The sequence below is a fragment of the Canis lupus genome, chromosome 16, assembly GCF_003254725.2.
Source record: "Canis lupus dingo isolate Sandy chromosome 16, ASM325472v2, whole genome shotgun sequence".
NCBI classification, from domain to species: domain Eukaryota; kingdom Metazoa; phylum Chordata; class Mammalia; order Carnivora; family Canidae; genus Canis; species Canis lupus.
In genome coordinates this window covers 54,266,574-54,327,521 of record NC_064258.1, presented here as the reverse complement: position 1 = coordinate 54,327,521, position 60,948 = coordinate 54,266,574, and the positions used below count along the sequence as shown (strand labels likewise).

General features: G+C 42.6%; 1 protein-coding gene and 1 long non-coding RNA gene across 2 annotated transcripts; both read left to right on the top strand.

Annotated features, from left to right (window-relative positions):
* The first annotated feature begins 622 nt into the window (after nucleotides 1-622).
* SPCS3 (signal peptidase complex subunit 3) lies at nucleotides 623-13,142 on the top strand. Its single transcript, XM_049094863.1, has 5 exons — nucleotides 623-812; nucleotides 2,660-2,735; nucleotides 5,048-5,122; nucleotides 8,585-8,700; nucleotides 9,615-13,142. Exons 1-5 carry the CDS (start codon nucleotides 670-672, stop codon nucleotides 9,745-9,747), a joined length of 543 nt encoding a protein of 180 aa, XP_048950820.1. The 5' UTR covers nucleotides 623-669; the 3' UTR covers nucleotides 9,748-13,142.
* Nucleotides 13,143-24,261: 11,119 nt separating this feature from the next.
* LOC112651144 (uncharacterized) lies at nucleotides 24,262-31,378 on the top strand. The gene is made up of 5 exons (XR_007402632.1): nucleotides 24,262-24,568; nucleotides 24,931-25,004; nucleotides 26,213-27,592; nucleotides 29,217-30,141; nucleotides 30,616-31,378. It is a non-coding gene; the product is annotated as an uncharacterized LOC112651144 (long non-coding RNA).
* Nucleotides 31,379-60,948: the final 29,570 nt, after the last annotated feature.

The following is a 60,948-nucleotide window of genomic DNA, read 5'->3' as shown; positions in this document are numbered from 1 at the left end:
TTTTAAACCGGGAGCATCCGTTTTAAAACAGGTTTAGCTGCAGTCGGAAGGCAAAGCATCACTAGGAACCGGACTAGGGCTGGACGCGGAGAGAGCAAAGGCAGCCTGCATTTGGTGGACCTGGGAGGCCCCTTCTCCCTGTCCCCCACCCTGCAAACAACTGTTGTAACTTTGGTCGCATTTGCCAAAGGGGGGTGGGAGGTGGGAAGAGTCTTGTGAAGTGCAGCTTCCAAACGTGCGAGGGAGCTGGCCCGGCCGCAGGCTGTCAGGGCAGATCGACGCCCCGCAGGTGAGGCGCGGCCGCCGGGGCGGGCGGGGGAGCCCGGGGCCGCGAGGCGGGAACCAGGGGAACCAGGGCAGGGGGCGGGGCTCCCAGGGGGCGTGGCCTCCGCGGAGAAGCCCCGCCCCCGCTCGCCGCTGATTGGCGGCGGCGGCCGGCCGCGAGGTGGGTGTGTCCGGGCGGCGGGTGCGCGCGCGCTCGCCCGCGTCGCCGGACCGGAAGGGGGCGGGGCCGCGGCGGCGCGCGCTCCCGGGACCGCGGGGCGCAGGCGGCAGGAGCGCGGGGAGCGCGGGGAGCGCAGGGGCGCGGGGAGCCGGGCCGCGGCCGAGCGGGGTCCCGGTGTGCGTGCGCGGCGGGCGGGCGGGCGGGCGGCGCGGGCCACTGGCGCCATGAACACGGTGCTGTCGCGGGCGAACTCGCTGTTCGCCTTCTCGCTGAGCGTGATGGCGGCGCTCACGTTCGGCTGCTTCATCACCACCGCCTTCAAGGACCGGAGCGTCCCGGTGCGGCTGCACGTCTCGCGGATCATGCTGTGAGCGCGGCGGGCCGGGGGGGCGGGGGCCGGGGAGCCGGGGAGCCGGGAGGCCGGGCCGCGGGGGAGCGGGGAGCGCGGGGGAGCGGGGCTGGGCGCGGGGCTGGGCGCGGGGCTGGGCGCGGGCGCGGGCTGGGCGCGGGGCGGTCCTCGGCGCGGCTCCCCGCCGCCCCCGCCCGCCGAGTTCCCGGGCTTGCTCTTAAATTTTAATTCTGAGTAAGTCAGGCCGGTGCCTCCGCTTCCTTCCTGTGCCTCACTTCCCCCGCCCGCGCGCGGCCAATGAGGGAGCAACACAACAGCCGAGCCGCCGCCGCCGCCGCCGCCGCCCTTCCTCCCCCGCCGGGCCCGGGCCGCCTCCCGCCCTCCCGCCGCCCTCCCGAGCCCGCCTCCTTCCCGCCGGGGCCGCCCTCCCTCCGTCCCTCCTCCCTCCCTCCCTCCCTCCCTCCGTCCGTCCGTCCGTCGGTCCGTCCCGGGGCCCTGCCGCCGTCCCCCCCCCGCGGTCCCCCCGCGGTCCCGTCCTTCCCGGGGGGCGCCTGCCTTCCGCGGCCCAGGTTGGGGCCCGGGGGGAGCCGGGAGCGGGAGCCTGGGGGGCCTCGCACTGCCCCCGCCGCCGCCGCCGCGCACCTGCCGAAATGCCGGAGCCGGGACCTCAGAAGGACGCGGCCCTGCGGTGGATGCCCCGGCCTTTCGCCCCCGATAGTTGCCCTCTGGCACTTTATTCTTCCATATGTGCCGCCCCCCCCCCCCCGCCTCACATCCCCACGTCCTCACTGTCCATCCTCACGTCCCCACTGTGCATCCTCACGTCCTCACTGTCCATCCTCACCTCCCCACACCCTCACGTCCCCACTGTCCATCCTCATGTCCCCACTGTCTATCCTCACGCCCCCACTGTGCATCCTCACGTCCCCACTGTCCATCCTCACCTCCTCACACCCTCATGTCCCCACTGTCCATCCTCACATCCCCAGTGTCCATCCTCACGTCCCCACTGTGCACCCTCACCTCCCCACACCCTCACGTCCTCACTGTCCATCCTCACCTCCCCACTGTCCATCCTCACCTCCCTACTGTGCATCCTCACGTCTCCACTGTGCATCCTCATGTCCCCACTGTCCATCCTCACATCCCCACTGTCCATCCTCACCTCCCCACACCCTCACGTCCCCACATCCTCGCTGTCCATCTTGCACCGAGTTCCCGCTCGCGCTTCCACCTTAGTTGCCTTCACTACTTTGCCCGACGGGCCGGTCCTCTGACACTGAGGTCTCCCCCCTCCCTCCCCCCTTTATTCCCTCTTGCTGCTTGTTAGGTGGTACTGTTTTCTTTCTTTTTCTTTTTCTTTTTTTTTTTTTTAAGACTTAAATAGACTCAGGAACTGTTAGCTGTTGTTAATCTAGAGCAAGTTTCTTATCGCCCTGGGCCTGAATTTCCTTTTGTCTGACATACAAATAACACCCGGGGCACATAGGCTTGCGGTGGCAACTATTTGGATAATGATGAAAAATACATTGCTGGGCCTGACCCGACACCCACGGTGAGGACTCCATGAACAGCGGTGGTCATCATCCGCTCGGACCACCCTCCCCACAGCCAGTGTTCACCCCCCCCCCCGCCCCCCCACGTTCTTGCTAGGGATTCTCTTTTGAGGTAGGTGCATATAGCCAAAGGCCTAATTTTATATCGGATTACAAATTTTATCCTCAACATTTTCCGGATTTCTACTTGTTTCGTCGTGGGATTCCCGTTCCACCTGTGTATCCACCTAGATCCGGTCTTGAAGGAATCCTGTGAATTGTGTGTGCTGCTATGGTTGAGGGTCCTAAAACTTTTATCTCTGTTTTTAGAAAAAATGTAGAAGACTTCACTGGACCTAGAGAAAGAAGCGATCTGGGATTCATCACGTTTGATATAACAGCTGATATCCTTTAAGGAAATATTTTATTGCTTTCTCTGTAGTCCTATAATTATAATACACATTGTTGGGTGATTTGGGGCCAAGCCAGTGAGTCCCACTATCCCCTGAATCAGCCCAACTTTAGAAGTTTCCGTACCTGCCTTTCCATTAGTCTTAATACCTCCTCCTTCACACCTTGAGAAAATTTACCTATGGATTCTCCAGTTCTTATTTTGTAAACTGACTTTTTTTTTTTTTTTTTTTTTTTAAAGATTTTATTTATTTATTCATGATAGTCACAGAGAGAGAGAGAGGCAGAGACACAGGCAGAGGGAGAAGCAGGCTCCATGCACTGGGAGCCCGACGTGGGATTCGATCCCGGGTCTCCAGGATCGCGCCCTGGGCCAAAGGCAGGCGCTAAACCGCTGCGCCACCCAGGGATCCCCTGTAAACTGACTTTAAATTTTTCACAGAAACATTAAATAGATTGAAATCTCTGAGAGAGTTCTTTCTGAATCTATATTTCAGAAAGAAAAAATAAGATCTGGTCATTTGGATTATAGAAAGAATGTTACCGGTGCTCAGCCTACCGAGATGAAGTATTTCACATAGAGTCCCAAGAAATACATCCATATTTTATGATAGCAGAGAGAAACATGCTAAAAAAGTGAATTGGCATCTGTTAAGGTTTAGAAGGTCATTCATTATCAGAATGATTATTGTTAAACCGTATTAGCTTTTCCCCATTATGGTTTTTTAATAAGTACTTTTCATAATAAGAGAGAAATCTTACATTTGAAAGCGTTGCACTTTAAATTGGGGATGGTTTAGTATTTTAATCTCAAGTTTTCACCTTTTGATATAACTGTCCATTTGGCCAGTTTAATCTTCTTTTAGGGTCTTAGATTAAGATCTCCACGGTGTTGTTCCACTTCCAGTCTGATCACATCCACCTTTTAAAGATTAAAATTGAATTAAAATTGGCCATGAGAATTGCACTGTCTGGACTTTTGTAAACCGACTGTCAGAACAGTTGAAGCAGATAACGAACCCGGGGAATTTACCTGATAAGGCTCTTTGCTGCCATGGAATTACTTTAACTTGATTTTTTAGAAGTAAGGTATTGGGTTTAGAAGTAGACTAGAAATTAATTCTCTAGGCAGTTTTTTTAGGACATAGCATATATTGCCAGAAGAGTCCTATGGGAAACTTGGTATGTCTGCTTTTAAGTCTGCATGTCGTTTTAAAACCATCTACTCCAGTAAGAGGGAGTTTGGATCTCTTACGAAGGTAGTAATTTTATCTGGTGGATTTTAGTGAAATTTCCTGACATCTCAACTACTGTGTTCATATATTCTCAATCTCATCATTCGTAGTTTAGTAGGATTTTCCTAATGCTGCTGCTGAAACTTGAAATTGTGCCTGTTTTTAGAAAGAACTATCCTAGACTTCTCAATTCTACAACAGTAATTCTTAGCAGATACACATATCTAAAAGAAAATAATGAACATGTTGCTATCAGTGCATATAAATGCATATAATAAAATGATGTAGCTATTTACGTGTAATACTTAATACACTTATGTGTAATACTTAATAAAATAAGATAAAATAAAAATACTTAATAAAATATAAATAAAATAAAAATAAAACGCTAACTCTGTTTCTCAGTGCCACTGGTCTTATAAATTAATCCTTGAGAGCTTTTTATTTTATTCCCTCTCTGGTAAGCTGATGAAGTCAAATTGACGTTCAGTGGCATATTCTTACCAAAGCACTTCGTGGACTGAGACATTTTGATTTTTACTGGCATGTGTCCAAAAGCAACCTGAACAATTTATTATACTTGGTTTAATTACGTGAGCTAGTTCATGTTTGCTTACCAGTAAATTTAAATTGTGATGATTGGTTCTATTCTAGAACTTCCATGGAATTGAATGTGTTTGAAAGATTAAATCCTTTTAGACTTAGTCGATGTTACAGAAAGCTAAATTTTGTGTTGCTGTGTTATTTTCTTATTAACCAAACTGTCTCAGCTAATAATGCTTAGAGGCACAGGGGATGATGCTCATGATCTCACTGATATATGTGCACATGTACACACACACACATATATAAACATATATAAACTTAAACATATATATGTTTTTGATTTTGAAATGAGCTGGACTTTATAGTATATCTTCTGTATATTCTTATTGATTTAGTGTTCAGACTGTTTCTGGGCCACCTCGCCTTTTTTTTTTTCTATTAGTATTGCTGTGGATAATTAAGAATAAGATTGGTTTAAAAGTTGTATGCTGCTTTATGATTTATATATTCCTTAATTTGTTTACATCTAGAGAATATATTTGATTGGAATGTTAAGCAGTTGTTTCTTTATTTATCAGCAGAATATTCAACAAAAAATAATGTAAGTATATATAGATGTATTTTAATAGATATTTAAAACCTCATTGTTTATGAAAGAATATGAATAGTATATATTTAAAATGTCTGACCTGAGTAGTTTGGTAAAAATCACAAACTTCCAGAGGGGTGACTACCAAGAAAATATCTCCTTTGGTAGTCTCTGTCTTATTTCTGTTTCTGCAGCTAGTCCTGTGGTCCCTAGAATGAGGTGCATGCAGGGCAGTCCATAAATGTATAAGGAAAACCACTCAGAGCTAGGAAGAGTTGCCACATTTTAAGTTCATTAGCTTTTTTTTCTTGATGTTAAGATGGAGCGGCAGCTTCCAAGCTCCTTACATGCTGTACTGGACACAGAGCTATGTATTTCTCCCTTTAAAATAAAAGGGAAAGAAGTTAAACCTTACTAGTAGTTGTGATAGGGACTGACATTGGCACTCACACCTGGTCCCATAGTCAGGTGGTCAGATGTCCCCTACAACATGCAGATGCTCTGGAGAAGAGGAGGAGTTCTGCAGGCCGGAAGGTTGACCGTACTACATGCACGGTTCATTCATTCACGTTCAGAATTTTGTAAAGTTGTGCAGTATAATCCAGTTAAGGGGGTTTATATTACCTGGTTTTAAATAAACTATTCCTCACAAAATGGAACAGAGGCTTATAAAGATTCCTGCCAAGAAATTACACACTGAAAATCATGCAAATGGTTCAACCACACGTGAGCAACAGGAAAGCAACAGAGCAGATGTGTTTGTTCCTCTTTGGAGCTGTGCACCGTATTAATGGATTAGAAAAAGAGAGCCTAGAAAGATCCAATCAAAGGCTGGCTGAGAAAATTCAACATTGGTCAGGGATACTATTTGAAATGCAAGGGGCACCTGGGTGGCTCAGTGGCTGAGCATCTGCCTTTGCTCAGGCCTTGATCCTGGGGGTCCCGGGATCCAGTCCTGCATCAGGCTCCCCGTAGGGAGTCTGCCTATGTCCCTGCCTCTCTCTGTATCTCGAATAAATAAAATCTTTAAAAACAGGAAAAAGAAATGCAAATTTACATTCCCTACCAGTGATATGTCATCTAATGAAAATACTAAAGTGTACTGTGCACATAATGTGTAAGTAAAATGCATATTTTGGGGGGGTTTGTGCTCAAGATTATTTGTGATTAAAAATCTTTGTGGAGACCATTTCCAATGATAAATCAGAAAGGATATTGTTGAAATATGAGTGTACTAGGAAATGGGGAGCTGGTATTGCTACACAGGTGTAGGACTCTTTAAGCTAAAGTCATCTTTCCACAGCTTTGGAGAAAAGATGACATGATATTTGAGTCAACAAAATCTGTGACCTGTGTTTACAACTCTCATTACCCATGAATATATGTAATCAAAAACTGTAAGAATAACAAATTTTTGAATGTCAATTATTTTAAAATCTGTCTAAATACTTTTATTTTTCTTTAGACGTGAGCTGTTTTGATAGTCTTGCTAAGCCACATATCTAAAATTAGCATCTCTGTCTGTTGAGAAAATATTTTGTTTTGCTTTGGTGTTGTATGGGATTCACCAATTTTGGTACTTAAAAGTAGTCTTTTTTTTTTTTTTAAGATGTTCTTTATTTATTCATGAGAGACACACACACACACACACACACACAGAGGCAGAGACACAGGCAGAAGAAGAAGCAGGCTCCATGCAGGGAGCCTGACGTGGGTCTCCAGGATCATGCATTGGGCTGAAGGCAAGCGCTAAACCGCTGAGCCACCCAAGGGATCCCCAAAAAGTAGTCTTTTTTTAACCGCAAACTAGAGTTTATCAGAAGTTTTGTAATTAAAAGCTACTAAGCTATTAGATTAAAACACTAGTAAAATTATTTATTTGTGATTGAAATTTATCGGTATGGTTTGATTTAGAGCTTTTGTTGCCGATGAGAGTGAGGGTTGAGCTCTTTCTATAGAATCTTGCTAAAACAGAAATCCCCTAAAAGTGTTAACTGAATGATTGTGATAAATGAATTAAAATATGAAGGTGAAATCTATGGAATCAAAATGTGCTTCTGTGTTGTTTTTACCTAAGTCACCCTCCTGTTTGTTATTACTCTGGAGGTAATTTGTAGTTAGAGATATGTCTACTTCTGTATTTTATTTGAACTGTATTCACTTTCAAGGGATGAAAAATTAATCAACTTTATCTTTTGATTGGTTCAATTAGTTAACTGGATTTTAGTACTTCATTTTACCTTTATTTTGAGCATGCTTTTGTGCCAAATATTTGGTTAGGCATAGGATTATTGGGTTAAGTTTTGATCCCTGCCCTTGAGAATCAACAAAATGTTAAAAGGAGCAGATGGAAAAGGCTCTTTGGATGGTAAGAGTAATGACTGTATATGTACATATCATTCTACAAGTCTCAAAATATCCAGATTAATGTGTCACCTTGGCAACAGGCATACCTAAATTATATTTATAATTCTGGTTTAGCCTGGTGTGACTAGTAAGTTAATACAACTTGGAAGTTGACAGATCATTGCTTTGGTGAATGAATAAATGTACATAAAAAATCATTTCACTTTGGCATATCTTTGATTATCTATATTCTTTAGTTTTGATGTTTCTGTTTAATGTTAGAAAGAAGCTTTATGGTGAGGATTTGAACCGTCTTAGAAATAATCTAGTGAATGTAGTCACCACATGCTGAGCAGTTGGCCTCAAAGGCTAATAATCATGGGCGATAGCTTAATAAGAACAGATTTTTGGGATTAATAGTGGTCACAAATGCATTTTCCCTTCATTTTATGTCCCTAATTTTCCAAACAGAACTTGTTTTTTATATGTCAAAATAGTGGCTTAAAAGAATCGACTTCTAGAATGTTCCATAGTAAAACAATGATGTACCTATGATTAACGTAAAGGAAAAAGGTTTAGAAGGTTTCATTTCTGTAGTGAGTCCTTGATAATTTAAAGACCTTGGAACTACGTAAGTATTCTGACCTAATCTGGCGGCAGAGACCTGTATTAACAGTGAGATGGGACAGGAATAGTTGAATAGTTGTCTCAGTTTCCCTGACTCTGTGCAGAGCCCACAGTGAGTTGGAGTGTCAGAAATTTTGTAGGGAAAAGTGATTTAGGAGAATGCTCTCTTCCAGGAATTCTTATCCCTTCTGTTTGTCCCAGGGCCTCAGTCTGGAGCACACAGGGGTCTAAGACCTTGTAGTAAGCATGGAGGGCCCTAAGTAGTGCAGTTGCTTTAACAAAAGCAAGGATTTCCTTTAGGGAAATAATCTTTTGTCCTAGAAAAGTTCAACTTCTTGTATCTATCCGCTTTGTTGTTGTATACGTTAGGATTTTAGCAATTCCCTCAAAAGTTGTATTCATTAGTGTAAGTTAAACTATTTGCCTAGCACTGCTTTTAATTTGAAGTGACAAAGATGCAATTCCTGATGAGTTATCTAATTAATTTTCATTTTAATGTAGGCCCTGAACCAAGTTGTCCTTTGGGACAAGATTGTTCTGCGAGGTGATAATCCAAAGCTGCTGTTGAAAGACATGAAAACAAAATATTTTTTCTTTGACGATGGAAATGGCCTCAAGTGAGCAATTCTTTGTCATCCTTTACATGTAATTAAATGTGCAGGGGAGAGAATGATGTAATGTATTTTTTGTTTTAAAGAAAATGATCAGAGGGTAAAAAGGATATTGAGAGAGAAGATGTACAGATCTGAACTGGAAGATTGGGTAGAAATACACTTTTATAGAAACAGGTCTAAGATGAGCACTCATTTCTCTTGCAGTAAGTGAAATGGCCCAGTCACACTAAGAAGGGCCCACGGCTGCTTCCACTCTGCCGTACGCAGGGGACATGGGCCTGCCCACCTGGAGTAGGACTGCAGTTGGCAAAGGGGCTCTTCTGGAATGTGAGGCGAAGTTGTCATGGAGCCATTTAGGAAATAGCGTGTCCATCTAAGGAGTTGACACTGAGGGTTCCAGCTGTGCTTAACTTCTCTGAACCCCCGTTTCCCTTCATGCCCAGCAAAGGAATTAGAATGAGATTTTAGGTCATTTTGTAGCTCTTAAGCTTTGTGAGTAAACATTGGAAAGGAATTGAGGGGAGAGCCGTTGGAACCAAACTTGTGGTTTCGCAGATGAAAAATGGTGGCCATGAGAGATAGTGATTTGTTCACAGTCTAGGTAATGATAGAATTAGATTTCAAATCATCGCCTTCTGATGAGTAGGTCAGATCTCTTCATATATTCTCTGTGTTTTACTCATTTAAGCTTTTTGGCCGATAACTCTAAGCACTGTAACTCAGTGAGTTTAGATAGGTCATCATGGGGTGCCTGCAGAGATCATGCTGGTTTTCCAGCGTTGTTCCTGGGTTTTAGAAGGTTTGGGAGGACTGGTTTTAGAGTATTTGAACCCCAGTGCTTGAGTTAAAATGTTTTTAAGCAATTAAAAATGTTTCCGCCGAAATCTAATAAAAATGTTTATTATATCTTTTTATAGGGGAAACAGGAACGTCACTTTAACTCTATCTTGGAACGTTGTACCAAATGCTGGAATTCTACCTCTTGTGACAGGATCAGGTCACGTATCTGTCCCATTTCCAGATACATATGAAATAACGAAGAGTTATTAAATTATTCTGAATTTGAAACAACATATTTTTATACTTAATGAATCATATCTTGTTTTTCTCTTTCCTTGCATCTTCATTTGTTTTGTTTTGTTTTGTTTGGTATAAGAACTAATTATCAAAAGGCATATTTGAAGGGAAAGGCTAATGTGCTACGTAAACCTGATTTTACAAACAGAACACACACAGAAGGGTCACCAGAGGGGAGTATTATAAAAATAAGACAACTACATAATAAAGCTTTGTAAAAAAAAAATATATGAGGTATTCCCTGTATGTCCATGATTCTTTATGGAATATAAAGTGAGCATGAAGAGTAGTTAGAACTTTTAGGTGCCTGTGGAGTTCTAAGAGCCGTATTTTATGCCTTGCATTCATCAGATGTGATTCAGAAGTGGACATTCTCTTTTAGGGTTTGTCTCATTACTGGAAAAATTTAAATGACACCTGGTTTATAAAATAGCCAAAAGTGATGGAATTTTATTCCATTTGTCTTAGGAATGCCCCATAATGCTTGTTTTTCTTACAGGGGACTAGCAACTTTCTCCACTTAAAGACTAAATACCTCTTTATATGCTGTAAATCATTCTAACTCATTTTAAAGTCTCGTAAGTCAACCAAATATGTGTGTCTCAGTGCTTTCTCTAAAAATGCTCCTTTGTATTATATCTTTGTGTGAATTTTTAGCATTGCCATTGAAAGTTGAAAATGTTTGCATGGTTTACCTTCTGAGTTATATTTGTTCTCGTGAGCATGCCTTGTGCCACTGAGTGGTAATTATTTAAAATTTTCTGTAGGTCCACATTTTAATAATTACTGGGGTAATAATAGTATTTGTCGGTGCGCTTTTCCACCTACAAGCACTCTCCTATATTTTACTGTGTGTTATCCTCGATAATATAATGAGGTAAGTAGCACAAATGTTAGCTCTTGGCAGATGAAGAAACTGAAACCTGGAAGTTTATTGAATTGCTTTGAGATTGCATAGCTACCAAGAAAGGGAGTTAAAACTTGACTCAGATTAATTCTCTTAAGCCTGTCCTTTCTCCTGTAGCTCAGATTACAGACTAATCAAAATTCACTTAGAGTTTTCATAATTTTTTTTTTATGTTACCCTGGACACCCTCAAGCTGCCAAAAACTTTTGTAGAGATAATATCTCATTTCATTCGCTGCATAAATTTTACATATGTTAAAAGTAGAAGAACCCAAATATATACAGAAATGACTTAGAGATTAAATGCAGAATAATACACGGTTGAATATATGCTCATATTTAAAATGATTTTTTTCTGCAGTAAGCAAATAACCCTCAAGGAAGCAACTACAGATCAATTACCCTTAAAAGCAAGACCAAACACTGTAGTTACACTATCAGCAGTAACCAAAAAGGGCTAATGTTTTCTAAGAGTAGGTTTAAGCTAACAGTTGTTGTATTTACCTCATAGGAAATGCATCACCATTTTATTACGTTGGTTTTAACGGCTTTTGTGTGTGAGAGCATGTGTTCCTGTCAAAGGTCAGAGCTGTCCTATCATGAATACTGGACTGGGTGTGGCTCCCAGCACTTTCATTAAACTGTTCAGGGTCTCAGTTTCTTTATCTGTAAAATGCCAGAGTTGGACTCATTGACTTAAACCACACAAGTCTATAAGTGGTGTCTGTTTGCGAGAGAGATTGAACAGATGAGCCCCTTAGTGGCCTGAAGACAAGATGACCGAAAGACCAACATAACTGTTCGTGCCGACTTGACTTAGTTCCTGTTAGATTTTATACCCAGAAAACTTAACCTTGTACAGTTTGTACAAATATTCCACATGGAAACTTAGTCTCTGTAGATGTCAAAGCTGCAAAATGGGGTATGTTCACTCAGGAGGGCGAGCCCAGTAGACCTGCAGGCCTTGTCAGGTGCAGGTGCTGGCGTAGGAGCGCCTTATACCTCTGTGTGGTGAGTGGGTCTCTCAGTTTGCGAGTGGTGAGTGTTGAAATTTACTTGAGTTATAGTTTATTTGACCAGCCCACCTGCTCTTTTTTTGGAGTTTGGTGAGGAAGAGGAGCAGAAAGGCCCAACCAGCACAATGGTTAAATAATTTTTTGTTTTTACTCAACTATGGGAAACCGCTCAGGACATGAATGCTCCAACAGAGGAAGAAGAAACCTCTGTCTCAGGAACTCCTCTGTGGGTGCGCGCAGCTTTGTTGGTTGACCATGATTCCACCATCTGTGAAAACAGATGACCTTGTGTCCAGTTTGATGAGCGTAGCATCTACCTTAGTGTCAGTGTTTTCAAGAAGTCTCACAAAGTCTCCATATAGACCCCAGGCTTGAGACTTAAACCTAAGTATTACTAGAAATGCCTGAGCCAGAGGATACCGGGGAGGGGGGAACAATTGCAGAATGCTTATCTAAAATACTTAGGGTGAGAAGTGAACTAATTGTAAATGTGCTCACATACTCCTTTTCTGTAGCAGGTTAACCTTAGTGGACAAGCAGCTCTGTTCTGTTTATTTTCCCCCGATTGATGAGATTCGGTTTCTTTGTGCTTAAAGGAAAATAATAGAAAACTTGAGAAAGTTCTTAAGGGTGTAAAGGAAGGTGGGTTATTTCAAATTTCCTTTTTTGGAGTTGTTTTACCGTCCTTGGGTGGGTCTGGCCAGCTTGGTAATAGCGCTGAGGTGGGCTGTATGGTTACAATGGACATTTTTTTTCACTATTCTACGTAAAGCTTAGTGTGACCTAAAGCTTTGGATCTCTGAGGTGTTGGTTATTGGAGGTGCTATTTTATAATACTTTGAATCTGACATGAAATGAGTGTAGAGAGAAAAACCATAAGCTGTGAACTTTGACCGTACACAACACCTGCTCCTTTCAGAAGCTTTTCCTCTTAGAGAGCCTGTGTACATCATGTGTGACTGCCAGCAGTTTAAAGAGATGTTTCAAAAAGTTGTTGCACCTTTTGATGCAACTTGGGAAATTGTTTACTTCACAAATAACAGATTGATTAAAAAAAATTCATGAAAATACTGAAGACATGTTTGAGGATTTTCTTAATTGCAATAAACAGCATTTTTTCTAAAGAAAATGAATTTTGTTTACGAGTAAAAGGATGCATTTTAAAAGACTTTTGGATTTACGCTTTTTATGTGAAGCTGCTGAACTAAAAGAAAATGGATGAAACTAAGTCTAGTAAACTTTTTTCTTTCCTTTTTTTTTTTTTTCCTTTCTGTGGGTGGGGTGGGGGAAGGTTATTTACACCTAAACTATCTCCTCCGGTGTATGCTCCTATACTAGACTGTAAGCTCTTTGAGGGCAGTCTCGTCAGATCTTTGTATCTTCCCCAGCGCCTAGCATAGTGCCTTGCACGCAATAGGCGCCTAATAAATACTGATGACGAATGAAGTCCTTGTCTGTATAATGCGGCCTGACCACAGGGGTTGCTCTGCAGTTTTAACACTCTTCTTCCTTTGTGAGCACTGCCCTTTTCGCTGTTGAGCTCCTGGTGACGGTCTATCCGACTTCTCTCCCCCATAGCCCACTGGGGTTGCTCCATCCTGTCAGGTGCTGCCTCTCTCCCATTCCTGGGAAAACAGTCCCAGCTTTTGGTCATGAGTAGAGCCACGGGATCGTGCCTGGAGGAGAAGATGGATATCTCAAGTGTTCACCTTAACACAAGAACTCCACAATGTAGACTTGACTTAAAAACCTCAAGGAGCATGGTTCGCTCATGAAGAAATGGGTGAGGACACAGCCACGTCCACCTAAGAGTCCCGGGTGCCCAGCCTCTGCAGGTGTGGGCCCCGGCCGGCTGCACTACATCCACAGACTCCTGGGAGTTCCACTTTTCAGCCCAACTCAAGACAACCAAGACAGTAGAAATGTTCCCTCAAGGGTAGAAAATCAGCTGAGTTTAGAGGGTACAGTTTTTTTATTTGACCTGAGTATGTTATCTGGGATGACATAAGAGGTCAGCTGGATTTTGTCTGTTTCCTCCAACTCTGTCTGAACTTTAATCTTTAGACATTTGCCCCTGTGCTCTTTTATTTTCCTATTCCCCAGATGATAGGTTAAAGCAGGAATTAGGGGCTCAGCAAACTTGCCTGGTTTCATGAGTTACGCAAAGAAAATGACCACTTGCGTGGGTGCACCCTGGTGTACCTGAAGAGCCCCCAGGCGTGAAGTCACTGGGCCCTTCTTTCCCATGAGAGCAAAGAGGCCTCTCCCCCTTGGAATATGTGTAGTGGATACACCTCCCACTGCTGTGTCTGCTGAGTAGAGTTGGAAATAGGGTCTGGGAGGAGTAATAAAGGACCTGAGACGAAGCCTCTGCTCCTTCTGAAGGCTCCCACTCCGTGCCCTCCTCCCCTAGGAGGCCTGGAAGTGCTGTAACCTACCTGGGAAAGGACGGGAGTGCAAAGCACCCGAGAGAAGTTGATGGCAGTGAGTCCAGAGGAGGATCCTACGATGTCCTGAGGGATCCGAAGCAAGGTCTTGTGCTCAGGGGAACTAGATCCCGTTAGAAGACGCCCCCAAGTTATGCGGGTTTGAGAAGTTTTAGGGCTTGTACCATTGCTGCAGCTTCTGTCACTACTTTTAAGACTCCCCTAACTGTTGGGGCGCCGGGGTGGCTCAGTCGGTTGAGCGTCTGCCTTGGGCTCAGGTCATGATCCCAGGGCCCTGAAATGGAGCCCTGCCTCCGGCTCCCTCCTCGGGGGAAGTCTGCTTCTCCCTCTCCCTCTGCCCCTTGCTCCTCCCTCTGTACGCTGGCTCTCTTGCTCTCCTTCAAATACATACGTAAATAAAATCTTTTAAAAAAAATGACTCCCTCACTGTTGCACTACTCCGTATGCAGAGACAAGCAGGGACTATGATGCTGAGTGGGAAGCCTGCTCACCTGCTATTAAAAGTTCACAAATGCTATTCTGTTGGGAGAGGTTGATGACTACGTGATCGTTGCTCCCAGCTCAGCGTCAAGAACTCTATATTCAGGTAACACCAGCTGTTGTAATAGAGAAACATCCAAATTTGAGTAGCTCAATGAAAATAAGAGTTCATTTCTTGCACCTGCGAGGAGCCAGGTGGTGGTCCTGCAGCTTTCCGTGTGGTGTGACTGGAGGACCCAGGTGCATCTCATCCCAGGACTGCCATCCCTGGGTGCGCAGCCCTTCTACCTGGCTGGTCAGGGTTGGGAAAAGTGGAGAAATCTTACCTGCTTAGTTAGCTTGGCCCAGAGGTGACACATAACCACCAAGTTCTAGATCCTGAGGTGAGAACTAATTGCAGGACCACGTGTAGTGGGAAAGAGTGTTCTCTTGGGGGGGGGGGGGGTCACTTATCAGAAACAACCGTGAGGGGCACCTGGGTGGCTCAGTGGTTGAGGGTCTGCCTTTGGCTCAGGGTGTGATCCTGGGGTCCCAGGATCGAGTCCCATGTCTGGCTCCCTGCTTCTCCCTCTGCCTGTGTCTCTGCCTCTCTCTCTCTGTGTCTTTCATTAATAAATAAAAAAATAAATATTAAATAAAACAAAACAGCAACTATGAGCTGGGCAAGGAGCATAAATCTTGCAGAGCTAGTTTTCCATCCCATTTTGCTTATGCTCCCCAGTGTGGCCTGACTCATGCCCTGCTTGATTCCACACTGGGAAGAACCCATTCATTCTTCTGAACATTTTATATATATTTTTTTGCCTATCTTGCCATGTGTCTAAGCATTCAGGATTTTCTGAAGGTGAGCGTATTAGGTTTTAAGCGTTAGGATTCAAAACACCTTACCAGGCCTTAGAGTTACTTGACAAATCTAATCTATGGAGTATTCAGAGCAATTTTTACTTTTTAAGTTTCAGTGAAGGAGAGCCCTGTTCACATGGATTTCCTTTTCTCCCCCTGGTTGCTGCTGTTTGTATCACTTGATGTCCTTTGAATACGCAAAAGATCTCCCAGTGAACGCTGCTCCAAGCTCTTGCCCGCCTGGGATCCAGTGTTGTCCATGCCATTTGGACCTGGAAGAGACATCTGGGAGTCAGGTGGTTTTAACGAGTTGAGAGCCTCGAAGCTGCTGGGATGCCGTAGCTTCCCCACAAGGAGCACAAGCAGGGTTTGCTTCACTGGAAGCGCATCACAGGAGAACGCGCACACAACTCGGCCCCCTCGACTGCCTTGCTGGTCCTCCAACTCCCCAAGCAGCTTCCTGTTGCAGGGTCACATTCTCCTTTATTCCTCTGCCTGGATTATTTCCTCTGTTACTCTCCAGTCCCTAGATCTTTCTGATACACAATCCCATCGGCGCCCCTGACTACCCTCTTGAACGTTATACTCTTGTTCTTCGTTGCCCTTTTACTTGGCAGCATCATTACTGATCGCTCTCGTGGCCCCCCCCCCCGATGGGTATATACACACTTATATACAAGTGTCCATATACGACAGATGGGGGGGTGGTTCTGTTTGTTTTGTTTTATCCATATCTCCACATAATGGGACTTGAATACATGTTTATTGGATGAATTCATGTAAAGCCAGAAAATGAGTCTGATGGGTAACTTCGTTACTCGCTTACACAGGTACCTCCTAGTAGTGTTGCTCGATGATAATGCTTAATATTAAATAATGGAAGATAGGATAGGGGTCGGGAGTAACTTACATTTGAAACGGTTGGGCAGAGGACAAATTCTTAGAAGTTTATAAAATCTTTTGCCTGTCTTACATTTCCAGTTGGAGAAAAGGATCACAGAAAAGTGCACAAAATATTTGTATATAGTCCAATGAATAATCACACAGTGTGCGCCTCTGTAACCACTACCCCAAGCCGCCCTCCCCTACCTCTTCTGGATCACAACTCTCTCCACTGCCTTCATTTTTGTGTCCTTTTCTCGCTTTCCTTGAAAATTCTCCCACTTGTGTTGCATCATATGAGCAGCAGCATTATGAGCAGTTCCGCTGTCAGCAACAGCAGGAGCTCAGTGGCTAACAAAGCCAAACCTGTATTTCTCGTATTGATGAGGGTTTGTGGTTTGGCCTAGGATATACTCCTCATGTGCCTTCCTTCCAGAATCCAAATTAAAAAGAACACTTCCTTTTGAAACAGCCAAGAGCAGAACAGGGAGAAATGCTCAATGCCTCTTGGAGCCTCCGATTGAATGTGACAAGCATCGTGTCTACTCATTTAAATGGCTCAAGAGTGGCACATGGCAAAGCTTTTGACCCAAACTCAAAAGGGCGAAATGTCAATTCAATAAGGAAATAGTGCAAGTCTCGTGTACTTCATGATCCTCTTATGGGGAAGAGGGAGGGAGTTCTTGGGAGTAATGACATAATTTATCGCACATCCCTAAGCAATATAGTTTAGTTTTGCTTGGTTATGAACATAAGTGAATCTTACCAAAGCAAGTTTTTGTGTCTTGCTGCTTTGGCTCGGCAGTAAATTTGAGAGATTCATGAGTGTTTTTGTGGGAAGCTATAGTTTATGCATTTTCGTTGTGTAGTGATAATTATAATACAGTAATACATGACAATCCATAGTCTGCAGAATTTCTTTATGTGTTCTACTGTTGATGGACGGTTTACTGTGAGTATTCTTACACAGGTGGCCTAGTGGGTATGTCTGTGTTTTTCCAGGAGAGACATGTCCAAAGATTTTTGCTTGCATAACATGTAAAAGATTTTTTTTGGGGGGGGGGGGGAAGACGAGAATGGTAAATATTATTAGACAACTAGAATTTCTCATCTTGTTAAAATAATCTAAAGGATGTAATTTTGACATAAATATTAACATTTTTAAGTATAAGGTTTCACATTAAGGAATGTATCTAAATGTGTCAAGTATAGGAATAGAAAGACCCTAATGATTGATAGTCATAACCGTTTGTTATCTAATGAACAAATCCTTCCTTAATATTAAAAATGTTATCATTCTTTTTTTCTTCTTAAAATATTTACATTCCTTTTCCCCAGTAAAATGTGTCCTACTGGGTATTAGTACAGATACCTATTTTCAAAAGTCTTTTACTGGTAACTCTACCACACTTCTATGCAGTCAAATATGTGCATAAAATTTTTCTGGAAAACTCATCTTCTGCGGGGCTGAGTTACCAGCTTTTTTAAAATTATTTTTTAAAGATTTTATTTATTTATTCATGAGAGACAGAGAGAGGCAGAGACACAGGCAGAGGGAGATTTAGTCTCCCTACAGGGAGCCTGATGCAGGACTGGATCCCAGGACCCCGGGATCATGCCCTGAGTCCAAGGCAGATAGATGCTCAACCGCTGAGCCACCCAGGCGTCCCAAGGGTTACCAGCTTTGAAGCCAGAGATATCTGGGTGTGGATTCTGGTTCTGTCACCTTCTAGGTATGTGAACTTGGGTAAGTTACAGTCACTTTTTTTTAAGATTTTATTTATTCATGAAAGACACAGAGAGGCAGAGACATAGGCAGAGAGAGAAGCAGGCTCCTCCCCATCAGGGAGCCTGATGTGGGACTCGATCCCTGAACTGGGATCACACCCTGAGCCAAAGGCATACACTGAACTGCTGAGCCACCCAGGTGTCCCTACAGTCACTTTCATAACAGACTGGCCTGCCCCCACATCATGTCTGATGTTGACTGAGTTGTATGTACTGGCATTAGTATGCATGTTTTGCACATATTCAACTCCCTGCTAAATGAGCTCATAACAACTCTAAGAGGGAGATGCTATCATCCTTCGCATTGTAAGGAGAAGGAAATGAGATAGATGAGCAACTTGCCCGAGATCATGAGGGTGTTTAGTGATAAAGCCAATACTCAAACCCTGCATCTGCGCCAGAGCTTGAATGCTCCTTCATACAGGCTGTGCTGTGTCCTCAGAAACACGGGAATGATCATAGCTTTCTTTCAGAATTGCTGTGAGGAAAGACCTGTGGGGAAAGGACCTTCTAGCACTCTTGGCATATAGCAGGTTTTCATTATTTCTATGAAATGTCAGGCATGTGGCTGAGTTAAGGGAACAGAGCTGAATCCTTAGAGGCTTTAAAGTGTCTCAGCAAAGAGACTTTTTTTTTTCTCTTACATATAATTATAGAACAAGTTAGGTAGTTATTTCACTAAATGCAAATCGGTGAGTCTGCACCCATGTTTTCTAGTAAAAAATGGAAAAAGACCACTTTCTTAGCTCAGTCAACTTATTAATGACCATGAAAAGTATGGAAAAACTTGCCCTTACTATAACCACCTGAAATAAACAGAACCAGGAAAAAAAAAAAAAAAAAAAAAAAAAAGATCAAGACATAAAACTTTGGCTGGAAGTGGGTATGCAAGACAAAATGCACCAGTCAGTGAAGGAGATGATTTTCTTCTGGCCCTTGCGATTGTGAGAACATTTATTTCTGCAGAAAATTGTCTCGAGGAAAAGGAAGAAGGCTAGGAGAGTTAGAGAGGTAAGCAAGGAAGTCATTAGGAAGCTGGAAGCCTTTAGTTCTTGGAATGTGTGGGGAGGTGATCCCTTGAAGTTGCTGCTCCTCAGAACTTCAAAAGTAGTGAGATTTCTTTATTTTTACTTCTTCCTCTTCCTCTTTTTATTTTTATTTTATTTTTTTTATTTTGAGATAGAGAGCACGAGTGGCAGGGAGAGAGAATCTCAAGCCAACTGTGCTAAGTGCAGAGCCCAGTGTAGGGCTTGGTCTTACCACGGTGGGATCATGACCTGAGCCAACACCAAGAGTTGACTGCTTACCCTACTGAGCCACCCAGGAGCCCCGGTAGTGAGATTTCTTAACCACTGCTTCCTTCTGGGAGCACAGGACTCAGAAAGTCCCACACTGTCCTTGGTATTAGGATTGCAGAGGAAACTCAGAATCCTCCAACACCACGGGTTGTCATCCAGGAGGTGCCGTGGTCACCCTAACACGTCAGAAACCTCATCAGGAAACTAAGAGATGAGGAGCCTGAAGCACATCTATGTCATGTGAATTCTGATTTACAACCCAAAATCGATAGTTCACAAACCACCGGCTCTTCACACTTGATTGTATCACATCAATAAATTCAATCGAACCAATTTTCCATCAAGTTCTAAATATTTATTTGCACAACCTTATTAAAACCCTCCATAATCTTTCTGACGGTGAAACAAAGCTATAACTGCTACAGGTTGTAAAAGCTTCCCGGTGCTCATCCTTAGCAATTAGCAAATCAGTGGTGGGGCACCGGGGTGGCTCGGTTGGTTAAGTCACCAACTCTTGATTTCAGCTCAGTCATGACCTCAGGGTCATGAGATCGAGCTCCCCTTGAGCTCTGCATGGGGTTTGGAGCCTGCTTAAGATTCTCTGTCACTTCCTCTCTCACCGCCCCCCTCCTCCGTCTCTAAAAAAAGAAAAAGAAAAAGAATCAGTAGATTTTTTTTTTTTATCCTCATCCAGGAGGATTTTTGTCGCCCACCCAGCAACCTTGATTCTGAAGCAGAGGCTCCAACTTCTGCAGCATCAGAATGTCAGTGGCGGCCCAGCGCTATGTCATTACCTTGACATCCTGACCCTGACGTCATAACACTGATGTCATGATGCTGACATCACTTTCCTCCCTCACCTCAGGTAGGTATTTTATCTCACAAGGGGGATGAGGACAGTAAAATAAGACGTTGCAGTGGGAGAGAGAGAGAGGGCGAGAGAGAGCGAGAGCGTGCACACATTCACAGTTATTATGGTGTAGTTATAATTGTTCTATTATTAGTGATCCTTGTTAGGCTTTTACGGTGCCTAGTAGATAAATCACACTTCTTAGTTCCTATGTATCAGGAAAACTAGTATATTCAGGGTTCGGTGCTAGCACAAGAAGTCCCACGTATGCACCCTCGCCCAGTTTTGCCTCAGGGTAACACCTTACGGGGCTGTCAGCAGAAGAAATGCAGGCCCTACAAGCTTGACAAAGTCTCATAGAAAGAGACCAATGCATCCAGTGCATTGCTGTTTCACTGAACTGTTTAGTGAGATGGCACCCGAGAAGAATTTTCTAGATAAATGAAATATTTTTATTCACTGTAACCTCTAAAGTCACTGCACAGGGAAGTAATTTTCACTGATAGAGTTTTCCAAGTTTTTATTTATTTATTTATGTATTTATTTATTTATGTATTTATTTATTTATTTATTTAGGATTTCATCTATTTGGTGCAGAGAAAGTGAGAACAAGCAGGGGGGAGAGGGTATAGTTTTCCAAGTTTCTTAATTTTTTTTTTTTTAAGATTCTATTCTTTCATTTTTTTGGTGCAGAGAAAGTGAGAACAAGCAGGGAGGAGAGGGTATACTTTTCCAAGTTTCTTAATTTTTTTTATTTTTATTTTTTTTTATTTACGATAGTCACAGAGAGAGAGAGAGAGAGAGAGGCAGAGACACAGGCAGAGGGAGAAGCAGGCTCCATGCAGGGAGCACGACGCGGGATTCGATCCCGGGTCTCCAGGTCTCCTGTGCCTGGGCCACAGGCAGGCGCCAAACCGCTGCGCCACCCAGGGATCCCAGTTTCTTAATTTTTTAAAAAAGATTTTATTCATTTATTTGGTACAGAGAGCGTGAGAACAAGCAGGGGGGAGAGGGTATAGTTTTCCAAGTTTCTTAATTTTTTTTCTAAGATTCTGTTCATTCATTTGGAGCAGAGCGAGCACAGCGGGGAGGAGAGGGAGGACTCCCAGCCGAGCGGGGAGCCCGACGTGGGGCGGGAGCCCAGAGCCCGGGATCACCACCCAGCGGGAGGCAGCCGCCCGCGCAGTCGCCCAGCGCCCGAGTCTCGGGATCCGGGAAGGTCTCCTCTACGGGGAAACGCAGTGACGTTACAGGGTCTCTCGGGGCCTCGGGGCGCTGTGCTCCGCGCAGACCCCACCCTCAGGCGCCCCGGTTCACCTGAGCCTCGGACGCTTCTGGGCCGGCGCGGCCCTTGCACATTCCTGGAGCTCCGGCGCCCCCTGGCGACGCGCTCGGGGACCGCACGGAGCGGCCGCAGGCTCCCAGCTTCCAACCCGAGGCGCTGAAGTCACCCAAGACCGCGCACCTGTCAGTTCACGGTCTTACCTCGCATAGAAATTGCTAAAATCTGGGGTGGCTCAGCGGCTTAGCGCCTGCCATTGGCTCAGGTCATGACCCCGGGGTCCTGGGATCGAGCCCCACGTCGGGCTCCCTGCACGGAGCCTGCTTCTCCCTCTGCCTGTGTCTCTGCCCCCCTCTCTCTCTCTGTGTGTCTCTCATGAATAAATAAAGAAATAAAATCTTTTTTTAAAAAAAAGAAATTGCTAAAATCTTTCCAGAGTGTTGAGGTAAGAGAATGTCTAAGCTCATGAACTGAGAGGAGCCTCAAGAACCAGTGTCTTGGAAAAACAGGGCACGTCTGTCCTGAGAGGTACTTGCAGAGTTAGATCTGTCTTATCACATGGGTGTCCCTGCTGCCAGTAAATGCCCCCCCTTCCCTGAAAGGAGGCGGGTGCCCGGTGGCCCAGTCGGGTAAGGTCGACTCTGGGTTTCAGCTCAGGTCACGGTCTCAAGTGGTGGGATTGAGCTCCCCATCCGGGTCTGCACTGACTGTGGAGCCTGATGAAGGTTCCTTCTCTCCCCCTGCCCCTCCCTGGCCCTAAGAAAACCAAGGACAAAAATAAGAGGTCATCGAAAATTCTATGAAAAGCAAACCCACTAACGGTATGAAGTTCTGGGCAATCTGAACGACCCTGTGGCCCTACAGTAGAGAGCGTGCAAGCATTTCGCCTTCATCCTTTTCAGGTTCTTATGTTTTAGAGATAATCTCGTTTGAATAGCATAAAGACAGGTTTTATTTATTTTATTTTCTTTTAAAGATTTTATTTATTTATTCATGCGAGACACGAGAGAGAGAGAGACAAGCAGGCTCCATGCAGGGAGCCCAACGTGGGACTCGATCCCAGGACTCCAGGATCATGCCCTGGGCTGAAGGCAGGAGCTCAACCACTAAGCTACCCAGGCTTTTAATAATCCAGTCTCAACATCTGTATCTTTTCATTCATGGTTAAAGGAATGCCAATTTATTTGAACTTATTCTCTCTTCTCTGTACGTGGCATATGATCTCTGCTTATTTTCTACTGTTATCTTTTTTCCCCTCTTTTTTTTTTAAGATTTTATTTATTTATTCATGAGACATACAGAGAGAGAGAGAGAGAGAGAGAGAGAGAGGCAGAGACACAGGCAGAGGGAGAAGTAGGCTCCATGTCAGGAGCCTGATGTGGGACTCGATCCCGGGTCTTCAGGATCACGTCCTCGGCTGCAGGCAGACACTCAACCACTGAGCCACCTGGGCTGCCCTCGTTTTATTTTCAAACGATTGAGCCCTTTAGTTGTATTTGATTTTTAGTTAAAACATTTAGTGTACCACACCCGGTGCTCATTTTATTTAATTTTTAATTCATTGATTTTTAAAAAGTCACGGAAACCGTGAAATGTTACCAAGCGCATGTAACAAATTCTTCATGATACTTTTTTTTTTTTTTCATGATACTTAAATGAACACTGAGGCATGTAAAGTCTAAAGAAATGTGAGCTCGGTGAGCACCGGGAGGTTTGTCTCCGTCCATTGCTGCATTCCCGGCCTCTGGTAGAGCTGGCAGGTGTGTGCGGGCCCATGAACACTAGCCACATTCACCTGCTTGGGGCCTACATGCAACCGCTGTCCATCCTATTTCTTTTGAATTTAATAACATAAATGTGATATCACTCTGACGTCATCACTACAAACAGCTTTGTTCGGATTTACTGACATAGTTACCAATTTCTCCACTGACCATCACTTCGTGCCTTTCCCATCATTCTGAAGTCGGTCTGTTCAACGTTCTTTTTGATAAAGGGCTGATGTTGGCAACGCTCGCTCTTAGTTTTTATTCATCAAAAAAATACGTTGTTTTTTTCTGTGTGGTTGAAAAGTGCTGCAGGGTGATTGGTTCCAGGCTGACTGTTATTTTCTCCCAACACGGTAAAGATTATTTGCCATAGGCTGAATTCTTACGTTGGAATCCCAGCCCCCAGGTGACGGTGTTCGGTGGGGCCTGCAGGTGAGTAGGTCACGAGGCCAGAGTCCTGTGAATGAGATGGGTGCCCCCGTGACCCCACTGCCACGTGAGGTTGCTACCTGCAAGGGGGCCCCGATCTCAGACTTCCAGCCTCCAGAACTCTGAGAAATAAATCCTCTGTATTTGTAAGACATCCAGTCTGTGGTGTTTTCTGGAAGTGACCCTAACACCCTAAGCTAAGTATTTCTCTACCTTCCGCCTTGTCTTTTAGCTTCTGAGACTATATCTGCTGGTCTAATCATTTTATCTTTTTTAAAAGATATTTATTCATTTATTTATTGGAGAGAGTGAGAGAGAGAGGGAGAGCACAGAGGGAGAGAGAAAGGGAGAAGCAGGCTCCACGTTGAGCACAGAGCCGGATGCGGGGCTCGATCCCAGGACCCGGAGATCACGACCTGAGCTGAAATCAAGAGTCCTGTCCGATTTCTTTAAGTGAACCTCCCAGGTACTCCTTCCAGGACCCTTTTAAAACTCTCTTGGTCCTTGTTCATTTATTTAATTCCATCTCTTATTTATAAATATTCTGTACATTGTTATTTTACATTTTTTGAGTCTGAAAAGTAATATCTGGAGACTAATTTGTTTTTCCGTTGACCCTCACTCATGGTATTTCCTTCCTTGTATGTTGGTGGTCTGCTTCCTTTTGTTTTGTTTTCAGTTTCTGGTTGGACTTACTCTGTAAAGACACTGAACACCTCAGTTGGTGACCCTCCCCCCCCAGCTGGGATTAGTATTTCCGTCTGCCTGGACTGTGCTTGCTGTTCTGACCCGGGGCCTTCTAAGGTGTGTTCAAGGCTTGTGGCTTAACGCAGGAGTTCCAGGTTTTCTCCCTTCCCCTTTCTGGGGGCCCAGGGCTCAGCCTCTAGATTCCAACTTTGTTTTTTATTCCTTAAAGATTTTATTTATTTATTTGAGAGAAAGCAAGCACGAGGTGGGGGGAGAGGGGGAACAGAGGGAGAGAGAGAAACAGGCTCCCCACTGAGCAGGGAACCCAACACGGGGCTCGATCCCAGGACCCTGGGATCATGACCTGAGCCGAAGGCAGACGCTCAACCGACTGAGCCACTCAGGCGCCCCTGGAGCTATCTTATATTTTCTTACGGGCTAGGAATGCATTAAACTTGCATTTGTTTCACTTTATCTAGGATGCAGCTGTACTGCCACAGGAGAGCCTCTGCGAGTACCTGGTTCAACGTGATGGGAAATAAAAGACATGCAGGTATCTCTTTGCTGGAGCAGAAATGCAGCCCTTGGCAACTTCTATGGAGCCATTGATCTGGGAAATGCATTTTTTCCCTCTTTCTCTTTTTCCCAATAAGCAGAGAATGCCAGAAGTTTGTTTTTACACTACAGTGAGTTTTACTCTCTTGCCTCAGGGCATCAGTGTTTTTTGTCTCCCCTCTGCTATAATTTGGTCAGCAGGGAGTCTGCTCTCCCACTATCTTACGAAATGGATAATACTGAGTTAGTACTTTGGTGACATTATGTTGCTAGAATTGTGTGAGCCAGATAGCCTCTTCATACACATGCATATCAGAGGGGGCCAGCTTTCTCCCCACCGATTTCTGGGACCTGCCACTATGGTGAGGTGTCCCGGGATTCAGAAGTCTGGGTCATGATGATACCTCTGCCTTTAAGGTGAAAGGCAAGTGGCAGCCCCTTGGACCCACTACCGCTGTGAAAGCAACCTTTCTTCTTGGACACGTTTGGTTTAGGAGGCAGCATACACCATATTTAGGTGCTGCTCCCATCTAAATACTCAATAGACCAATAAGTCAAAGGTTGAAAGCCTTGAATGTGGCCCAGGAATAAAAGAAGATCCTTCAGTTTGCTCAGTTTGCTGTGCAAGCAGTTCTGCCAACATCCTGCTGGATGCAGTGATGCTGTAGGGTCCGCCTCCGGTTGGAGTACTGTCTGGAGCCCGTGGTGGGCTCTGGTAGGTGAATCGGGGTGAATGCCACCCCCCCCCCGGGTTTTGGAGCAAAACTACTCTCTCTTCAGAGAGTAAATATTCTTTTGAGAATAATTCTTGGCTTACCATCGGGTTTTGAAATACTAGGCAACTCTGAGATTTGCGAGGCACATCATAAAATAAGTTTTTTTTTGTGATCCTCTAACTTTTCAAATCATTACGGTTCTCCAACATTAAACTGAAGGGATTATATGGGATCAGAAAAGCCCTGAATGAACTAATAAACTCATTGCCATTCATCCCTTCCTCAATCCATGTCTGTGACCTAATATTGAGTTATCCGTGGGAAAAAAAATTGAACTTCGTTCATAGATGGCGTTACGTGACATTGTGGCATTAGTCAGGAGGGATAGGCTTGTAGTATCATAGTACTTGGAGATGGCCTTCAGGGAGGAGGACATCTCAGTGACCTGATGTTTAAGTAGTGTGTCTCCTGATCCCCTCTCCTTGGACAGAAAATGCAAGAGGTATGGATCTACACCAATCCTGGGGGACCTGCTTACGGTTTGGTTGGCTAATCAGCATGTGGAAGAAGTAAAATTGGAAAACAGATGACAAGTAAGCTTGGGGAAGGCCATGGGGAAGGACACCCAGGAATGTGCAGAGGATGTGGAAACATCAGTGACTCAAGAACATGCTCGCCGAAGGGCTCTCAGTGAAGACGTGAGCAAGTGTGAAGGATGACTTGTCCTATAGATGCTCGTTCTGTCTGTCTTCACCTTCTCCTGTTCTTGTTCAATGGGTTCAGGACAAAGTGGCCACGTTAGCAAGGATGCTGGTTTTGCAGGGGTTCAACCTCAAAGATCCCTTGTGCTTGCCAAACGAGAGGCGGCTACTACCACCGTGTATTACTCAGAGCGCCAGTAGCGTTGACCCAAGCACGGTCCCCAGTGTGGCATCATGCTCAAGGAGGACGGAGGCAAGCCCATCACCCACGGGTCGCTTGGTTATAGTGGATCACTTCTACTGTAAAGAAAGCAGGGATTTGCCATGACTGGAATGGAAACTTATTTTGAATACAGGTTTGCATGTTGGCACCAGCTGTGAATTTTCTGAATGCATAGTTCACAGCCTTCGTATCATTTATGACACTATTTCTGAATGAGGGAATTACTCCAGGGCATAAGAAGTAAGGCCGATTCTTGTGGAATAAAGTATGTCTATCCAGAACAGCTGGTCATTTATAAGAGGGGAATGGCTTTCTGAAGACTAATTCGTAGAGCCACCTGGCATATACCATTTGCGAGTTGGTGGTACTTCCTGGTAGGATGCAACGTATACTCAGAACCAGCGCTCAGTGCTGCTTCTCACGGCCGTAGTCGGGATCTAGGAATGAAGAGGAAGCTGGGAGTGATCTGACACATTTACACCAATGAGCCACTGGCCCTTCTTGTCCTTCGCATCTCTGTTCTCGAGACTTAGGCTGTGCCGCCCTAAAGGTCTTTTGTTCCCAGGGGACGCATGTCCTCCAGTCCCGATAAGCACCCCTCACACCCACCCAAAGAAACAAAGGTGACTCTACTCAACAGAAGGTTGAAAGAGCAACCTGGCCCTTTTGAGATCCCCCACCACTGGACACACATGCTGGGAGGAGGGTACTCCTTTGAGAATATTTGTCTTAATTATCAAGCAGAAATATGGTCGCAGATACATGATGAAGCAAGGCAGGAATGCGAGGTCAGAGGGGTCAGATATCCGTTGACTCTGGGACCTTTGTTCAATCAATGTGTCAGAAAAACCACGGGCACACTCAACAGACAGTCTCCCCAGGAAAGGTAGCGATTCCACGATCTAAGTTGCTTTCAGCACATTAAGATGTACTTCTGTTTCCCCGGGTAAGTGGATTTACGAGTTGCCTTATTTATTTTACATTTAACTAACTCTTTGTTTCCATCAGCGTTGTCTGCGTTATGCTGAAATACAAATTATTCCCAAGTTTCAGTTGCTGAATAACAATACGTATTTTATTTTTTACTTATCATCCAACAGAGTGGAAAGGGCTCTGAGTCTTATCAGAATAGGAGAATTATTTGAAATCTATACCTGGAGAACAGTACAAAGTTATTTATTAGTATACCTTTCAGGTCTGAAACTCCCCTAGATCCATATTCTCTCTAACCTTGGCCGTGGTTGCTCTCAGGGATAGTGAACATTTTTCTTTGTTCCTGTAGCGGCTGCTCTTTCTGGTGCCATTTTTATCAAGAAGCTGGTTATTTATCTTCACAAATTTGGTCTTAGCACTTCCCAGATGAGCTTGGAAGTGAATTGGAGAACTACATTGTGTAAGAGGAGACTTTTTTTTTTTTTAAAGATTTTATTTATTCATGAGAGACACAGAGAGAGAGAGGCAGAGACACAGGCAGAGGGAGAAGCAGGCTCCGTGCGGGGAGCCCGATGTGGGACTCGATCCCGGGTCTCCAGGATCAGGCTCTGGGCCAAAGGCAGATGCTCAACCAGTGAGCCACCCAGGCGTCCCCAAGAGGGACTTTTTTTGAATACAGTAGCAGGGATGTAAGCATAGGGAAGTGAGGGCAGTGGGAGCCAGGGGACCTGGGTGATTCAGAAAGCAACGTGGTAGCAATAGCAAGAAAGAGGAAGGCGACTGTAATGCTGGGTTCAGTGATCTGTCGGTGCACGGAAGATTAAACCAAGCACCGGGGTTTGTTCAAGACTGCCGTGGATGAACGTACAGCGGCAGAAATAGAGAATAAGAGAAACCCTACGAACAATTGCAAATGAATGAATGAATATATATGAATAAATATATCGAATAATGAATGTATATATTACACACACACAAATATACATATGTATACATAATATATGTTTGTATTCAGACACACATAAAATTTAATCCTTTGTGAGAACATTTATTATTATCTTGTGTGATGATTGGGTGTTAAGAATAAGCTCACAGACATTTATGTTTTCATAACATTCAGTTTGTTCAGTATATTTTGTAAATGAGTTTAAGTTATTCTTAAGCAAATAACATCTTTGGTCCCCCCAGATCCACGGATTGCATGGACATTCCCTCCAATCCTTGACCACTGGATTAGGTATTGCGAGGCACTGGGAGGAAGAGCAAAAGAAAACTAGCATTTTTGGTTCATTTCCACTAGATGGTACTATTTGAGTTCAAGATTCAACCTGCTGTATATTTCAAAGCAGGAATTTGACTAATTATAGACGACATTTACATTGTGTTACTTTTTTCTTCTACATTAATATCAAAACGATGTCCAGACCACTGTTACCCATTTTGGAGGTGAAATAATCACAATTTTTAGCCCCTGGAAATTTGAAAACACTGATTACTTTCTAAGAGCTGATATGATGGGTCTATTTTATGTGATATTTTTGTTGCAATTTATAGAAATGATCTTTTTGTCGTAAAACACAATTTTTGTTCATCTTTACATGTGTTGTAAGTTCTGATCACAGCTATTTTCCTTTCAGGGTGAAATACATCTTTTCAAACCACTGAAAGACTAGGGGCTCCATTTTTTCAAAATTTTTTACCAGGCGGGAAAACAAACCTCTTGAGTGGCTTTATTTATATGTAAAAATAGACTACCTCTGAGTACTTCGTTTCACTTCAAATGTCAAAAGACATTATGACAAAAATTCTGAACAATAAATAGCATCTCATTCAATTACTGAATGGGGAATTTGATATCTACTGATTCTCTGAGTGTGTGATTCCAGAATAATAAGGAACCTGGCAACTTCGCCTGTTTTTCTTTGCTGTGAGTACACAGCTGCAAGAAATCTTAGGAACGACCTAATCCATCTCAATCACTGTACAAGCAAAGCAACTGAGGATGCAGAGCACATTTTAGATTTTATTTATTTATTCATGAGAGACTCGGAGAGCAAGGCAGAGACACAGGCGGAGGGAGAAGCAGCCTCCCTGTGGGGAGCCCGATGTGGGACTCAATCTCAGGACCCCAGGATCACGACCTGAGCCACCCAGGTGCCCCCGGAGCACATTTTAAAGGGTACTCGGGAGAGGAAGGAAAGATGGGCTCTCCTGACCTCTTGTTTGTACAATCCCACTGGTCTGCAGCTCTTTGCAAAATGCTTGCTTATAGACAGTGTCCAAATGCAGAACCAGATTATGAGTAAGGAATCAGAGTCGCTAGTCAGTGTTTGTGGGCAATTCCTTTTTTTTTTTTTTTTTAAAGATTTTATTTATTCATGAAAGACAATTCCTATTTAATAAGAGTCGCACAATTGAAAAGTGGCATGGAATGGTCCTGGGCTGGAGGTACAAATGTGCCATGGCCCCAGAGTCACTGTGTACAGTGAAAGAGGCCGCCGACGGGAAGCACTGAAGAGTTACTGCAGCTCCTTCACTCACACCTGTGTAGCCACGGACAAGGTACCGTACCTCTCTGACTCTGCTTCTCTGTAAAAGAAGTTAAATTCAGATACCTAGGGGCACCCGGGTGGCTCAGTGGTCGAGTATCTGCCTTTGGCTCAGGGTGTGATCCCAGGGACCTGGGATCGAGTCCCTCATCAGACTCCCTGCGTGGAGCCTGCTTCACCCTCTGCCTGTGTCTCTGCCTCTCTCTCTGTGTTTCTCATGGATAAATAAAATAAAATCTTAAAAAAAAAAAGTTTCAGATACCTGCTTCTTGGAACTGTAGTGCAGCCGAAGTGAAATAACAAGGTAGCCTTTCAACAGCCACCCCTTGACTTCATTAAGAAATGGTTTTTAAAGTGGAAAGTCAGTTTAAAAGTCCAATCTAAGCAGTGGATGAACAAAGTCTGAGGTCAGGGATCTGCCCAGTGGGGAGCGAAGTTGTGTTGTGACCATTCTAATGATTGCTTTTGATTAATTTCTTGGTCCTAGAATTGCAAAGCTCATTCGATTGATTGCACACACTGGACAGAGTCACGCTGATGGGAACCCATGGGTAAGAGAAATCAACAGTGATTTACAGGAAGTTGCAGGCCACAAAACCTGGTGTTTTTGGAGATCCCGTGACTGCTCTGGATCGGAGGCACCTGATTGGACCTCCCATCGTGTGGCATCTCAGAAGCACAAGGCGTCTCCCTCCCCAAACGCTGCATTACCCTCTTATTCCTGAGGATTCATACCAACCTTGTTAGGTTACAGATTGTAGACATGGACGGATTCCAGACTGGGTAACTGTGAGCATTTATATACTTGAATTTCTTCTTCTTTTCATTTCTCTCATAATCCAGCAGATGTCAGCCATTCTCTTTGGTTTGGTTTTGCTTGGCATCACCTGCCCGGGACCAGCTGAAGAGAAATCACCTTTAGTTATGTCAAAGTGGCATGTTTGTTGAACTGTAACAACAATAATCCTCCCCATTAGCCTACCAGGAACTGGAGGCATTTTGTACTCAAGCAATGATGAATTTTTATTTTCTCACTTAATTAAAAAAAAAAATCTCCATCTCGGTTTCCAAAATGTATAGCTGGGCAATAAATGAGAAAACAGGGAAGGGCAGCCAGGGGATTCAAATGTGTGCTAAAATAATTTGTACGTTCATGAGAGAAGGCAAATTGTGCCTTGACGTCAATGTGAGGTTGTGGTTTCATTCTATAGTTTAGAATTAAAAAAGTCATAGTTCGTGGTGTGTGTTTGTGCAGATGTGTGTCTAACAATGCACTTTCTAAATCATCCCCACAACAGTAGCAAACACTCATTATATGCAGCCATTGGTGCTGGCATAGAGCTGGTTAGCCAAGGGCAGATTCTGTAAAATCAGAGTAAAACAAGCTTAATTTATACAAGGTAAGTTTTCTCCCATTTCTGAAAGTGAGGGATTGCCACCTTAACAGAAAATAGTTTACACGCAAAAGTTCCTGTATCCTCAGATGTTTCTCAGACCTTGTGTTTTAAATTCACTTTCTCCCTTTAATAGGGATTAGGGCCAGTCTGTCTTTCTCAGCAAATCCTGAATTTATTGTGGGAAACTGATCATCTCTCTGCAAGCTTATGGTTGACTCTTGTGCTACAAACTGGTTCATGGAAGCAGTTGGACTGAGGCTGTGTTTCAGTACATGCGTTTTTGCTCGTATCTGGTGGCTCTTCCTTATGGGGGGCACTGAGCGTCCCAGGGGATCATAGTGCAACCTGCTTCTGGCCCTCACACAGATCCTCACTGTCTACAGGCCCTTTGCAGCCAGGAAAATGAAAATCACCCAATTTCTCTTTATTCTCCTTCTTGAGGATTCTTCAGCTGCAATTCGAATTTATACAGCTTTTAAATACAAAAAGCCAGGTTCTTAAAAATTTTTTTTTAAAGATTTTATTTATTTATTCATGAGAGACACACAGAGAGAGAGACAGGGACACAGGCAGAAGGAGAAGCAGACTCCTTGTAGGGAGCCCGATGTGAGACTCGATGCCAGGGCCTCAGGATCATGACCTGAGCAGAAGGCAGACGCTCAACCTCTGACCCACCCCAGGTGCCCCCAAAAAGCCAGTTTGAAGGTAGGCATATCAAACTCATCATCAATGGAAAAAAAAAAAAGATGCCCAACTAATCAGATGAGGAAAAAAGAAACCAAGTCTGATACCAAACAACTGTTTCAACCGCTTTATGAACAGTAGTACAGTTTAAAAGTCTGAGTAGGCAAATATGCTGCTCTCATGTTTGGAAAATCTTGTGTCCAAAGAGTTTCACAACGTAACAGAAAAGACCTTTTCCTCAAGGTCTCCAGTGGGACGTGAATGTGACTCTCCCAATGCACACAGCGGAATTACAAGAACGCCACTGTCGTCCCTCCTTTGCTCCCACACCATGTGGGACCGTGAGCAGCCCCTAACAGAGCAAGAGCAAGGCAAGACTGTGGATGGACAGACGGACAGACGTGGTGATGATGGACCAGCGGCAGGATGAGAGTGCAGGGGGAGCAGAGGAGGGAGAGCTGGGTGCTCCTGGGAGGAGGTTGTTCTAATGAGCTCCTAGCCTTGGAGAGACTGATGGATGAGCTTCTCTGGCGATTGCACCAATATTCCTCCCAAGAGCCACAGCAGTGCCCCGGTGTTCACGCACACTGACTTTGCATGCACCTGCGTCTTCAATGCCAGAGAAGGCACAACGGAGGTAAATAAATCCCCGTCTCCCCATTTCCCCCCATTCCTACTTTTAAATAGATGTCAGGCGTCATCCCACCACTGTCATAGTTGTACGAGACGTCAGGTCCCCCTAGTTTATTATTTTTCAGGAACGTCCCTGAAATGCAATAATTCAGAGATCTCTTGGTTTTTCGATTCACACCACAGGGGCCAGCGATGTGAAAATTTCGTTCACACGAGCCACCCGTAAGGGTGCTCAGCACACTGCGTGTGTATTTGAAATTGATACTTCGTCGGAAATACTGCTAGGATCCTTGCTGAAAGAATTGAAAGCTGATGTTCGTATTTTAATAAGCCTTCTCGAAATGTTTTGCAAACACAGTTTACATTTCTGGTGACTAGAACGCAGGAAGTTTGCCTAAAACAAGAACGGCAATCAGAACGAGGGTCTCTTCTAGGTCCAACCTTTTTTTTTTTTTTTTTTTTTTTTTAATTCCCCCTGCCACCTGTCAAGCGCCGAGCTGCCAGGTGTTGGAACAGTCAATTAATGCAACAAGCAGAATGAAAGTACCAGGCAGCCTCGAATCCCTTTCCGAGGTAGAGAAGCAGGGGTCCCCCCAGCAGCTCTGGGGTGGGGGTGGGGATGACATGACCTTCACACCCGGGTCGGGGAGTGGTCTCTTTACCAAGGAAGCCCTGAAGTAAAGATTCCTGCCATTTTCTGGGCCATGGCGGGAGGAGAAGTATCTCCCAGCACCCCCTCACCCGCTGGAGGTGCCAGAGGACCACCTCCCTTAAAGGCCTTGGGCAAAGAGGCATAAGAGAAAAGCAGGGGCGGGGGGAGCAGAGTCCTTGAGGGCAACTCCCCTGCAAGACTGCAGTGCACTGACTGGATGCCCGCCTGCTGTGGGAGGGCCGCCTCCCCAGGGGCCAGCCAGGCTCGCAGGAGGGGACGGAGGCCTGGGGCCCCAAGCGGGACCCCTCACCACCGTCCTAGGCCGGGCTGACATCTCCCCCTCCTGGGGCTATGAGCCGCCTCGACCCACGCTCCCCACCCGCCTAAAGAGTTTTATTGTTATTATTAAATAACCCATCGCACCCCTGCCGGCCAGGTGGCTGGTTTCCCTGCGTTATTGCTCGGCCCTGGGTCCCTGCTGCCGCATGCATCCTGCGGCGACGCCCAGCTTGGGCCCCCGAGGCTCCGCGGGCTGTAGCGTCCCTGGACCACCGCGGGGGCCCCTCCAAAGGGCACCTGCCCGTCGCTCTGGACCTGCCGTGCAGCGCCCCCCCCCAGCCCCTCCATCAGGCTTGGAGCCGCCTCAGCTGCAGCTCCGCCGGCGGCCGTGCTCCCTCCCCCTCCTCCCTCCCTCCTTCCCTCCTCCCTCCCCCTCCTCCCTCGCTCCCCCTCCTCCCTCCCCTTCCCCCCTCCCTCCCTCCCTCCTCCCCCCTCCTCCTCCCTGGGCTCCGCCCGCCCACGCCCCGGGCTTTCGGTGGCGGCGGTCGCTCCCGAGTCTTCTGTCTCTATTCGCTTCGTTTTCTATCACGGCCGCTAACGTATGAATACTGTGTGACAGTTTGCAATGTTCCCTTAGATGTTTTTTTTCCTAAGACTCATTTATTTATTCAGGAGAGACACAGAGACACAGCGAGAGGCAGAGACACAGGCCGAGGGAGACGCAGGCTCCCTGCGGGCCGATGCGGGACTCGATCCCGGGGCCACCGCGGAGCCCCCCGGGCGCCCCTCCCCAGGGGTTTGTTGAGTTATTTGCTTATATGATTTTATCTGGTTATGTGAGCGAGGCCGGGGGCGAGGCCGAGGGAGAGCAGGTTCCCGCGGGCTCCCCCCCCCCCCCCCCCCCCGTGCGGGTCTCGATCTGTGACCCGGTCCTGCCCCCGTGTTCTCGGGTGTCCCGGCGGCCCGAGGTGGCAGCTGCGCCCGGGCTCGGGCTCGGGGTCCCACGGAGCTGCCCTGACCACTGACGTGCGGGCTGGGCAGGCCCTACACAGCCTCAGCCCTCTCCCCAGGGTCACCTGTGGGGTCACCTCCCTCCTGCTGTGGTCCTGTCACCTGTGGGGTCACCTCCCTCCTGCTGGGGTCCTGTCACCTGTGAGCATCATATCCCCCATCCTGCTGGGGTCCTGTCACCTGTGGGCATCCCGTCCCCAGTCCTGCTGTGGTCCTGTCACCTGTGGGCATCACCTCCCTCCTGCTGGGGTCCTGTCACCTGTGGGCATCATATCCCCCATCCTGCTAGGGTCCTGTCACCTGTGGGCATCCCGTCTCCAGTCCTGCTGTGGTCCTGTCACCTGTGGGCATCACCTCCCTCCTGCTGGGGTCCTGTCACCTGTGGGCATCCCGTCCCCAGTCCTGCTGTGGTCCTGTCACCTGTGGGCATCACCTCCCTCCTGCTGGGGTCCTGTCACCTGTGGGCATCATATCCCCCATCCTGCTGTGGTCCTGTCACCTGTGGGCATCACCTCCCTCCTGCTGGGGTCCTGTCACCTGTGGGCCTCATGTCCCCCATCCTGCTGGGGTCCTGTCACCTGTGGGCCTCACGTCCCCCATCCTGCTGTGGTCCCGTCACCTCCAGGTGTCACATCCCATCCTGCTGTGGTCCTTCCATGAGAGATTTCCATCTGATGACTAGAGTATGACACTTTCTCCCCCTCTTTTCCATCCTATGGTTTGAAGTGCTATATCATCTCTGCCCCTGAATTTCTCTTAGAAGTTGCCATGAAGGTATTGGCATCACTATTTAAAAGGTTGACGTAGCATTGCTGTTTGTTTGGTCATCAGTCCCAAAAATCATAGCTGTCATACTTTGTCGTGTCAAATAAAAAGGTTATATGGGCCTTCCGATCTCTTCCAGAAGTTCTGAACATATTTCTTTTAATATATCAATGCTCTCCTTGCCATTGTTATTTAAAGTACATTAAAACAGGGTCGCCTGGGGGGGCTCAATGGTTGAGCATCTGCCTTCAGCTCAGGGCGTGAGCTTCTCCCTCCGCCTGTATCTCTGCTTCCCTCTGTCTCTCATGAATAAATAAATGAAATCTTAAAAAAAAAAATACATTAAAACATTATCATCATAGCAGATATACAAAGAAGACCCCAAGATGCATATTCAGTAGAAGTAGAAATAAAAAAAAATCTATCCACCTCTTTTCCTAGCTCTAGTAGAGGGGGAAACGTTATGGAAATTTACTAATTATTTCATCACGTGAATAATATACTTTTGCACTTGAACACGAATTGTGCATGAATTTCAAAATGCGTGCCCGTGGGAAGTCACTGCAAACCTAGTGAATTTATCCTACTGTTATTTCTCCATCTGTGCTCAGTATATGTCTTAAAACACTGATTTTTCTCCCTACTGATTTTTTTTCTTCTTGGGAAAAGGGAAATGATGCAGGATGAGATGGTGAGAAAAGTTAAGGAAACAATAGTAGTGAGTCATGATGTGAGTCTGGGTTTTACAGATTCCCATGTTTAGCCACAGTGCTTGTAGTGGGAGATGAGAGGGGGGAAAAATCCCAGCTGTTTTTAAAAATATTACAGTAGCCAAGAAGAAAGTTCAGATTTTAAAAAGCAAAATGAGCGGCCACGTCATTACACACCGCCCCGTTTCCTTGAATTATGGCCGTGTGAACTTGATTTCTGTGCAGATTGGATTCACTGGCGGTTTCCTTCCCTACCAGGCTCCACAGTTCCTTTTCCCTTTTTTTTTTTTTTTTTGTTTAAAGAGCCAAAGTGCCCCTCAGATTTATTATAATTTGTGATGTGCATCCTTGTAACCCAAACCAGACTGAGAGGGCGTTGGCTGTGCTGAACAGAGGTGGGCCTTGGAGACCTCCCACTGTCCTTTTGAGCTTGCGAGCTTCTGATAAGAGAGGCTGCCAAGCTTTAGAACAATGTTGCCGGCGTCTACACTGGTCATTTCCTCCTTGGGGTGGAAATGAAGCTGCACCCTCAGGCCACCCGCAGATCTCTGAAACTGCCACCCAGCTAATAGGCGTTTCTAGGGACGGTGGAGCCCGGATCTCCCTGGGCCACAAAGCGAAGAAAACAGGTTTTCTCTCGGGAAACCTTTTCCTTGACTAGTAGAGCTCCTCTCTCCGTGGCTAAGCTTCTCCCCTTTCCGCATATGCGTCTCGTTAGGGAGGAGAATAGCCCTGGAGACATTTATTCTCTAACGACTAGGGTAGCTGTCATATGAAAAAGTAGAGTTTTTAGAAATGATCTTCCTCGTGTTAATCATCTTGAAGGGATTACAGAGACGGATGGGCAAAGCTGCCTGTCTATGTGGGTAAAACCCACCGCCGAGCAGGTGCAGGCCTCCCCAGACATGCTCCTGTTACTGTGTCACTGCTTTCTCTCTCCTCACTAAGCGCCTTCATTCTTTTAAGAAAGAAGGAGAAATGACTGTAGGTTTAGCTGTGGCTGATGATTGATTGATCGATTTATCTATCTATTGCTCTTTACATCTGTATTATTTGTCTTCCCCTAATGTTAGCAGGGTGTGGGGTAAGTGTGGGGTAAAAGTATCCTAGTAGGTCAACACAGTGGCTAAGCATCTAGAAATTATAAACCAAGCTCATGGGAAGTCAAATCCAATATGTTGTATCCTCCCATCTTAACAAAGTTACCTGAGCTATGACTTGGACGTGCAGCTTTGAGTTTGAACCTCTAGGACCGCTCCAGGTTCTGGTATGGAACGGGATGGCAGGTGCTGGAGCTGGCCTCTGGCTTGTGACTTGTCCTCCTCCCGTGCTCAGCCCTGTCCCCCCACCATGAGCGGCCTCACCTGCACAGGTGTGGCTACTTCAGCCCACATGCATTTCTGAGCTCTGGCCCACACCTTCGCCATCCAATCAACAGATGACCCCGATCACCTCTAGGCCACCACCGACGGTCCTTACTATGTTGCCATTTGCCTTGTGGTGGGACTAAGCACGGCATCACGACAGCCTTAGGAGGTAGGTACTGTTCCTAGGTGTGTTGAACAGACGAAGAACCTGAGGCCCGGGGACTGCACAGCCAGCGATGAGGGAGCCAGGAGGGCCACCCACGTGGTTTGCTTCTAGCCTCTGATGTTCATAACGACTCGATTCTTCCTTCAAAGGAAAAGTGCATTTCCCGACACGTAGTAAGAGCTCAGTATGCCATATGAGAGTCATTGTCATTGTCTACACTTAGGCAAAGGGGACCCGGGAAAGACTTGACGGCAGAAGTAATGGGTGAGTGGAACTTCGAGGGTAGACCAAGCAGTTTCAGACAGAACGGACACCACATGCAAAGGGCCAGAAGGAGCAGATGGTAATGAAAGGTGGACAGGACCCAATGGGTGTTAGGAAGTACAACAGGATCTGAACTGAATGAACTGGGCCATTTTTACCAGACTAAGAAATTTGGTCTTTATGGTGTAAGAGACGGAGGGGGACTAGGGTGACAAATTTTAAACAGGGAAATGATATCATCAGGTGACTTCCGGACTGAGAAGATCATCTGTCATTATCAATGGGAGATAACTTTAATGACCTACAACTCATGCGTAGGGGACCCATTTAATTTTAAAAGTTGAAGGTAGTGGCTGCAGTCGAGAAGTCAACTTTCCACTGGCAAGAAAGCAAAAAGAAGTCAGCTGGACATGGAGGCTACATGTCCTCTGAATCCGTGGCTATAAAGAAAGTATGTCATGCCACATTTTTGCTGCCTGAGGATGACCTCCTAGATGCATGGCTTCTTTTTATTGAAGCCCCCCAAATTCAGATGTATCCTAGGGATGCACTCGCCTGTCTATGTGTGTTTGGATTTTTATCTTTTCCTATATTTATATATATATATATATGCATATAAAGATTTTATTTATTTATTCATGAGAGACACAGAGAGAGGCAGAGGGAGAAACAGGCTCCATGCAGGGAGCCTGATGTGGGACTTGATCCCGGGATTCCAGGAGCACGCCCTGAGCCAAAGGCAGACGCTCAAACACTGAGCCACCCAGGGGTCCCCCTATATTAAAATATATTAAAATAAATTCCATATAATTCTTCTAGTGGACTTGTTCTATGTACATGAGAATGTAATTGTTGATAGCACCTCTTCCTCAAATATTTCCGAGGGTACCGTGAGCGCCAGTTAGTGTGCTAAGTCTTGTGGAGGGAAAACAAGACATAAATCTGAAAGGCTGTAAGTTAAATAACCATCTCATGTCATTACACAATTTTTATAATTCAAATGGGTCTTTTTCATACTCTATTTTCTCCTTAGCTTGGACTCTTTCTTGTGGCAATAATCCTGAAAAATAATTTCCCACTCTTTCACAGTATCTATTACTTGCCCCATCTCCCATATCTAATGTAAAGCTAAGTTGTTTATTTAACAATTATGAGTGGATTCAGTGGATTAGTGTAATGGTGTAGGGCTGTTCCAACTGTTTTCCTAAGGGTTTGTATCACAACATGGACATTTTGGCAGGCTTGGTGTAGTGATACTACTTTTCAAGTCCGTGTTTTGGTTTTTAGAATACTGTAGTTCAGACACCTTGGCATATCATAGAATGGTTTTAAAAAAATTTCTACATGTTGGATTTCCCTCTGAAAGGGATCCAATTGAAAGTCCAAATTTATGTCAGTCAAATATTAAAATAAGTAACTGCAGTACATGTGCACACTATGCATTTACATGTGTGGCTATGGCGGTAGTGGGGTGGAGAATTTGTTTTATCAATTTTGGCTGACTTGCCCTGTTAAAAACTTGCATTGAACTTCCTTACGAAGTCCATTATTCTTTGGCAGAAGTAATTTTATTGACTAATTATTGTAGTGCCGTGAATAAACAGTTGTAGTGCATTTTTGTACTTCATGTTCAGAGCAGAGACGACAAAGGCCCTACTGCGACCGTCCTAACATCTGGGCTGTATCAGACTTTACAGTTTCCACTAGACAGACTTGTTTCTTCCTGTCAGTGCCATAGCTATGAAGCCAATCTGGTTGTTCTCAATATGAGATAAGTTCTCAATAATCCCCTCAGTAATCACATCCTCTTACTCTTTCAGCAGGACCACTTTTGCAGGGTCTCGTTGTCAGGAGCAGTTGACTAAGTCCTATGGGTATGGGACTTAATTAGAACCAAAGGAAGACTTAACTGGTTCAGAGCTTTAGGAATTTTCAGTGGCTGTTAAATTAAATGCAGTTGCTCATGTTGATGGCTTCTTTCTGATACGTTGGGTTAATGATACCTCTACTCCTGTTACTATTATTTATTGAGAATTTGTTATGCTCCAAGTTCCATGAGAAAAAGGAGGCCTGGAAAGAGTAAATGTCATGTTCAAGGTCGTACAGCTTGTAAATGACAAAATCAATGTGAACACACGACTGTCTTACTGGAGAGCAATTGTGTCTAACAATGAAGTTAAAATCTCGTGTTTGTGATCTAATTTTCCTTGTGCCTGTCTCATTTCTTTGAGCTAACCTTTATAAAGTACTTTCTATATGCCAGGTAGGATCTTAACACTTTATAGTAACTCATTAAACAACCAAACAATTTGTCATCTAGATATAATTTTATATATGATGAAGTGGAGACAGGGAGGCTAATGAACTTGGCTGATGGCCATTTTGTCACCAAGAAAGATGCCCGCTCCTCTGCCACCACTGTTGTTTGTTTGTCCCTTTGAAAGGCAAATTGATTAGTCATGACTCAAGACCTAATTTCACATTATTTCCACAGAGCCAGATTAAGCTAGCTGAATCTTCACCTCTGGATGTTGTAACATTATGTAAAATCCAAAGATCAAATGCAGATTACATTAAGCATACATAAAAGGCAATGCATGACTTACAGGGAGTCACTTCTTAATTTTGATGGTTTAATTGAAGAAGAAAAAATGATGTTTTAATCACAACCATGCTGAAAACTGTTACTGGTAAGGCTTTAAAGGTTAGATTATATTTTGTTTTAAGGTCTTTGTGAAATTCAGCAGTCTTGAGGTTTTGTAATCCTCAAATCGGCTTTAATTAATTTATCAAATCCTTTTAGCAGAATTTGTTTCAGTGTTTTTGTGCACTTACCAAAAACAGAGCCTTATTAGTTTTCTGTAATCTTTAAATTAGGTTTGCTTATATGACCTAATACTCTGTATGAATGATCCAATTTACAGTACCCCCAACCAAAAGGGGAAACTGAAATCCTTTATTTTAATTTCTAGTGTGATTGATCCCTACCACTCCTCTCTCCCCAAAAATGATGCCATAAATTTAGATGAATAATATAAAATATAACCTACAAATATGCCAAGATTAAGATTCATTGTCCTAGTTCATTCACCTAAGGACATATCCAATAAGCTGACATTTTTGCTTTAAAATGGAGTCCACTTAGAGTTGTTTTATTTAATATCCCAAATTAATTCACCCAACATTCACCAACCCATGGGGGTAGGTTTCTTATCATGCCTTAAAAATACCTCTGATTTTAGTTCTCTGATTACTCTGATCAACTCTTTCTTCAGTAAAAGAATGGAGGATGCCAGATTATATTTACAGTCAAATATATTACATTACTCTTAAAAAAGTCTCAAACAGTTACATAAAAAAACAAGTAAAAAGGCAACATCAATTGATTTTAACCCTTCCTCCTGACATCTTAGACACCCTTGTCAATATTTAGTTAGAAGTAAGCATTCAAAAATCCTATACTTAGAGGCAAATAATACTTTTCTTGAATTGGTCATAATTAAAAGACAGGTGATGTTTGCCAAATGAAGAAGAAAGATAGGTCATTCCGATAAATAATATGAAGATTCATATGATCGTGTCAGAAGACTATGGCTCATTCAAAAGTTATTTGCATGTAGATTTGAAATAATGGGCTATGGTTTCTAGATTGAATAAAGGATGAAGACTAGAGATGGATCCCTTGAGAGAACAAAAAGCCTCCAGGAGCTGATGTTCAAGATTAGATTTGATGGGAGCAAGAATTAGGAAGGGGAGGTTATCTTTAAAAGGTGTAATGTCAGAATTGTAGTTGGAGATGCTGCCAAAGATGACAAGGCTTGCCACATGATATGTGAGGGCACGGATGTGATGGGAGCTGATAGAGAAGATGTCAGGAATGCACGATGCTAGCGTTTCTGTGGTTCATTCCATGGGTGTGGAAATCACCAAGAGGGATCATAGGAAAGGGAAACCATAAATCAGGAGTCCTCACCCACAAGAAACCTGTTACATCTCCAGTGGAGGTTTATTGACCCTATGTGCTGAGACATGAGTCTAAAAATGGCACACAGTGTAGGGAAAAGAGCTGAGACTTTGGAGGGGGGTATATTTGCAACTTGTCTCCGAGAGAGTTTGCAAGTGAAAGTAGAGTCAACAGGGGAAGGTTAAGGTTCAGAAAAGTCAACTGGAGAAAGAATTGTCCTTTAGTGAACAAAAGCTTAAAAATGAGACTATTTTCCTTCTAGGTCAGCATAATAAAGGAGAGTAGCGTGGAAATGGCTAAAAAGTCGAGGTGGGTCAGGTAGAGGTAATGCAAGGAAGACCTGAACTGGGGCTTTTGATGAGAGCATAGTTCTTAACCTTGGTTGGGAAGGGACTTGAGATTCAGGAATAAGAAAAAGGAAGAAATGAGACATCAGGTGGAGGAGTGCTGTCACCATCGGGAAGAGGCTGTGTATAGAATCAACCCACACATAGTTGCAGGTTGGGGGAAACTTGCTGGACCAACCCAGAGCACTTGAGCCTTTCTTGACACCAGGTCTCATGCCAATAAAAACAGAGATACTATATGCCTGGTATTGTGCTAAGCTCTTTGAGTTCACTGTTCTTCTCAAGAAACATTATCCACAGTATTCAGATGAAGAATCTAGTTACTAAAAGTTTAGTGACTTACTCAAGAAGGCAAGGTGTAAGGGCTGGAATATGTGCATGGGTTGGTTTCACTCCCAACTTGGTGTCACTGTATACACTACACCTCTAAGAGAGCATTTATTGGAATAAATATCATGCCACACAGCTCCTTTTATCCCCTTATTATATTTTTATTGCTTATTCCCTAAAATCTCAAATAATTAGTGTCATATAACTCCTTTCAGGATGAGGACTTACCTACTGGGGATGACTCATCTTCCCCAGCTCTCCCCGTCAGCGTGTCAGCTGTACAAATGGACCTGCAGGCATAAGCACCAAGGTGTCTCTGGCCTTTGCACGTTGTGATCTCCTCTTGAATGGAATATTGCTCTCTTTACTTCTTGTGCCTTTCTCATTCATTTCTTCTCCCATCTAACTGTTGGTGAATTTTTTCAAGACTCAGTTCAAGGTTTCCATTTTCTCTAATACCTCTCTGAAGACATCTTATCTTATGCTTTTGCTGTTTATATTGATTCACTTACCAACAAATATTCATCAAAATCCTACTGGCATTATAGCTGTAAATGAGATGATATCTTTGACCATGTAGATCTTGCATTCAGTGAATTGAGGATAAAATACATCATAGTCCCATCTGCAAAGAAATAACCACTGAAAACATTTTCATGTTTTCCATCCTTCTATGCACCCATCTTTGCAGCAGACAGAGATTTCAGTACTACATAAGAAAATGGACAAATTGAACTCCAAAAAAAAATAATAATAATAAATTAAAAAAAAGAAAATGGATGAATTACCACCATAATAAACCTGTTAAGAAATTCATCACCTAAAGTGTTTTCAATAGTAAATTAAAAAGTACAAAAATAAGTGAACTAAACATCCAAATAAAACATTACAAAGAAAAAACAATAAATCTAAGGAAAGCAAGAGAAAGAAAACATTTAAAATATATATAAATAAAAATTGGGAAGCCTTTTCAAAATATAAATCATAAGTCAATTCAAGATCAAGATGTAAATGACAAATTCTTCAAAAAGTAAATAAGGGCTATCTAATAAAGAAGTGGAAAAGAAAGGACCAAAAATAAAACAAATTTTAAAATAAGGTGACATAAAGTTGGATATAACACTTTTGAGAATCTTGATTCAACAGGCAATTTTAGAGCAAAAATAAAAATTATAAACATTGGCTCAAGACAAAAAATGTGAGTAAAAGGATAGCCATGAAAGAAATTGGAAATTTTAGGGAAAACAGGCCCTCGAAAGGGCTCTATGGCTAGTATTTAAGTGAAATTCTTTCCCAATCTAAGGAAGAAATAATTCCCATAGTATGTTATGTAATACTACCTCAAAAGTGTATTCTTTTCATGTCCACTTTGTCTGATTCTATATCATTTAAAAATATTTAGTTGGAGTCTGTTATTTAAATATTACACAAGTTCCTGGTTGAATTGTATATGTGCGTAGCCTCTACCAGTTCTAAGTTGGGGATTTTACCATAGTTGCTTGGTGCTTTGTGATATAGTAATGTTTTTTATAACATTCATGGAAGTGCCTGCCTCTACCAATAAAAACCTTTTATTGGAAAAACAAAGAGAGGTACTCTTTTTTTTTTGCCCCCTCTTGCGGACTGCTGGTTGTCTTCATCCATCCTCTTTCACACCACAGATCCTTTGACGTTAATGTCATCAATCTTTATCATCCTCTGTCTTCCTGCCCTTCAGATGCCACCTTGTGTTGTAAACAGACTTGTCCTATAGAGAGATTGAGAAGGGAAAGAACAGTCGACATTTACTTACTGATTTGTGATTTCTTGTAATTCTCATTCCTTTTTCTTGCAAATAGTTCCCAGCTTCCTTTGGCAATGGATCAGCTTTCCTCAGCCTGAAAAACATCTTTTAGCATATTGTGTCATGAAGTATGGCTGGTAACAAATTTGCTCAACTCCATTTATCTCTGTATGCTTTATTTTTCACCCTGGCTTTGAGGGTCGAATTGCTTGACCCAGACTTTGGGGCTGGCAGTTCTGAGGTTTTGACATGGTAAGGATGTTGTGCCAGTGTCTTTTGACCACCATTGCTTTTGATGAGAAGTGGGCCATACTTTAGATTGTTTCCCTGTTTGCAACGTATCTCAGCTCCCAACCCCACCCTTGAGTAGTTTTGAGATTTTTATTTACCTTTTGTTTATAGCTACTTGACAGTAGTGTGCATAGATGTGATTGTCTTTGTATTTATCCTGCTCGGGTGTTACTGAACTTCTCGGATTCATAAATCAAAAAATATTTTGACTACTATTTCTTCAGATGATTTTTCTTCTTCATTCTCTTTTCCTCTCCATCTGGGATTTCACATGCACATGTGTTAGACAGTTTGATATTGTCCCATGGGTCAATGAGGCTATGTTCATTTTTCTTCATTTTTTTTTGTCTTTCAGATTTGATACATTTTATTTATATATCTTCCCGTTCACTGACCTTAATTTCTGTCATCTCCAGTCTTTTATAAAGCCATTCAGAAAATTTTTCATTTCAGTTATTGTACTTCTTTAGTTCTAGAATTTCAATTTAGCTTATTTATACACATACACACAACATGCACACACATGCACACACACGTAGTTTCCATCTCTCTCCCAAGATTACCTATTAATTCATTAAAACCATATTTCACTTTATGTCTTTGAATGTATTTATAAAAGCTGCTTTGATGTCTGTCTGATAAATACATCTGGACCATCTCAGAATTGGCTTTTATTGTTTGCTAGGTTTCCTGGCTGTAAGTCATATTTCCATTTTTCCTTTCTGGCAGTTTTTGATTGTACACTGAGTATTTCAGATGATATGTTGTAGTTTTGCTATTTATCATTAGAGTGTTGATTTTTGTTCAATGAGGCAGTTCAGTTACTGACTGATCATCTTAAATTTTTTGAAGGCTTGGTTTTATACTTTTTTAAGGCTGATGTGTGTAACACCTTGCTCACCACTGCCTTGGCCTTACCCAGTCTATGTCTCCCCTGTGGATCTTGTGGATGTTTGGTTTTAGGCTTTGTTACAACAGATCTAGAGTAGGTCATATTCTTGAGTGTGGATCATGCCCCCAAGAATCATGGATTTTGTGGGTTTCTTAAGCTGAATGCCTGTGGTATTAGCAAGGTCTCTCTACTCTGGCCAGAACTGCAACATCCCAAGCTCTGCTCAACCTCTGGTATCTCTGTTCCATATTCAGCAATAAAGTGTCACTACCAGTGTCAAGTCATGCAGAGTCTTGCTTTGTGTACATGTAGCCCAGCCATTGCTCAAAGACTTGCACAGAACCCCTCTCCCATCAACTGATTTCCAGAGTCCTTCTGTGTCACAAATCCCAGTGGCTTCGAGGCCCCACAACCCCATCTGTGGGACCACTATACTCTTCTTGTTCTTGAGTCTCTGTATTATGGTTTGGAGAGTATTCCCAGGCAGAGAGCAGGGGCGATTGTGGGGGCTTACCTCATGGATTCCCCTTCTCTCATAAATTGCAGTCTTGCATGCTTCTCATCCCATGACTGAAAACATGGGCCTCATCCATGTGGTCTGGTCTTAACATTTCTTGTGGCAGGAGGCTAGTCTGGGATATGTTGCTCCATCACAGCCAGAAGTAGAAACATCTCTGACATTGCCTTTTCTAACTTTGTACATCTTTTTAAAACAAGATGTTTTTAGAAAAAGCTTTATAAATCTCTTATAACTTTAGAATATTTTGTATGTTTAGGATCGGATTCACTCTTTTTCTCCATGATCTTCTCCTGCCAACATTCTCAACATCTTCCACATCAGTATGTTTTATTCATCCTAGCTTCTTGGTACCTTGGCCACCTCAATTGGAACGATCTTTCTCTCCATGCCACCTTTGTCACTGCAACTCTGTTTCATGGTTCTGTCCTAGATGTTAACAACAATAATTGCACCACCTCCAAACTCTTAATTTTTTAAAACTTATTCATGAGAGATACACAGAGAGATAGAGAGAAAGAGGCAGAGACACAGGCAGAGGGAGAAGCAGGCTCCATGCAGGGAGCCTGACGTGGAACTGGATCCCAGGTCTCCAGTACCACACCCTGGGCTGAAGGCAGCGCTAAACTGCTGAGTCACCCAGGCTGCCCCCAAACTTAATTTTAAACATCCTCCCACCTGCTTATTGAGTTCCGCCCTTCCTGTTCATTAATTCTGATACCCCAAGCTAGCTTGCTACTCATCCACCCTACAGCGGTCTACAGTTCTCTGTTCCAACTCCTGTTTTACTGTGTCCCACTTCCAGAATGTCATCACTCTGCTCCTTACGTGTCTACACCCATGGTTTGGCATTCCCCACACTTCTACCTGTCTGTCCTTCTCTCCATTGTCCTTGCTACCAAACTATCTGGTTAGAGACTAATTTGTCTGTGCTCCTTCTGCACCGAAGCCACTTCATCATCTCCCACTATTTCCTTTCCTTACTTTCTTTGAGCCACACTGACCTCTACATTGTTCCTTGAACCCACCAGACTTTTTCTGGCCTATGGTCTTTATACTGGCTCCATCCTCTTCCAGGATGGCTCTTCCTCAGCTGCCCAAGTGGCTTTTTCACCTTCAAGTCTCTGCTCTCCTAAGTGAAGCCTGCATTGCTCACTCTACTTATGGTTCTACCCTGGACCTCCATCCCTAAATCCTTCTACCTCCCCTGCTCTGCTTTATTTTTTTCTCCTTTTTACTTATAAACTTCTTACATACTAATTTTCTTATTTATTTAGCTTATTGTCTCTCTTTTCCTGCTGCAATGACAGCTCAGTGAGGACAAGGATCATCATCTATTTCATTCACTGCTATGTTTTCAGGACTTTGAATAGCACCTGGAACATAGAAAATAATCAACAGTAGTTATTTGTTAAATAAATGGATGCTGAAAGAAATTACATTATCTGCGATGCCATGTCTTAATTTAAATATAATGAACAAAAATTTCAAATGTGCACTAAACAATATCATTACACTTACCCACTAAATTGGTTTTCCCATCCTCTGAGATGATTATTTCACAATTCTTTCCTCTTGCATTCCATTACTTATGCCCTCTTCCCAAAATTTTAACTAATGACCTAACTTCACGGTATCTAAAAAATAAAGCAATTAAAAATACCTCATCTTCCCATTACCAAATCCCCAACATACATGTATGTCTTCCCCCATTCTCTGCGTTCTTTCTTACACATTTGGTACTTATATTGACTCCTCCATTCATGCTCTGCATCTGTCTTAGTATATATGGACTTTGCTGCTAAATTCATTCCCTTTTTATGTTGCATTGATTTCTCTGTCTCTCACAGTCATTTCTGTTTACATGCAAACACTCTTTAAGATCATTGTGCAAAAAAACAAAAACAAAAACAAAACAGTACCCTCCAAAAAGTCCTTCTTCAACTCTTTGTGTTTTTAGCTAAATGCTTTGAAAGAGTTATTTATATTTGTTGTCTCTACTCTTCCATGTTTCCTTTTAGTATCTCCTCAACCCAACTTCACCAGTCAATTGTCTTTACCATTCTGATGAAATGGTTTATATTTAAGTCACCAGTGACTACGATCTTAAAATAGATTTAATTTGATTTTCATCTTGCCAGCCTTCTGAGAAGCATTTGTCATAATTGTTCTCTCTTTCCTGCTTAAAATGCTTCTGTTCTTTAGGATCTCATGATACCATTTTCTTCTGTTTTTCTTTTAGTTCATGTAGTGCTCCTTAGATTTCTTTCTGGCTCCTCCACCTTGTCACTGTGTCACTGTGTCCTAGCATTCTGTCCTTGACTCTTTTCTGTTCTTTTTGTGCTCTTATGAAAGATGTCACTAAATGTCACTGTGTCCTAGCATTCTGTCCTTGACCCTCTTCTGTTCTTTTTGTGCTCTTATGAAAGATGTTGCAGTGAATATTCTTAGACACACCTTTTGGTTGCAAGTTTATGTAATACATAATATATCTCCCCCAAATAATTGATAAACATGTTCTATTACATAGCATTAAATACTGATTTCCATGACATAAACTATACATTTTTATTCAAGATATAAAGTTGCATCCTTTCTGGCAAATCAACTATTGATGCACCTAATTATATACGATATATTTTGTCTCTAGTTCTTTATTTAACTACAACAGGAATGGGCAAACTTTTTCTCTAAAGGGGTCAAATGGCACATATTTTAGACTTATAGGACATTATGGTCTCTGTTACAAATACTCAGTCCTGCTGTTGTAGCACACATGCAGTCATACGCAGTGCATATTTGAATTAATATGGTAATATCCCATTTAAACTTCAACTCCAAAAATAGGTGGTGGGTTACAGTTAGCCTTCAGAGTATAGTTTGCCAAACCTTGTTCTATAGGATTAAAATGATAAATATTATCAACTGTCTAACCTAAATCCAGGTATAGTATGTTTACAGAACCCCTCTTGATCAACTTCAGAATTTACTAATCTGCAAAATTAGAAATGATTGATTTGGCATATCTCTGTGTAGTGAAACCTTGTTGTCCTGGTTATCATGATTTCTTTTTAAAGGAGTCATATTTTATCCTCTACAACTGATTCTGTGAAGTGACCCAGATGAATACCAAGTTGACTGATACATAATTTGTAGACATTAACACCTCTTCATCCTACACTTTTGGATAATTGAGACTGTATATTTTATTTTATTTTTTTAAATTTTATTTTTAAAAATATTTTATTTATTTACTTGACACAGAGAGTGAGTACAAGCAGCGGAAGCGGCAGAGGGAAAGGGAGAAGCAGGCTCCCCACTGAGCAGGGAGCTGGACGTGGGACTCGATCCAGGACTCTGGGATCATGACCTGGACTGAAGGCAGACATTTAGCTGACTGAGTGACCCAGGCACCCCTGAAACTATATATTTTATTTTTCCTTGCTATTTTCCTTGATTGCACAGAAAACACTAGTTGTACCTTGAACATACTAAGGTCTAATTCATTTGAATGAGAAGACTTGATAATTTATAATATCTAAATTACAGAGTATCATCTGTTTTAGATTTCAATTACTTTTCTTCTAACCTCTTTTCCAGCTTTTTTTGAAATAAAACTAACAAATTAAATATGTATATATTTAAGGTGTACAATGTGATGTTTTGATATATAAATTGTGAAATGATTACCATGATGAAGCTAATTAACACCTCCATCATTTCACATAATTAACCTTTTTTTTGGTCATGAGAACACTTAAGATCTACTCTCAGCAAATTTCAAGTATACAATGTAGAATTAATAACTACAGTCACTAAGCTGTACATTAGATTTCCAGAACTTTTCCATCCCACATAATGGAAACTTTGTACTCTTTGACCAACATCTCCATGCATCTCCCATCCTCCAGCCCCTTTTAGTATCATTAATTTTTCTATTGTTTTCTAGTATCTATTTTATTTATTTATTTCTTCTCTAATCTTTATTATTTCCTTCCTTCTGCTACTTTGGGTTTAGTTTCCTTTTCTTTTTTTAATTCCTTGTCATGGTCAATATTGAACCAATGCCCAATAAAGTTTATGGCTGATTTTGTGTTTTTATTTCTTCTGCTCAAGACCACCGTCCTTCCCATCCCCCCCCAACACCCCCCCCCTTTAAATTCCTTTAATAGCATTGTTTTGGGGGATATCAGGATTTTTTTTGTGTGTGAAATATCCTAAATTGGGTCTTCTAATTCTAGCATTTTCTGATAATTGGAAATTAGTTCTAATATCTTATTTATATTCTGATTAGGCACTTTTGACATGTATTGAACTCTATAACACTGGATGTATAATATCAGGATATCCCACAATGCAAAGGTTGGCCCTTTTGCAGAGGTGTGAACTCTACATCTCTCCAATATAAAGGTTATGTAAGTAATCTTTGGGTGACACAACACTCTGCATATATCCTGTTCCCCAATATCCCTCAACCTAATGATTCTAGCAGGCATTGCTTGAATAAGTTACTGATCATTTTTACTAATTCTTTTCCCTGCAGTTTGAATGTCATTTTAAAGGTGAGAGAACAACCAAATAAAATAAAAATCTAAGAGGTGTTTTTATTTCTTCCCATCATCCATTAACATCCAAACAACTATCTCAAGTAGGAATATCCCTTTCTTGTATTTTCCTTAACATTTCATAGTATAAGCTCTCTACTTTCTTGGGGATTTCACCGTCTTGGTTTGTCCAAGCCAGACTCTTATGTGGCTTGTCAGATGGCTTTGTCCTTGACTCTGTGCTCAATCTTCCTGCTGTTAGATGCATCTATTACAACCTTAATTTCCTGAGAACAGCCTGTGGAACTCACGTATTTTTTCATTTGCCCGTCAGTTTTCTACCTCATTGGAATAATTAGTTATGCTTAGATAATTACATTTTTAGAGCTTTCAAACTCTCTTAATCCATCTTTCTTAAGAAAGAACCAGAACATAGAATCAAATCCTTTCCTTTGTATGTGAGGTCTGCGTCAAAGAATTATACAAAGGAAGCTCCCTCTCTTCCTCTGAAATGACTTACCTATTTTTGTCTCATGGTAATTTTTCCATTGCTAATGTGTTTCTCCCTGTTGATTAGAATTAATTCTGATATGACAGTCTCCATCCATGCTGCTTCTGACTTCAGATTAATGAAAATATCAGCAAGGTCAAACCTTGATAGGTGTTCTCCTTAGAGCTAATGAGTCATTGTCAACTTTCTGAATGGATCAAGTTTTGCCATCACTGCTGTATATTAATTCTGTTTCAGCTTCATTGTCTACTTCTCCCTTCATTTAGCTTCACCCAAATGTGCTCTAATAATTTTATTTCTCCCATAAGTTTATCACCTTCTAATGGGTTCATAATTGACAGCCTCTATCTCCTCATCCAAAACATCTTTTAAAAAATATTCTATATTCTTAAAGCCATGAGATATTTTTTAAATTTAATATTTAGTTCCTATAAGGATATATAAGAACAGTGAGAAGATATTCTTTTTTTTCTTAAAGATTTTTTTTCTTAAAGATTTTATGTATTTATTCATGAGAGACACACAGAGAGAGGCAGAGACACAGGCAGAGGGAGAAGCAGGCTCCCTGCAGGGAGCCTGATGTGGGACTCCATCCTGGGACTCCAAGGAACACACCCTGGGGGCGAAGGCATGTGCTAAATGGCTGAGCCTCCCAGAGGTCCCATGATCTCAGTTTTAATTGTAACTAGGTTCTCTATCCTGTGAGCTCTGTGGCACCGGAGGAAATTTTTTTAACCTCTATTCCTTAATGCATAGATTATAGGTTTTTTAATTTTTATTTTATTTTATTTTTTATTAGAGTTCAATTTGCCAACATATAGCATAACACCCAGTGCTCATCATAGATCATAGTCTTTGATAAGTGGTCCATTTGCCATATTTTATCCACATTTCCCCCCAGTTTTGTTAAGGGGGTTTAGAAACGAAGGCCTATAGAACTGAAAAAATACCCAGACTCACTTTTTAATTTTTTTTTCTAAAGAGGACAAGGGAGGTGACCTATTAGGCAGAAGGGAATGTTGAGCCTCTTCTGACGTTACTGCATGTCCTGCGTGATTACGGCTCTCTCCTGAGAAAGGCCTCTGTGTCAGCCGATTATCTTTTGGGCCAACTTCAGAGAACAAAACTGTGGTTTACCCAGGTACAGTGTATTTTTCTGACTTTGCTATAGATTTACTCCCTCTGCCAGAGCAGTCAGGAGGCATCCACAAGGTCCCATGTGTGAGAATGTGCTACTGACATGCCAGAGAGGAGACCCACAGAGTCGGGAATAATTCCCATACAACTTTCTCTGCAGGTCCTCACACAGCAGGGTGGCCAGAGGGTCGCAAAGGCCCCCTTGCTCTTGCTGTCAGCTCCTGTCCCTGAGCCTCGGCACCCCCACCTGGGTAACCCAAGAACGATGGACTCTCATTGCCCTGCTCTCCAGTGCTATTTCTCCATCTTCAATCACCCACTTCCACGGTCAGACTCTAGAATGTGTTACTACCAACATCTCTGTCACTTCCATGATCTTAACTTCAGGGATCTCATTCTCTGAAAATGACTTCTTATCTTTCCCATTCACTTTCCCCAAACGACTGAGAGGCCAGTAACTCACTGACCTCCCAGGGAACTCCAGTCCATTGGCCTCACCACCTCCAGTGTGCTGTCCCAGGAAACCCTCACTCTTCCTTAATTTTTACTCTGAATGTCCTGCCTTGGTACCTACGAAGCTGAACGAGGAAAGGAAAAAAGGCACAAAATCACAGCAACTTAAAAAATAGATTACTGACAACTGATCTCCAGTGGACTCTTAAATGTTGCCCGGAAACATACTGCATGTCCCCAATTCCTCTGTTGTCCCCAGTTATTCCACAACTTTCCCCAAACCACCAAACCCCCTTCTCAGTTATCCTCAGTTGATGTTCCTGCTGTGTATTTTCCTCAGGACACTAAAGCTGTCAGAAGAGATCTTCCACATGTTCTCACCCCTGAATCTAACAACATTCCTCTACGTGTTCCGTATTCTCTTCCTGTATTGTCTGGCCTCCTGACTGAGGCATCCTTCTTTTGCACTGTAGTCCTTCCCCTGCCATCTGCTCTAGCCTCATTCTTGACATATCTCCCTTCCCTCCTGCATTAACAATTTTTCCTACACCACAAGTTATAACAGTTCCCATCTTAGAAGAACCTGCCTTTGATGCCAAAGTCTCTTTTACTTACACTCTCTCTTCTCTTTGAAACGAATCTCAAAAGTGTTGACTACACTTACGGTCTCCCCTTCCTCCATCCATGCTTCTTCTCTCTTGAACCAACTCCAGTCAGGTTCTTGTCTTCCAACTGGATTCAAACAGCTTGTCTTAAGGTTGCCAGAGACTTTTGCACTGCCGACCCAGTGGTCAATTTTTTAGTTCTCATTGTATGCAAACTTTAAGTGGTATTGGATATCATGCGTGTCCTTCTTGAAATATTTCCTTTATTGGGCTTCCAGAACAGTTATCTCTTTTCCTCCTGCCTCATTGGCAGCTTCTCTTCAGGCCCTTTTGCTCTTCACCTTGCCTTCTCAACATTTGTGCACCCCACAGGAATTAACTTGTGTATCTTCTTACTACCCGCACTTACTTCCCTGGGGGACTCACCATTTGAGGACTTCTGCTGAACTCGGATCTCACATATCCAATTGCCTATTTGACATTTCCATGTAGATATGTAATAAGCTGCCCAAAATTAGCATGTCTAAAATCAAATTATTGATTTGCACATCCCCGCCCCTGTCCCCATTCTGATTCACTCACACTCTCCCATCTTGTTTGAAAGGTATATTCATCTTCCAGTTTCTCAGACCCAAATAGTTATTCCTGAGTCCCCTCAGTTCCCACAGTCAAACCCTCAGTAAATTATTTCAACTCTTCCTTTGTCATATGGCTAGAACCATCTGACCGCCATGTATAGCTTCCACTACTATGACTCTTTCTCAATTCACCATGAATTCTCACTTGGACTTTTGCACTTATTTCTTGTTATCCCCGTAACTGACCTTGTCTCCTTGTAGTGTATACTTCACACACAACCAGAACGATCCTTTCAAAACCTAAGCCAGATGATGATGTTATTCTTCAAGGAAGATTTCAAGGATTTCCATCCAGCAGAGTGAACCCTGTCTGACCTAAGCTCCTCTCACTTGCCCCTTTGCACTCTTGACTCCAGCCATGTGGGCCTTTGCGCTGTGCTCTGTGACCTGGTAAGCAGACGATGCCTCAGGGCATTAACACGTGCTCTTCTCTCTGCCCCGTCTCTCTGCCCAGCACCCTCCCCATTGGTTCTTTTCTCTTTTTCCTACTTTGTTTTTCTCTACTGTCCTTACTGGCACCTGGAAAATCATGTTTCACTTGTCTCCTCCAATAAAAATTAGGCTTCATGAGGAAAGAGGTTGTGTTTTGTTCACTGTTCCATCCCAAAGACCTAGAACAGTACTTGGCAAGCAAGAGTTCCCCAAAATAATTTCTGGAAGAATGTACATAAATCACAAAAAATTAAATTATCCACAATTTAGTTCAGAAAATTAAGATATTATTAGCTTATTTTCTTTCATTTTATTCTACATTCTCACCCCAAGTAATTGCAAATGCTTTTTTAATATATTTCTTTTCTTGTCAGGGTCTGGTGGCTCAACCAAGGCCCACAGAATATTTGTAGCTTTTTGAAGGTCAAGGAATTGGTCAGGCATGGAGAAAAGGCCTAAAATAAAGATTGTCTTCATTCATCCTAGTACAAAATTCTTAGAGATTTGATATTTCCATTTAGTGATGATACCATCATTACATAAAGAATATAGCCCATTATGTTGGTAGGCAAACTGAAAATAGGCATTGCATTTATGAGGGTATAAAATTAAACATAATACTTATTACCTTGAAATGTAAGTGTCAGCTTCCAGTGTCTCAATTTTACAAGATGCGTAGACGAGACACAGATGTTCTATTACTATTTCAGTTAATTTCCCCTTTTTTCTTTAGGCCTCATTAGCTTCTTCTCAGAATTATAGCCTGTATCTTGGGAAAGATAAGACAAGTATAGTAATTTCCATCAAAAGCTTTTCAGTTAGTTTCCCAAGGTGATAAACATTTTGAAAACATGAGTGTTAAATAACTTGAAGAGTTGCTTTTCAGGGTGCTCTTCTCAAAGTTTTAGAAATGTGATGAGAATTTGATATGTCTGGTGGCCTGGGTTCAAGATGAGAGTTTGTCAGTACCAATTGTTGTGGACATTTCCTAAACAGCCCATCTCCTTACCTAAAGAGTTCGTAATGCTGTGCCATCTCTTAGGAAATTTTGAGGATGCGATAGGACAAGGCACAAATGCCTTTTGCTAACTATAGAACACCATTACAAATTCTTCTCAATAATAGCTACCCAAGTATCAGCTCTGGGGTGAGGATCCCTCTACATCCTCTAGATGCTAAACTTTTTCAACCCTTTCATTTTATAGATGAGGAAGCTGAGGCCCCAGGACGTAATCTCCCTGGATAGCTCAACCTCAGAGGCTTGGTTTACCCAAAGTTCTTTGCGCTACCCCAGGCCAGCAGTGTGTTGGCTAAGAATAGTTTTTACATTTTTAAATGGTAGAAACAAAACATGTTAAAAGAATAATATTTCATCATAGGTGAGAATTGTTTGAAATTCCAATTTTGGTGCCCACAAGCGAAATTTATTGGGATGCAGCTATGCTTGTTGGTTATGTCTTATCCATGACCGCTTTGGGGTGACAATGGCAGAGCTGAAAAGATGTGAGAGAGGCCAGATGGCCTTCAAAATGAAAATATTTACTGTGTGTCCTTACGCAGAGAAAGGTTGTTCACCTCTGCAGTGCACCATTCCGCCTTCATGTTGGTATCTGCTGATCACTCACCGTCACTCCCTTGATAACTAGTAACTTTAAAAATAGGAGGATGACATATGCTCATAAGTCTTACACTAATCTTTTGAAACAAATGGTGATAATTAAATCTATTTCGGACCAAAGCCTCAGTAGGTTAAACTGTTTCATAAGAATGAAAACTAAAAGCAAATCCTTAACCTAAGTGTTCATTTACATATTTCTTTTATTTCTTCCCCATTTGCTTTCTTACTTTTTTTAGCTTTTATATGTACACAACACCCCCGACCCCCCACAAGCAGCAGCCATGCTCTCATTTTCAGCTATAATATATCTAGTCCGACCTGCAAACAAAACAAACATAAGAAAACACCCCAAAATGTTTTTAACTTAGAAGGAACCAAAAGGGGAGACATCAGATTTTGAGCTGGAATTGCCAGAAAATATTTGTTTTTGCTATAATTTTAAGAAATGAATCCATCTAATGTTTTACAAATTAAGTGTGATATTCTAAAATCAATTTAAAAATTCTTCTCTCTATATAGTTTCTGTGCAAATGGTGTTTTTGCATGGAGCTATATTAAATAGCAGTGGAACTGATTGAGTTCATTGAAATTATTAATAGTATAGGGATGGTAACTACAGTATTTGGTTTTCTTTCAAGATGATGTTTTCTAGTCTTGGTCAATCTATTATTTCTATTATTTCTCACTTCATATCATCTGGGTTATAACATCAGGGTGATCCAGACAAAATTTTGTCATGGAAACCTATATATCTAAATTTCTTAAGCAATGCACTAAAAAGGGAACATATAGCACTAACAAATACTACATTTACTCTCTCATGGCTTATTATTAGAATTGAATGAAACTGGTAATTTTAAAGAATTGGTAAACAATCCATATTTGAATCTTTCACAGTTTTGAGTTTTAAAGATTTAAAATTAATAAGCATTGCCCCAAAGCAGCCAGCTCTAATACCTGTGAGCAGACCAAGTTGTCAGTGCTTGAAAGGGCCCACATCAGACAACATTCACAGGGTAAAATAAAGGGGCTGCAACTCTTAAAACTGCAAACAAGCTCTAGAAATTAGACAATGTATGCTTACTATGTATTTGTGTATGTGCAAGTATTAAGTACAAAGAAGTTTATGCGGTTAAATTTTCATCTCTGGTATGATATATGAGCCATCCTCAGTTCGTGAGGGCCACCACGGTGGCCATAAAGCTGTGAGATAAGTCAGTTAAAAGGAAAAAAAAAAGATCTATACTAAGACTTATTTTACTAAGACTTCTTTAACAGGGCTCCAGATGATAGCTAGTTTGCTTGTTTATTTTTCCTGAAATGACCCTCACGTCATCTTATGTTATTTCATGTTTGTTTTGAACCTAACATTAGACAACCAATTAGTTTTGATTAACTCATATTTTTCAGACCTGAAGTCTCTTTTTTTCCTAGTGTTATTTATCAGAGAGATACACCATCATATCTAAGAGTAAATAGAAAAGTACATGTTTAACTAAACTTTGCTTCATTTTGAAGTTATTTCCTTGGTTTAGCAATAAAACGAGCTTGGTAAAGACTGGCTTGTATAAACAGAACAGTATTACTTGTTTTTCGTTTAAAAAACCAGATTAAATCAAGTATGCAGAGGAATTATGTACTAGATGGCAAATAATTTACCCGATTGGATATTTGGATATAAATCGATTTGGGTAGAAATAACACCAGACCTTTTCTGGCATACGTAAATGTTTATAAAGGTTTTCTAGTAATTTAAATGTTCTGTGATTCCTGGCAAACTTGAGGAGGATGTAGTTAAAAGTATTTTAGTATGAAGACTGTAAACACGCTATACAGGATTGGCCCTATAAGACCTTAACATGTTTTCTTAGAAATATATTTTTTTAACTACGAAAAAGTGATATTCCGAAAACTTTAAAGTCATTGGCTTGAACTGACATTTAAGCTGAAAAATAAGAATGTAAAATTTAGCTGTTCCTCCATTTTGGATTTCAAGAACTGATTCTGGGTTTTAGGAGCTGGTTCTTCAAGGTTTGAAGCTCTACATGTGTTTCTCACCACTGGTTCAGTTACAACACGAGAGGTTGCCTTCTATTCCTTCCAGAAGAAAGTTTTCTGGGACCATATGAATAGTCATTAGCCAGTTTTTCTGTTAGCCTGAAAAATAAGAGATTTAAAATAAGGCAAATTGACATTTCTCTTGATAGCTACTACCTCAGGGAACTTTTTAGAAGATCCTTTTTTTTTTTCCCCTATGGTATAAGATCCCAGGTAAAGACTCTGAGCACAGCATATGGTCTGTTAGTAATGCCAGTGACGTGAGCAGGTCTGGGTGTCCAATTACCTTAGTTGATAAGCATTTGTTGATATAAGTATTCTTAGAGTTTATTGAAAATTCCTTTCTGTAGACAAGTAATATTCAAAGTAAACTCTGGGTTTCAAGTTTTAATATGTTCTTGAAATGATCCTTTGAGGCTTTGGGGTATTGAATTAAATATTTAAGCACTGATAAAAATGAACTGCTCCTTCTCCTAGAATATGTCAACTTTTTTCAAGGACAGCACTTTAACAGGTTGTCCATAGTGTAGAAATTGGCACCATTTCATTGAAGGTAGAACCAGGAGAGAGAATTGTCGAGGGTAAGAAAGTCTTTCAGAATTCAGATTTGGGGAAAAAAAGTAATGAAAATAAAATATGCTTTTTCTTTCTAGGACATCTCTTTTTTTTTTTTTAAGTCAGCAAAGCTGAATAAGTTAACTCTATACTCTCTTAGAGGAGGCACAGAGATTCCCAAATTACATTTAATTTAGATCGGAGAATTAGGTATCAGTGCCAAAAATTGGATATTCTTTGGTGAAATGGTAAAAGCGCAGTATTTATGTAGAGTTAACAATAACAAGCCATTAGAAAGAGTTACCCACTCAAAGAGGCTCTGTGTCACCACAGAATAAAACCAAACCAAACCAAATACTGAAAGGTAGAGAAGCTCCCTATTTCAGTCCTAGGCTCATGGGTCACTTCTGGTGACTATTTATTGGTTTTCTATAATGACCAGTATCGAAGTTAGCTGGTGACATCTTACCCCTCACCAATTTTTTTCTCTCCCAATATCTGATTTATATGTGATTTTTGCTTAACTTTCAGCTAATTCTCAGGAGGCAATTGCCAGCTTACCCTACTTTCCATGTGCAATCCCATAATGCCATTTTTGTTATTTTTATTCTATATACATCGTTAAAGCACATACAATTTTATAACGTTTTGCTTTTATTGTCGACTGTGTTCTGTAGTTATATATATTCAGGGCTGCCTATATTTATGATGAATAACTTGTCATTACTTACTGCCTACCTGAGGCTTGTTTTCTACAGACTTCTTAGGGAGACCATATAGAACAATAATCCATGAGTTCTTGTCTATTTATGACTATATTTATTTGGCATTTGTGTTTGAAGTTCAGTTAGCTGACTATAACATCCTAGGCTCATGGGTTGTTTTGTTGTGTTTGTTTTTTATCACTTCAGAATTTAAGAATTGTCTTGGGGCACAAAGTGTTGATGTGAAACAGTCTGAGGCTATTCTAATTGTCTTTCTTTTACAAGTTTTATGTCCTTTGTGTTTGGAATGTCCATCGAGTTTGCTGGAATGTCCAATGGGCTGGCTTGGATAGGTTTGGGTGTTGGCCATCCCTAACTCATCTGTCCAGGGTGGTGTCTACTGGGTTCTGAAGTTTCCACCCCACACATGATGTGTCTTTGTGGCCTCTCTTCCACATTTACTCATTCCCCATAAGCCTTTTTCTATGTCTTTCGTGATACTTTTGGTCTTTGAAAATTTTTCCTTCCCTTTATAACTTCTAGTTTTCTTAGGATACTCTCTGCAGTCTTTCTTTGTGTGTTTCTTCTACTTTATTTACTAGTTTTTGTTACCAAATTGTTTCCTTTCCTGATGTGTGTTTTACCATCACTTCCTGCTGTGGTCTAGTTGTGTTGTTTTTAGAATTTCTTTTGGTGACTTATACTGCTTATTCATAACTTCTGTCATTCTCTTAATGTCTTTCAGCTAATTTTGAAATACTGGTACTATTACTTGGTGTGCTCCTCTGTTGCCAAGCTTTTTGAGTAATTGTTTCTTACACCCTCTTTGAGTAACAATCAGCCACAGCCCTTTCTGTTGCTCTCACTTCTTTCTTTTTTAAAAAGATTGATTGATTTATTTTAGGGAATGAGAGAGAGAGAGGGAGAGAGAGAGAACAAGGAGAAGAGCAGACAGAGAGGGAGAGAGTCTCAAGGAGACTCCTCACTGAGCACGGAGCTTGAAGCAGGGCTGGATCCCAGGATCCAGAGATCATGATCTGAGCTGAAACCAAGAGTTGGATGCTCAGCCCACTGAGCCATCCCCGTGCCCCTCTCACGTTTCAATGAGATGATTTTCCTACATGTTTGAAAAGGGTTTCTAGGGTGATGATTGTGAGAGGAGCCCCGAAGCATTTTACTCTCATGATTGGGAACTCCCTCCTCATTGGGTCCTCTGAGGTGAGACACGTAGTAGCTACATTTGCAGTTACCTCTAAAGATCCTCATTCTTCTTCTCCTCATGAGTGTGGGGGTCTTCTTTCTTCTGTACCACCAGTTGTTCCTGCCTGGTCGGTTTGGGCTCTGCTTTTAGTCGTATTTCCTCAGATTGGTCTCCGTCCTGATGAAGGGGTAGTTTTCTGGCAACTTTCTAGATGCTGAGCATGTAGTGCCTGGGATCTCCGGGGTTGTAGCCCGAAAGTGTGTCCCTGAGGTCTTTTTACATTCTCCCCAATTCAAGAGTCTGTGAAAATTT

Excerpts from the sequence above, each read along its gene's own strand:
- SPCS3 (XM_049094863.1), top strand. The coding sequence starts at position 670 with ATGAACACGGTGCTGTCGCGGGCGAACTCGCTGTTCGCCTTCTCGCTG. Across the intron at positions 5,123-8,584 it reads AATATTCAACAAAAAATAAT|GCCCTGAACCAAGTTGTCCT; the intron begins GTAAGTATATAT and ends ATTTTAATGTAG. Across the intron at positions 8,701-9,614 it reads GACGATGGAAATGGCCTCAA|GGGAAACAGGAACGTCACTT; the intron begins GTGAGCAATTCT and ends ATCTTTTTATAG.